The sequence below is a fragment of the Myotis lucifugus genome, unplaced genomic scaffold, assembly GCF_000147115.1.
Source record: "Myotis lucifugus unplaced genomic scaffold, Myoluc2.0 scaffold_0, whole genome shotgun sequence".
Classification (NCBI taxonomy): Eukaryota; Metazoa; Chordata; class Mammalia; order Chiroptera; family Vespertilionidae; genus Myotis; species Myotis lucifugus.
Genome location: NW_005871048.1, coordinates 45848650 through 45920738, shown reverse-complemented (window position 1 = coordinate 45920738; position 72089 = coordinate 45848650).

Genomic DNA, 72089 nt, shown 5'->3' with positions numbered 1-72089 from the left:
GACACTGCATACCAGGTGATGCAGGATGTTGATCTCTGCAAGTGGAAAAACTAATAGGATGAACCATGGGATTTCTTCAGTTCCGTGCTTGGAGTGAGATTCTGGGCTGCAATGTAGGGAACAGGAACCCCAGGGAAACCAGTTATATCCCTGATTTGAAGAGGCAGAGCTAGGAGTCCAGAAAGGCCAAAGTGGCCCGAATTTACAGGACAGAGTATTGGTGAGGATGGAGCTGAACAGAGGAAAAGCTCTAGAGATCTGTAGACGGTCTTCTAAGTCTTCATCTAACTGCTGATCAGAATGTGCTTGTGGGAAACTATCCAAGTCTAGGAAAGGAACCGCTGAAAAGGAGCAGAGGGAACATTTGTGGAACTCATACAGAGCTGGGAATAGTGCTCCTCCCGGCCAGGGTGGAAAATGCACTAATCCAAAGGACATCAGAGAAATAAAAGACTACTCACTCAGAAGGGTATTGCCTCAGTAGTGGAACAAATTTAGATCTAAACAGAGATGACTGAATTCCATCTCATCATCTTAACAGCAAGCCTAAAAAACCCCAAACAATTTCCAAATAATATAACTGCATTCCAGAACAAAGTTTGAGAATATAGGCATTCAAAAATATTCAGCACTTATCAAAGAAAAATTGCCCATGTCTGGCATCCAATAAAGAATTACCTGGCATATAGAAAAACAGGAAAATGTGATCCATATAAAAAGAAATATTGGTCAATAGAAACAAGCATATAAATGGCAGAGATGATAGAATTAGTAGCAAAGACATTGAAGCAATTGCTATAACTGATTTCCATGTGTTCAAGAAGATAGAGGAAACATTGCATATGTTAAGTAGAGACTGATAAGACATATACAGCTTCTGGAGATGAAAATGCAATGTCAAAGATGAAAAATTCAGTGAATGAGATAAAAGGAAAAGATTAGCAAACTTGAACATATAGCAATGGAAGCTATTCAGTTGAAACAAACAAACAAACAAACAAACAGGACCTAAAATAAAAAAAATAGAGCATCACTGAGTCAAGGAACAACTTAAAGTAGCCCAATGTATGTACAATTGGAGTCCCTGAAGAGAGGAATGAAGGGTGTTTGATAAGGATATTACTATGGTTATGAACCATAGACTTAAACAGGTGCTATTTTTCAAGACCAGGGATGACCTTCTGATAACCCCCCAAAGATGATTCAGGGATTATCAGGGATACCACTCTCATCAGAGGCCCAGAGTGCCAGGGCCAGGAGGCAGAGTGGTTTCAAAGGGTGGGGCCACTACTCCATTTCTGACCAAGATGTATTCCATCCTCCAGCCCAATATGCTAGGGGTGGCACTGCTACAGAGAGCTGTGACTCTGGAAGAGAACTGTGATTCGGGTGGGCCCTGGAGAGAGTTGTGGTGGCAGGATCCTACAAAACCATTGGGATGACATTGCCACTTCAGTGGCTCCAAAAGGCAGAGCATCTAGCCCAAAAGGATGATTTTTGAGCCCTAAGGCATAATGGAATTTGCTCCATTAGATTTTGGACCTACTTAGGATCTGTCACTCTTTTTTTATTTCTCCATTTTAGAATGCGAAAGTCTATCCTATGTCTGTCCCACCATTTTGGAAGTATATACCTTGTTAAATTTCACAGGTTCACAACTGGACAGAAATGTTGCCTCAGGATAAATTGAACTTCATGTCTCACCCATATCTTATTTAGATGATATTTAGATGATACTTTGGGCTTTAAACTTAGAGTTGATGCTAGAATGAGTTAAGACTTTAGGGGATGTGGGGGTGAAGTGAATGTATTTTACATGTGAGAAGGACAAATTTTGGGGGGTTAGGAGTGGAATGCTATGGACTGAAATATGTGTCCCCCCAAATTCATATGTTGAAGCCTAATCCCCAATGTGATAGTATTAAGAGGTGGGACCTTGGAGAGGTGATTAGCTCTAGAGGGTGAATTTCTTATGAACGGGATTAGTGCCTTATAGAAAGCTCTCTCACCCTTTGTGCCATGTGGGACATGGCAAGAAGACAGCCGTCTATACCAGGAAGTGGGCTCTCACCAGACATTGAATCTGCTGGTAACTTCATCTTGGACTTCCTAGCCTCCTGAACTATGAGAAATAAATGTTCAGTTTTTCTAAGCACCCCTTCCCCCTCACAGTCTATGGTATTATTTTTTGTTTTATAGCAGCCTAAATAGATGAAGACATCATCCCTTGAACATAGGAAATGAGGCTCCTATCCATCCTCTGGCCTTCTTCCCCATTCCTGCCCCCTATTTTTCCTACCCCATAAGGCAATAGTTGGTTATTTTCCCATATTTGACTTGGCTTGGAGTTGAAAGAATAATTATACTGCTTTTAGCCACCAACCAAAAGGGAAAGACAAAACCACCCCATCAATTAGAGCTAAGTTAGACAATTTTTTCCTGTGTTTTAGAAATATGTCCTTAACTCCATTTCAGTATTAGAAACACTGTGCTTCAGCATTTGACTTGTGTTCTTGTTCATCAGTTGTGATCTTGTGTAGGCTTTAGTGGTTCCCCCAAATAATTCTGATTTTCTTCCCTTCCACACCCATAGGGTTGTACTTTTCAGCCACTTGGGCATTCTTACCTCCAGGACTGTGAGAAAGTAAATTGGTGGTGTTTAAACCATGCAGTCCATGGTATTTTGTTATGGTAGTTCAAGCAGACTAATAGACATTAATTTATTTAATCACCACAACAACTATCTGAAGTAAGCAAGAGGAAGAAAATGACTTGCCCAAGGTTACACAGTGATTCCAACCCTGGCAGTCAGACTGCAAGTCCATGCTCTTAACCACTGTGCCATATATGAGAACTCAAATAGAAACCGTCTGTTAGCAGTGAGAAGCTCACTCGAGGACGAGACTGCCATCTCAGTAAGGTGCCCTCACATTTTGTGAGGCTCCTCATGGGTTCAGGGTGTAATGCAGCTGGTGGAGTCATTTGGTTGCTGACTTAGAATTATCTGATGTAGTTTTGGGCCCAGAGGACAGGCCTCTATTTGGGGGTGTGGGATGAGAAGAGAGATGGACAAAACACTCAATTTGACTCCTTGAAACTAAGATAGACCTGAATATGAGTTCTTCGTACTCTAGCTTGGGTAGCTGCAGAACACCCCCAACCATGGTGCTCATGACCTTGAGGTCAAAGTTCCCAGAGACACACATTTCCGTACTAAGGAGGCTGAAGACTAGTCAGTGGCTTCTTCATTCTATCTTTAAATGTAGACTTGATTTTCAAGCAGACATGCTGATAATATCATTCTCTTTCCCCTCCACGCAGATGGAGCATTTGGAGGACCCAGGTGGATTTGTGGTGACCGGAGGATACGACTTTAGCAAGAGATTATACTAATCTCCAACTCGTAGGCTTTGAGACTGACTTCTGTGTAGGTAAGTTTACAGTATCTTTCATAAAGACTAAATTAAATGCAAACATATTTTTATATTGTTATCCCTGTGAAGAGATTTATCTTTCAAAGCAAAGAATTATCTCTAACTCATAAATTCAGTCCATGTTTCACTTAGAAGAGTATTTGCTTTTCTAAATCTAATCCTCGGAAATCAGCCACGAGGTTCTCAAATATTTCAACCTTGTTAATGACCCTTGCTTTAAATTCAAGTCCCATTTCTCAATATCTCTTTGAAATAGTTAAGAAGCCATTGTCATTTTTCAGTTATTCCTCATATAAGAGAATTTTGTAGTGATCTGCTCCCTTCTTGACCCTCCCACAACAACTTTCCATAGAGGGAGGAGGGTAAAAACTTATAGGGCCCTGGACTTGGGGAAGGAGTGTGGACTGCGCAAGTTTGAGATACTGTTAGGGTTTGAAATAGAGGGCGTTTTGGTCACAAACATGCTACTCACAATTTAGTTTTCTAAGAGTAGATGTTTGACTTTGGAGTGAATATCAGAAAATGGGTAAGACAGTCACCATTTACTGAGTATTCACAAAATACAAGGTGCTGAACTAAGTGCACTGACATGTATCATTAATTCCTTATAGTAATCCCATGAGTAAGTATTATGATTAATCACCATTTAAAGGTGAGAAAATGGAGGCTTAGAGGGGTCAGATAACTTGCTGACGTAGGAGAGGTAAGGTTGCAAAACTGGTTAACGGCAGAACTTGAACTCAAGTCTGTCTGAGCCCAAAAATCTGTTTTGAACCCCATGCAATGCTCCATTTACTCAACAGATTACTGAGGTGAATCAAAGGGAGGCATCAGATGAAAGCATGTTCTCACTTCTACACACAAAAGATAGCAAGATGCTCAGATCTTGACATTTATTCAGCAAACATTTATTAAGCCCCATGACACGTGTCTTCTGATAGGTGTGGTGTGTTAGACACTATTAGGCAAACTATGTTAGGGATCCCCTGCTAGGAGGACTGGCATTTCCAGACATGTACTCTAGTGTAAGAGATCTCTTTTTCCACTTATGTCAAGAGCCAGAATGGAAACAAAAAGCTCCCTCATCCAATGGGGACTGAAGTGCTGAGACAGTTCTATAGTCCTTCAGCCTTTCTTGAATCTTCCCTGGGGATACTTCACAATTTATTAAGTGTTTAGTAGGTGCTCACGCTATGCCAAGCAGAGGGTGTGTACTAAAGAGACAGAGATGAGTAAGGTGTCTTCCCTGTCCTTGAGGGGCTCTTGGTGTAATGGGGCTATTTATCTGTTCCAGGTGCAAATACAGAGATTCTGTTACACTCAGAAATAGACAAACAGATGAATGCCTCTATTCAGGATAGGGTTTGAAGAACATTACATAAATGCAATAAAATTTAAAGTAATGAGGAAAAAGGAAGAAAGAAGGTTAGGGTAGTGAAGTTAGGCCTGGGAAATTATTAGTACATGAGCCAATGCCTAATGCTCGGTACAACTTATTTATTTCTATTTTTAAATACTTAAAATATTTAATTACAGTTGATATACAATATTATGTTAGTTTCAGGTATACAGGGTAGTGATTAGACATTTAGATAACTTACAAAGTGATCACCTTATAGGTCTAGTATCCATCTGACCCATACATAGTTATGACAATATGATTGACTATATTCACTATGCCACTGTTCTGTACAAGTTTTTGTGGTCAACTGGTCTGTAGCTCCCTAGCTGTCAAAGCAAAATGGGCAGCATGACCAGTCACAAGGCTCACAATAGCCACATAAACATATCTGTTTCTCAAGAAAAGCATATGCTTTCCTGGCTTCAAAACCTGAGAAAAGTTTTTGCTGTGAATCTTTTTAAAGGAGAACCATGTGAAATAGTGACCCATATCCTCAATACCACAGCTCGTTCTAGTGAACACAATAGGTAACCAGCTAAGTTAATAATGCCAAAGTGAAACTCTGAAAGAGACATTTATAAGGGCCAGAGTGGGAAATCCAAAGGCCAAGGTGGCTATTGCTCTGGCTTAAGCTGGGGCCAGAAATTCACCTTTGGTCTGGGAGGGATACTCTGAGATGATCGTGGTCCTAACTTATAAGCCCTTTAGGGAAGAGGAGTTAGCTGCTTTCCTTTTCTCTATACTACGTACACTCAATCTTCAGTGCTTCTGGCAGCTTGATCCCCTGCTGGCGGTTTTTTTTTTGTGTGTGGATCCCACATGCTTTGGAGTGAGACAGGCTGGAGTTTGTTTCTGCTCAGTTACTTCAGCTGTGTCACCTTGGGCAATTGCTCAGCTTCAGTTGTGAGCTGGGAGGGTAATACCTGCCGTACAGGTTTGTTGGGAAAAACAGAAGAGATGACCTATCCAACTATAAAGCTCTGTGCTCGGGGCAGAACAAACACTTATTTAACAGTAGCTTTCAAGACAGTGAAAGTACTGATGATGTTGGTTAAAATGTCACTTGCCTTCTTTGAATTACAGAGGGATGTCCGTTTTTTCCTTTAAGACTTAGTGCGATCAAAACTTTCATTATGTTAGTATATTTTGCTAGGTTTTGTTCCTACTAGGAACTTAATATAGCATGTCTAATGCTTTATCTAATTTTGAATTTTTATATAATCTTAAAGCTTTTTTTTGCTAATAACCAAGACAAATATTTGTTCATCTGAGGTTTGTGAAAGAAAATGTAAAAACCAAAAATTAAATAAAACAAAAGTCTTTCAAACCAACAAAAGCTTCTCCAGGTTTCCCCAAGACCCTAGGTAAGCATCCCACAAAAAATAACATCTATAGCTTAAAGAAATGCATGGGGGGGTGGGGGGAGACTGTGAGGTGGTAGGTCTCATTTTAATTAAAATGAAGATTTTAGAAGGAGTGATTTGGTTAATGCCCTTGGTTAATAGACAAGTACTTATTTGCATATCTGGAAAATGCATATTCAAAGCAGGCGATGAAGGCTTGCTATACAAAGGCTCAGAAAGCAAATAGCAGGCTGACCTTGGTCACCATGTGCCAAGTACACATATTCATGTACCTCAGGAAAAGGCCTGTACCTCTTTAAATGCTCACAGTTAGAAATATGTGCTCGCTCTGTTTCTCTTACTTTGCTCCTTCCTTGCTCTCTCAGCAGAGGTCTCTGTGCAGCTCCCCTCAGGTTAGGTGATACAGGTACCAGCTCAGCCAACGAGTCCATTCTCAGGGGACACATCCCTCAGTAGGCACCCAGGGAAACGCGGGTCAGCGTTATATGGCTTCTGTTGAGTTTCCCTGAAAATAGGAACAATTTGAATTTTAACAATGATATGGTGGAAACCAGAGCCCTGGGAACTAGAGAGCATGTGGCTATAATGATGCCTCCAGGATGGCAGAAGGTCATCCGGTCTCAGCCCTAGGTCATGTTTTGATTTGGAAGGTGGACTAGAGAAGATATTACGTGTGCAAATTAAGTCACCTTGAGTAAGGGCTTGAGTACTTGGGAGAAAAAGACTGGATTTCAAAGTAACCTTAGAGAATGAGTCAGACAGAGAGGAAGGTTAGGCATGATTTTATATATAGGGTGGACAAAAGTAGGCTTACAGCTGTTGGTATAGAAAATAATACAATAATTAATAAAATTAATAAAAATAATATAAGAATAAACTCTGTGTGTTCACATACTCACAACTGTAAACCTACATAGACACACAAGAAAGAGAGACAGAGAGAGAGAGAGAGAGAGAGAGAGAGAGAGAGAGAGAGAGAGAGAGAGACACACACACACACACACTGGGATTATCATATCCAATATCATATCCGCTGTATCTATCAATGCTGAGCATAAAATAATCACTAAAATACTGGTTTAATTAAATTAACTTAGAAAAGAAAGATTCACTCAAAAAATTAAGGCTGATTTTCTAGCAACCTGGTTCCCAAAGGCATCCAAAGTTCAGGATTTTTTTAATCAACTAAAAAAAGAAACATTGTAATTTCAGGTATCTTCAGTGCTAGTTGCTCTGGTTGCTAAAACAAAATCTTCAAAAAGCCCTCCATAGAACAATAAAGAAACAAAAGCTGGTGTTTGTTTTATGCCTCTTATTTCCTCTTCCCTTTATGCTGAAGATGTAGTTGGAGCCGTACAGATGCTGATAAAACTTTTAATTTAGATTTGGGGACTGATGGTGGTGGACCTAGTTCCCATTTATTGCTTACACAAATCCTGTTTCTCCCTCCCCACCTCCCAAGAAACTCCAAGTCCTCTTAGTAATTCGGAGCCACGCTCGATCTCCCCTCTACGTACTGCGGACACAGTTGGGATAGACAGAGCAGTGGGATTATCAATATTTAAGATCCTCGAGTGCAGAGGACGGTGAACATCCATCATGAACTGTCAGAGGTGGACTTCAGGTGGAAAGGCATCTTGCTCACGGTTCACAGTTCACCCTGCTGACGACCACAGAGGGTACACCTGTTTATAGGAGTGACCAGAACATGCCAGTTCACAGTCATGTCCAGGCCTGGAGGATTCTTTTGCTCTGTGGCCTCTGGATGCTCTCTCAGGCAATTATCTCCCTCATGACCTCTCCTGTTCCAACAGTGTTTTCTTTGAGCATTTCACACATTTTAAAGAAAGCTTTAAATAATACCAACCCAGGCTACAGAACTTACTCACCTCCTGAAAAAAATATTCCTCCTTTCTTGGTACATTTTCTCAGCATTTTTAGATATTGCTGTTATTTTCAGCCATTAGGCAAAATTTAGAGGAAAAGGAGATTTGAAACAATTAATCTAGTAGACTAGATAAATTTGTTGTTTTGTGTTTTTTACCTACCTTTGCTAGTTTTTTTAAGTACGTAATTTTAGAATAGTTTTTTGATATATACAAAAACTGCAAAGATTTGTAGAGTTCTCATATACCTCACACTCACTTTCCTTTACTATTAACACTTACATCAATATAGTGCATTTATTACAATTAATGAACCAGTATTGATACACTGTCATTAACTGAAGTCCATACCTTCTTCAGATTTCCCAATTTCCCCTGATGGATTTTCCTGCTCCAGGAGCCCATCCAGGAGCCCACAGGACTCTAGTTGTCACATTTCCCTTCGGCTCCTCTTGGTTGAGGCAGCATTTCAGACTTTCCTTGGTTTAGATGATTTTGACAGTTTTGAGGAGCACTGGTCAGGTATGCAATAGAATGTCCTTCAATTGACATTGGTCTATTGTGTTTCTCATAATTATGCTGGGGCTTAGGACTTTGGGGAGAAAGACCCCAGAGATAAAGTGCCATTCTCATCACACACAGTCAGCATGCCCTCTCTGTTGATGGGAACCTTGACCACCTGTCTGAGGTAGCATGTGTTTGTCAGGTTTCTCCGCTATAGAAGCGTTCTTTCCCTGTTTTCTATCTCTTTGGAAGGAAGACACTGTAAGCAGACCATACTTAGGGAGTGGGAGTTACACTTCACCTCCTCAAGGGAGAAGTGTCTACATAAGTTATTAGGAATTCTGCTTGGGAGATTTGTTTCTTCTCCACCACTTATTTATTTATGCAATGATTCACATCAATATGGATGCATTAGATGCAGTAGATCGGGTTATAAACCGATACTACTTTATTTTGTTGCTCAAACTGTTCCAGCTTTAGCCATTGGAGGCTCTTTCAGTTGGCTCCATGTCCTGTTGACATCATTGTAGTTTTAAAGTTTGTCTTTTTTTTTTTTTAGAACTTTTTTACTTTTAGAAATACAAGAAGCTACAGGCTCATTTTCTAAAATAATTTTTTAATTTTTCAGTTATAGTTGATGTACAATATTATATTAGTTTCAGGTATATAACCAGTGATTAGACATTTATATAACTTATGAAGTGATTGCCCCAGTAAATCTAATACCCATCTGACACCATTCATAGTTATTACAATATTATTGACTATATTCCCTATGCTGTACTTTTATATTCTACAGACTCCTTTTGTATAATTCCTGTCTCAGTCCTAGAATCAGTCATTTCTCCAAAGAGCCTTGGTTCTCTTCAGTGGTGAACAGTATTATAAACTAATATCTGCACACTCCCTGGGGGCTGTTTACAGTTCTGAATGTGGGTAGGAGTGACTTAGTACTGCCTATCTCACTTTCACCCCGTCGCTACTTAATGGGGAGTCAGGAGAACTGCAGAAAGGGGTCAATGAAGATGAAAACTGGTTTAGATATCTTCCCAGTAAGGCTTGGTACCCTGAGATTCACTTGCAGGCGATTTCAGTTTAACCGGCAGTCATGGTTAGAACAGTTCAAACATGTGTGTGTTGCTGAAGATATACACAGCCTAGCATTTGCCATCTGCATTTCACCCCAACTTTGAAAGTCTCTGGTGAGATGTTGGCTTGCTCATTCTAAATGTGTAGGGGCTTATAGCTTGCAGTTTGAATTTCACTGCACACAATTTAGTGGTGTGGAGCCACATTCACTTCGTGACTGAACACCTGAATATAAATGTGTGGGTTCTTTTCCGATCAAACTAAACAAGCAAACAAAAACACCCCTGAGCTAAAAGGAAGAGAATGCTTGCTATCCTTCAGTGCCAGGAACCCAATAAAACTCCCACTTGTCGCTGCATGTAATCAGTTAGAAGGTGCAAATAAACCACCAGGCGTTTCTCTGCCAGGGGAGCAGCGTGCTCTGTGTGAGCTGAGGTGCTCTGCGAGGGAAGCGTAGCCAGCTGCTTTCAGGGCCATAATTCTCTTAGGAAAGAGAGGAAAAAGCAGCTTTCAAAATAGAACTAACAGAAAAGAAAAACCAACAAGTTGGGTAACACGGTAAGCAGAGAGAGCTGTGGTGAACTGGTCCAACCTCATTACATGGGGGAGAAAACAGCTTCGGGAGGCCAAGTCCCCTGCCGTCAGCCCAGGGCTGGAGTGCAGGGCTCTGTCTCCGAGGCCTGTGCTATTTTCATGCTGCCTTATATTTAATGATCAGATAGACTCTTATGCCTGGTTTATGTTCAATGTCCTTGACAAGTTAGAAAATAGATGATATATTTCTAAGGTTTCAGTTCTCCCAGGGAGGAGTATATAGCAGTCTTAACTCTTCTGTAATTTTAGCTTAAACTGATGTTGGCTTGCCGTGAGACCAACTCTAGCGTCAATTCTACAGCTCTGGTGTTTAACATGTTGTAACAATGGTTTTTATGTCTCTTAGTTCAGATTTTCGAGAGGGAGAATCTGATTGGCTCATCCTAGTCAGTTGGCTTTTGGGTTGGTGTCTTCTTCTGATTCCCATTGGCTGTAGCTGGAGGTCCCGGTTACCTAGAACAGACATACAGTTTAAGTCTAGTCCTTTATCATGGGCTACTCTATGGAAGACAATATGGATTGGGCAGACAATAGGTATTAATTTCCCAGGGCTGCTGTGACAAGTCACCACAGACTTGATGGCCTAAAACAACAGAAATTTATTCTCTCACTGTTTTGGATGCCAGACATTGAAAATAAAGATATCAGGGGGTCCATGCTCCCTCCTGAAGCGCTAGAGAAGAATTTGTTCCTTGCCTATTCTACTTCTGGTGCTGCTGGCGTGGCTTGCCATCCCTTATCTGTGGCCACATCACTCCATTCTCTGCCTCTGCCTTCAGTGGCCCTCTCTCCCATGTGGTCTCTCCATGGGTCTGTTCCCAAGTCCCTCTCCCACTGTATGTATACGTGCTGTTAGGGCCCAGCTGGGTAGTCTGGAGAGGCCCCCCCCCCAATCCCTTTAACTTAAGTATATAGTTTGTCACGTGATGTATTATTCACTCTTTTGTCATAGAAGACAATATTTATAGGTTCTAGAGATTAGGATGTGGACATTTTTTTTTTCCATGGGCCACCATACAGCACACTATAGACAAGTACTTGAAAACTTGAAAATATTTTTCAGGGCTTTCCCCTTTGTCAATCATATTTTATAGGATAAGAATCAGGATAAAGATGCAGGTGCTGGATTCAAGATTTTCCCTGAATCAGTCTCTGAGTAGCCATTCATCAAAAGGATTTGCGGTGACTTAAATGCACCAACTCATCATAGTCCCACTGTGAAATGGCACTAATTGGCCCCATTTGGTCACATAATAAGAGAATGCGTTTGAAACAAACCTGTTTTCTTCTTGTTGAACATTATGCACAAGATGGAAGCAACAGATGACTGTGGAAGAAAAATCAACTCTAGAGGCATTTTATCATCTAACCTGGGCTTCATGAAGCGTAGTCAAAAACTTTATTAAAGAAACAGTCTTTTGCCCTGACCGGTTTGGCTCAGTGGATAGAGCGTCGTCGGCCTGCGGACTGAAGGGTCCCAGGTTCGATTCTGGTCAAGGGCATGTACCTTGGTTGCGGGCACATCCCCAGTGGGGGGTGTGCAGGAGGCAGCTGATCGATGTTTCTCTCTCATTGATGTTTCTAGCTCTCTATCCCTCTCCCTTCCTCTCTGTAAAAAATCAATATAATATATTAAAAAAAAGAGAAACAGTCTTTTACCTTGCCTTCATTTCTTATCAACCCAAAAGGAAAAAGGAAAGGTATGAAAGCAGAAAGTAGCTTCTGGGCTTTAGCAGGGAATGAGGAAGGTATATGTGCAGCTTTATGAAGGCTGTTGGAGTTATTTCCTCTGCCACGTTGCGTGTTCCCTGTGAAATTCCGCCACCCTGCTCTCTTGGCCATGAAAACACAATCCCACTGTCCTTGAGTCGACCTTTCTTGAGGAAATCCTCCTTTTAGACAGTTACTCTTATCAGTGCTTTTTCCTCCAGTGACCCAACTCCCAAGTCCCAGCTACTAAATTAGAGGAGAGGGATTATTCTAAGTGCCCTGTTAATCCTTTCTCCTCTGGGATGACTGGAAACTGCAGACTTAGGCCCTGTGAGGAGCACTGTCCTTCTGCTTACATCTAGTCTGCCTTCTTTGACCTTAGATTAAACAGGGACCTGCTTATTCTGCAGTCTGCGGAGAGGTCAGCAGTACCTGCAATGACTAAACCCACTTCTTTTGCCCCTGTTCTCACCCCTGGAAGTAAGAGTGGGTTCTAAAAATTGTATGAGGAAGGGCCTGAGCTTTCTGGAAGAGGAAGATAGGGGATCGGCTAGGGTTCTTTAGCCCCTGGAGAGCTTGTTGCTTCTTTCCACACTCAGAGTGGTCTCCGGAACTGCTGGCCTGCCTCCCCGTGCAGGGAGCAATGGGCCGCCCCACAGCCACCCTCCCCTCTGTTTAAAGCAGCGGTTCTCAACCTGTGGGTCGCGACCCTTTCGAACGACCCTTTCACAGGGGTCGCCTAAGAACATCGGAAAACACATATATAATTACATATTGTTTTTGTGATTAATCACTATGCTTTAATTATGTTCAATTTGTAACAATGAAATTGGGGGTCATCACAACATGAGGAACTGTATTAAAGGGTCGAGGCATTAGGAAGGTTGAGAGTCACTGGTTTAAAGTCTGCCAGAAACCAGCTTCAGTGGAGCCTTTAGGGATGGATTAGAGAGAGGCTTATTTGCTTTCCACATTGGCACCTGGAGAGGAATTATTTGAATTAAACAACAGAGAATTACCTTCCCAAAAGTACCTTGGCATTGGTATTGCATGGTATTGGCATTTAGGTAAATTCCTGAATCCTCTAGAGCTGGTTTCTAGACTTGAATAGGCCACTTCTAGATTCCTAAGAATGGATGATTTTGACATTCTCTAGGTGTAGCCAAATATCTCTTGCTTTAATCTCTTTCTCTGGCAGAGTATTTTTTAACATGGTGCTGAATGCCCAACATCTCTCTTTGTAATAAAATAGTTCTTATTTTTTTTTTTAAATTAAGTTTCTTAATATTCCCTCTTTGGACACATTTTTAATTTCTATAATCATTCTTATGGCTCTTCCTTGAAACTCCACCTTATGTCTATATTCTTGTAAAGGTATGGTAACTGAAACTACCCATGATGTTCTTATACAGGCCTGCCTGTCCCTCGATATAGTACAAAGCTTATCTTTAGGCAAGATATTATGGAGGAATGGCTAATTTGTTGTGATGATTAATTCTGTTTTTTTAAATTTCTTTTTTAAAAAAATTTCTTTATTGATTAAGTTATTACATATGTGTCCTTATCCCCACATTACCCCCCCCCCCCCGCCCTCACTCCCCTGTTGTCTGTGTCCATTGGTTAGGCCTATATGCCTGCATATAAGTCCTTTGGTTGATCTCTCCCCCTTACCCCCATCCTCCCCTACCTTCCCTCTTAGGTTTGATTGTCTGATCGATGCTTCTCTGTCTCTGGATCTGTTTTTGTTTATCAGTTTATGTTGTTTATTATATCTCACAAATGAGTGAGATCATGTGATATTTATCTTTCGTGATGATTAATTCTGTATCAACTTGACTGGGCTATGGGGTGCCCAGATATTTGCCTAAACATTGATCCTATGTTGTCTGGGAGGGTGTTTCAGAATAGGATTAACATATGAGTCAGTAGACCGAGTAAAGTAGATTGCCCTCCCCAATGGTGGTGGGCCCCATGCAATTGGGTAGAGGCCTGAAGAGAATAAAGGCTGAATAAGAAAGAATTCTCATTTATAAGGATATTTTAAAAATAATATGTTTCCTTTGTTAGTAGATCTGAGATATACTAAAATTAAAATAAGCTTTCTATGGGAAAAATAAAGAATTCCCTCTCTTTGCCTAACTGCATTCAAGCTGGGACAACAGTCTTCTGCTTTTCACTTGGACTCAGACTGAAACTTACACCACTTGCTCTTCTGGTTCGCAGGCCATTGGACTTGGACTAGAACTACACTATTGGCCAACTGCAGGTCTTGGATTTTTCAGCCTTCATAATTGCATGAACCAATTCCTTATAACAAATCTATTTATTCTCTCTCTCTCATATTGGTTCTGTTCTCTGGAGAAACCAGACTAATACTCTTGTCTTAGGCAGAAAATAAACCTGGGCCATCTACTTGGGCCTGAAAGCATAAACAATTAAACACTTCTTTTTTTAAAATATATATTTTATTGATTTTTTTACAGAGAGGAAGGGAGAGGGATAGAGAATTAGAAACATCGATGAGAGAGAAACATCGATCAACTGCCTCCTGCACACCACCTACTGGGGATGTGCCCTCAACCAAGGTACATGCCCTTGACCGGAATTGAACTTGGGACCCTTCAGTCTGCAGGCTGATGCTCTATCCACTGAGCCAAACCGGTTAGGGCAGTGGTCAGCAAACTCATTAGTCAACAGAGCCAAATATCAACAGTACAACGATTGAAATTTCTTTTGAGAGCCAAATTTTTTAAACTTAAACTATATAGGTAAGTACATTGTTATTAACTTAATTAGGGTACTCCTAAGGCTTAGGACGAGCCACACTCAAGGGGCCAAAGAGCCGCATGTGGCTTGAGAGCCAACCACGGGGCTAGGGCAATTAAACACTTCTTGAGTTATATCTATAGGGCATAGGATTCAACTTTAAGGGACTTCTATTGGTAAAAGATGGAAATATTTGAACATTAAAAAATGGCCCAGTTGGTGTGGCTCAGTGGTTGAGCATTGACCTATGAACTAGGAGATCACAGTTTGATTCTGGCCAGGACACATGTCCAGGTTGTAGGCTTGATCTCCTGGGGGTGTGCAGAAGACAGCTGATCATTGATTTTCTCTCATCATTGATGCTTCTATCTCTTCCTCTCTTTTCCTCTCTGAAATCAATAAAAATATATTTTTTAAAATGGCTGCCGTAAATCATGACTTTCATGTCAGGTTCAGGTGCCAGGACACGGCCAGGGTTGTGGGCCTTTGGTCTGAGGGATGCAGGAGTCTAAGATGATGTCTAGCATCACCGTGCAAGTGAGTTTCATGTGCCAGTGCTGCAGCCAGCCCCTGAAATTGGATGTGAGCTTAAAGACCCTGGACCATGTCACCATCCAGGAGCTCATAGCTGCATTAAAAAAATATTGCTATAGCTAGGAATAATGGACATCTATGAATTCAAATGACACTTCAAAAAGGAAGAAGTATACCATGTTGGTTACCTTTGCAGGTTGCCTGAGCACACACTCATTCTTCTGTAGAGTGATAATTAAAGTGAAAGCATTGAGTGTTTCCTGTTTTTCCTGTATAGACTGCATTTCATGATAACCATATAGGTGTGAATGTCCTTCTCCTGTACCCTTATTTTCCAAGTCATAGACCACCAAGAGCATACCTGAAATACAGCAAGTCAAATGTATTACTTGTTGTAGAGAAGGAAACTGAACTTTGGGGACCTGGGGCTTCTCAGAAATAGGGTATTAGAAGGAACATATTATAGGATTTATGCTGGGGTTAGGTGTTGTTGGGGTGGTTCAAAGAAGAGGGACTTAGCTCTGGATTGGAAGGGAGGGTAATTCTATGGGTATTTTAATAAATCTTCTTTAACTAATGCTATGATTTGGTATTTAATCAATCTTACAGGGTAGGCCAGAGCAAAGCTAAGGCTGTCATCTCGGATGCTGCAGTCATTCATGTATTTGAAAAAGGAGGACGTTTGATTTTTTGTGGTCTGCACAGTGACCTTGTTTGCCTGTTATTAAACAATATTATGAAGTATTTTTTTTTTAAATCTCACTTCAACGTCACAAGGTGACTTGATGTTCTATGAGATTGTTTATATCCAACAAGAGAACACTGGGGTCCAGCTAGGAGTATGACCAGCTCCTAGAGTTTAGGGCCTGCTTTTCTGTTTCTGTGAGAAAGGGCTTTCCTTTTCTTTCTTCTTCTTCTTTTAATAGAAGAATAGTAGAAAATAAAGAAGTGAAAGATTTGGATAATTCAATTTTCAACCCCTAATGAAAGAAGGGATCTAGGCAGTCTAGATGTTAAAATCATTAGGTGGAATGTTAATGGGGTGCTTTATTATGGATGATTCAGGATGATATTATCTGAGCCACTAATCAATCTTAACATCACTACAAGTGGAACAGACAGATGTTACCTGCCTCCAAGGTGACTCTCAGCAGCACCTTTGAAATATTTTTAGCCAAAAAAAAATTAAATCTGAATCTAGTCCAGTTTCTAAACTACTAGTTTTTAGGAAATATGAGGGATAGCACATCATTGTAAATAATACCAGGAAGTTACAATCAGCCAAATCTAGAATCTTCAGCAAATGTCGTGGGGAAAAAAAAAGAGGGGGAGATGTTATAGATGAAAAGAAACTTACAAAATATATCAGCCAAACACAGTGTGTGAATTTTGTTGGGATTCTGATTTAAATAAGCCATGTAAAAAACATTTTTGAGCTAATCAGAATTAAATGAATAGGGATGGTATTAAGGTAAAATTATAAATTGTGTTGGTTATGAAAGTGATACTGTTTTTATTTTAAATGTTCTTATTTGTTAGAAATATATTTTGAAGTATTTGTGGATAAAATGATATAAAGTCTAATATTTGCTCTGGAAAAGAAAAGGTCGGCAAGTGAATATGTGAAACTAAGAGGAGAGAATGTTGTTAATTCTTAATGCTGCCTGATGAGTCTATGGAGGTGGATCATTCTTTCAACGTTCGGGTATATTTGAGAAGTTCCAGAACAAACAGCTTTAAAATTGTCCCCCCCCCCCAAAAAAAGGGGAAAGGACATGCTAGATGCTCTTTCTCCCATTATCTCCATATACAAGACCATCACTCATTATTCAAAATAAAGAGGGGAAGACAGATACTCATCTCCCCTTCCAAATGTTCAAGCAGAAATAGTTCCATTTCCCAAAGATCTGTTCCATAATTCCCAGATACTGCTTTTGCTCAATCTCTACTTTAAAAAAACAAACAAACAGATACTTTAATTTTCAAGTTAAATTGTGAAAGAAAAAAAACCCAAAACACTAACAGTACCCTAATAACCAGTACCCTAATCAACCCTCATAAAAGAATGTGAGGGGCCTTCAGCTCTTTGGTGTTCAATTCATTGCTCCTTTTGCTTAGAACATACATTTTTAAGATTTTAATTTATTTTTAATTTATTGTTATACTATTACAAATGTTCCCCATTTCCCCCCTTTACCCACCTTCACCAATCCCCCTACCCTTCTGGCCATCACGGCAATCTCTACTTTAAACGGCCTTTAAGGGTTCTCTGAAATGACAAAAGTGTCCAGTAGTTATCAATTTAAAACTTTATTTTCTGCCTCACTCATTTCTTGGAGGTTATGTGTCCATCAAAATAAGTGGCCAATTATAGAAAGAATTGAGTAGATAATAAGATGGACCATAATTTTTATATGGTGGCTGTCATAGTCAGTATTTAAAGGCTAAGCTGAAAGTTGAATGACCATAATATTACTTTGAAAATTTCTATTGAACGCAACATTTGAAGGCATTTTCCACTCAGGAGCAAATCTTCTATAAATGTTCAAATTGTTAGGATCCCCGTGGACTGGGATAATGGTCACTGCCTAAAATGGGTGAAGACTGAAAGCCAATCCTAAGCAAGTAGCACTTTGCCCTCGTGGGCTATTTTTAGCCTCCGTTTGCCCCTAGAGATAGAGGTGAATAACTGTCATTCATTTCTCCTGACTAAATGTGCGTCTTGACCTTCTCTCTTATTTACTCACCAGGTTGGCATTTTGGGTTTCTAGTCCCTTTCAGATGTCCTGACCAATTCTTAAAAATTCTTAATAATTCAAGGACATCTCCTCAATAAAATACTAGATATGTGTCTATATCACAGAGTATCCGGGAGCAGAATTCTGTGTTGTTATAGAATGCCAGCTGAATGGAATCATGCAAAGTGGCTAGCTGTTCTTTTGTGGTTTTTTTTGTTTGTTTGCAATCTGGTGTGGTGGGAGTTTTGTAAAATAGACTGGATATTTATGTGGTCCCCAAACTTTTGTGGCATGGTTTTATTTACTTGTCAATCAAAATTATGTCTAATAACTGTCATGTTACAATTTGAGGGTAACTTGTGGCAGTTCTGTAGATTGGCTTCATTTACGAAGTGATGTTGATGACAGGAAATGGAAAATGATTTTTTCTGCACAGGACTAGGTCAATAGCATTGTACCTGAAAGCTAAGGTACTTAAATCTTTTCCTTTTATTTGGAAGGCTATTGCTCTTTTTCCCATTCCTGCTCTTTCTCTTTTAAAAAAAATATTTTTACTGATTTCAGAGAGGAAGGGAGAGGGAAAGAGAGAGAGAAATGTCAAGGATGAGAGAGAATCATTGATCGGCTGCCTCCTGCATGCCCCCTACAGGGGATCAGGGGATCGAGCCTGCAACCCGGGCATGTGCTCTTGACCAGCATCAAACCCGGACCCTTCAGTGTGCAGGCTAAGGCTCTATCCACTGAGCCAAACCGGCTAGGGCTCTCCCATTCTCTCCATATATGAGTCCAGGCCTATGTTTTATGGGGGTTTTGATATAGAAATAATCAAATAAGGTTACTTGCTCCCCTAAATGACTCAGTTGAGTAGGAGTAGGGAGACAAAATAAAAGAATGATATATGGGGCTTGCTAAGGATTTGAAGGAGAGAATGGGCAGAGTCTGCCTGGAGGGAAGGAGAAAGAGTTTCATAGGAGAAGTGGTGTTTAAACTGAGTCTTAAAGGATATTGTAGATGCTAGACTGAAAGAGGGATATGAACAAAGTTGGGGAAATCTGAAACAGTATAGTACATTCAGAGACCTGCAACTAGTTCAGTACTGTTGGAGGGTGTGTGTGTGTGTGTGTGTGTGTGTGTGTGTGTGTGTATGCAAGTAAGAGTGTTGGTGATTAGAGAAGTTAAAAGAAGAAATGATGTTGGAGAAATAAGCAAAGGTGAGATCATAGAGGGCTTTGTGTGTCAGACCTAGAAAATATAACTTTATTTTGTAGATGATAGGGTGTCGATCTGTTAATATGGCCGTATCCTTGGCATGGGCTTTCACCAATAGCCCAGCACTCTTATGCAGTCTAAAGCCCAGGGTGGCCTTTGGAGAGCCCATAGTAATCAAAGCAAGAGATGGACTATATATGCATTTGTGTCAATGTTCCCTTAGGGGGGCGAGGTAGCTCAGGTTTAGGCTTTGGAGAATTTGGCGCATTTCTTTTTCATATGGCTAAGAGTGTGGGCAGGACAACAATCTGGCATAGCTTATCCCAGGTTGAATTTGTTGCAGATATACAGGCTTTCCAAGATGCCATTTAATTAGTGCTGCTAGAATAACTATGTTTGGATTTCATGCAAGAACTTGATATGTCATTGTAGAGCCCTTTTATCTTCTTTCTGTCTTCAGGTTTCAATGAAATATCACCAGTATTTTTTGTCATTTATTTTAAGCTATCTATTATGTAACCCTGTTCATGATTTAAAATGGAGACTTCATTTGCTACTATTTCCATTTATAATTTGAGGTCTCTCATATCACAATTTAGTCTTTGATGTGTATAAAAAAGAATAAGGAGTCCAGGCATCAAATATTCCTGAAATAACAGTTCCAATTAGTTTTTTGGTGAACTTCAGAGCAAACAATTAACTCATTGTCTTCGAGAGATCATGTTGGTTCCTGTTTATGCTCTAATAGGAGATATTGCTCTAAACTTCTCCAGGGGGTTGAAAGAGGAAGGTATGGTAATGCAGTTCCCTCCGTTAACTGAGCAAATTGTCAGCTGCTTGGAGGGTTTAGGAACAATAAAATTCTCTCTGGGGAAAAAATCATGCAGGAAAAATTTTAACAATTTATATTAAGAACTACATGGAAGCAGCTACCATTTTCTTTTACTAAAGGAATCCATTTTGCTCATGCTAACTAGGCTTGTAAATGCAGAAGGCACCTTGAGACATCTGTCTTTTAAGCTAGTTAACCCTGAACCTATGCCTGGTTGTTGAAATTCCACTAACAAGACGTCTTCACTGAGTGTTCTGGTTATCTACTGCTGCCTAGCACATGACTCTCAAACTTAGTGGCTTAAACTACTTTTGTTTTGGTTTTGAGGGCCAGGAGTTCAGACGTGGCACAGTGGGAAAACCCATCTCTGTTTTCAGGGTCTAGGACAACTCAAATGATTGGAGGCCGGAACAGCTTGGGGCTGGTGGGGCATCTTTCTCTTTATGTAGTCTCAGGACCTCTCCATGTGGTCTTCCCATGTGATCTCTCTAGCGTTTGGGACTTAGAGTAGCAAGACTTCTAACGCAGTGGCTCAGGGTTTTAGGAGTGAGTTTCAAAACACCAGGGTGGAAATTTCAAGGCCTCTTATAACTTGGACTTGAAGTCATGTATTATCACTTTGTCATATTTAGTTATCCTCAGGGTCAGCCCCATTCACCATGGGAGGGGATTATACAAAGATGTAACACTGGGTGGTGTGGATCATTGGGGCATCTTGGAGGCTGGCTACCACACCGAGTCATTACCAACCTATTGAGACACTTCTGCAGTTCACTCTAACTCTTCTTAGAAATGAAGATGAGCTAGTTTTCTCCCAGGCCCACCACATCTAGCCCCCTTCTCCTAGAATATTCTTTTCATGGGCAGCTGAAGAGACCTTGAAAATTTATATCTGATCATGACTCTTCATGTTTAAAGCCTTTCAGTGGATTATTATTGCTCTTAGGATGAAGACTTTCATTCAACAAATATTTATTGAGTGCTTACTCTGTCCCAAGCAATATTCTAGGACCCAGAGATCACACAGTGTCTATAAATGTGTGTGTGTGTGTGTGTGTGTGTGTGTGTGTGTGAGTGTAACAGAGTAAATAAGTACAAATATTTACTGTGCTGTATTAGAGATAAAAATAAACCAGATAAAGGAAAAGAAAGGGCAGGTTGCAATTTTAAACAGGCTAGTAAGTCATTTGGGCAAAGACTTAAACTGAGGGTGTAAGCAATGCAAATATTTGAAGGAAGATAATAAGGGCAGAGGAAATAGCAAGTGCAAAGGTCCTGAGAGGGAATCCTGTCTGCCTTTCAAGAAAAGCCAGGCTACTGTGTCTGGGGCTTGCAGAATGAGCATGAGAGTAATCAGGACAAAGTCAGAGACTTAAGCAGACCAGATCATCTAGGAACCTTGTAGGCCATAGAAAGGACTTGGATTTTCACTCTGAATGAGATGGGGAGCCTTTGGAGACTTTGGGAAGAGCAGTGATGTGATCTGAGTCATGTTTCAAAAGGATTGTTCCTGGGGGGGGGGGCAATGGCAGAAATTGGAAGACAATTTACATGACTATTACAATAATCAAGAGAGGAAATGGTGGCTTGGGCCAGGATGCTATAGTGAACATGATGAGAAGTGGTCCAGTAAAGGATATATTTTGAAGATAGAATGAGTAAGTTTTGTTGATGAATTCAGTATAGAGTATGAAAGAAAGGGGGAAGTCACAGATTTTGTCAAACAACTAAAAGGATAGAGTTGCCATTTACTGAGATGGAAGAATCTACAGGTAGAACAGATATAGGTATGTGTTTAATTTGAGCATGTTAAAAAAAACTTTAATATGACCTTCAAGGACATATTTACCCTACCATATCCTGGCCCCTGACTCCATACCTCCATGCTATAGTCCTGCTGATCTCACATTTCCTTGAAACCCAGGCCTCTGTCCCCCTTAGGGTCTTTCACAAATTTGCCTTCTATCTGGGATACCCTCCCTCACCCCCTCAGCTAATTACTCCCTAATCCTTCAAGGTTCAGCTTAACTATTACCTGCTCAAAGAAGCCTTCCAGATCCCTCTAACTAGCTTAATGTTTCTACAACACCCTAAAATTATTGTTTCATGTCTGAGGCTACCTCTGCAAGAATGTATGCTACTTGGGGAGAGAAACCATTCTTGGCTGCTCATCCCAGTATTCCCAATGCCTGCCTGGTGCCTAGAACCTGGCATTACTCAATAATTGTTTTAATCATCTCCTATATTCATTCAAAGATGATAATATAATTACCCTACAATTCTTTTTATTAAAAAAAGAAAGACTGACTGAAACTACTTCCTTAATACAGAATGTCCAGAAGGGTATACATTTGCCTTATGGCTCTGGAAATCATCTCAGATGCCTGAGGATTCTTTTATACTATTAGCAGGGCCATATTACATTCACACTGTATTCAGACTTGCCCAAAGATTTTCTTCATTCAAAAACCCACTAAAGCATTCAGTGGCATATCATTGAGTAAGGGGAGGGTGTCACTGGTAATTCCCATGCTCTGGACTACCATTTTCCAAAGTCTTACACTTTCCTGTGTATGGCAGCACTTACGTCATATTTCTGAAGAGCTTATGCTGTTTCAATGAGAAGAGATGCTGATTCACTGCGAGTGAAATGTCATTTCAATTCTTTGCAACCTTTCATGGAGAGTATTTGTAGAAGAGACTTTTCAGCACAGAAGGTGAGAAGGCAAACGGAAGTATCTGAGAGATGGAAGGCAGTTTATTCTGAGCATATATTTAGTAGCCTACTGACAATAGATGCACATGGAGAAATATGCAGAACCATAGAGGAGGAGTAAAGGTGTAACAAGGCAGAACGTTTGGGTGAGACGCTGCATTAGGTGTTTTTAGTTACCATTTAGATTTAATTATTGTCAGTGGATAAATTTATCTTTATTAAATAATATACTGCAATTTTCTGGGACTAGCAAGTGAAATATCTGGGGACATACTTTTGTCCTGAAAACCTCTCTAGAAATCTTCATGGATATTTTCAATGAACACTATGGCATTATCCAGGAATCACTCCTCCTGCGGAGCTGAGCTACAGGCAGGGTCCTCTTTGGCTGCTCCAGAAAGTGGGGCTGTGACCGCAGGGCCTGTTCTCAGGAAAACATGAAGTGGGCAGAGATCGTCACTGGAGTCTCCTCCACTGCCCAGGCACTTTGAGGACAACCCCTTCCTAATGTTTTCCTGATTCCTGTCCTCCTCCAACCTGAGCTTGCCAGAGATATTAACATCTGATCTCCAGTTTTGTAATAAAGACTCTATTTTTGAAAAGGGACTTGGCAGCATCACAGATCATTAATGAAGGATATTTTGGGGGTGGATAATGGCCCCTCAAACACTCCAGAAATCCTACAATGCAGGCAAGTTTCTGCATAAATTAAGGTAGGTCCAGGGGACAGTTCATCTCTCATCTTTCCAATTTGCCATTGTGTCTGTCACTCAACTTCTGATTTCTCTACACTTGGCTTCCTCCACCTATCAGCACTCCCCTTGCTTTCTCTTCCAGTGAGAGTCAATGCAAGGATAACTTGTGGAGGTAAAATTGTCCCTTTTGGATGTATTTGCCAAAGTTCTTTTGGTGGAAGGTGATTGAAACTCCCAACTTAAACTAATTTAAAAATTGACCTTATTGGTTCATTGAACAAGAAAGTCCAAAGGATGGAGGTATAGCTGCAGGCATCCAGAGTTTCAGATAATGGGGCCAGTGCTGCCTTCAGGATCCGGCTCCACACAGCATCATTGTCAAACACGGCTTGCAGTCTCAGAACGGGAGACTGCCTTCCTGCCCTCCCCGTGTCTGTACCCAAAATGATCTTGCCATCCGGGGCAATAGAATATTTTGATTAACCAGCTTGGGTCACATGGGTGGGGCAGTCACCCAAGAAAGAAATTCAGAGCCAACCATGTATTGATGGTGTCTCCAGGCTGAACTCCACATGCTGCGTAAAGTCCGCTCTGCTGGGGAGGAATTTTTACACATCAGGCTGTATTTCAGTTCATCACCACACAGTGCTTTTTTCCACCCAGTTGCCTTACTCTGAGGCTCCCAAGGGCAGAACAGGGACAGATAGGTAGATGTTTCAGGGAATGAGTTTCAGATACAAATAAGGAAGAACCCCTATGTTCATTGAAGCATTATACATGGTAGCCAAGATATGGGAACAACCTGAATGTCCTTCAATGGATGATTGGATAAAGAAGATGTCACACACACACACACACACACACACACACACACACACACACACTGAAATGCTACTCAGCCATAAGAAATGATTTCCGTTTGCCATTTATGACAACATGGGTGGATCTTGGGAGTATCCTGCTAAGTGAAACAAGTCAGATGGAAAAGGACAAGAACCATATGACTTCACTCATTTAGGGATATAAAACAGAAGACAATAAACCAAACCAACAAACTCATAGACACAGAAAGCAGAATGGTGGTTACCAGAGGGGAAAGGGGGTCAAATATATATTGACAGGAGGAGACTAGACTTTGGGTGGTGAACACACAATGTAGTATACAGAGGATGTATTATAGAACAGTACACTTGAAACTTATATGTTATTAACTAAGGTTATCCTAAGAAATTTAATTTAAAAAACCAAACAAGCAATTGAATCTGAGTGGATGTGAAGGGGCTGCCTACTCCATAACCACCTGGTTCCAAAGGCAGTGCCTTCTGTCCGCTGAATGCTGGTGCTCTGAAACTGTCCGAGTACTTAAAACTGAGCACAGGAAAGACCTATTGATGGAAGGTTGGTTTCTGTACAGCAAGGCTTATTAGGTTAAACCCCATTGGGTTCTGTAGCACCTTAAACTAATGGGAGTTAATTAGTGTACCTAGAAAGGTGCCAAGGGGTTCCCTTCAAACCTTGCTTCAACATATTTTCAATATAGATGAAACTGGTCAATTTTTGAGGGAAAAGGAAGATGACATTATGTCACCAAAGAGGAGAAGGCTATGACTGGCCTTAGCATTTCAAAGGGCTAATTTGTCCTCTCACGTTGAGGAAATGCTTGTGGGAACAGAAAACTGAAACCCCTATTATTCAGAAGTTACAAATTGCAGATTTAATTAGAACAACATTTCAGAATCTAACCTGTCTTGAAGAAGAGGGGCTTCCATGTGATCTAAACCATCCTATTTATGTAATATCCTTTGGAATTATTTCTATATACATGGTGGGGAAAAGTTGGTTTATAGTTGTGAGTATACGAAAGAGTTTATTCTTGTGTTACTATTTATTAATTATTAAATTATTTTCCATCACAAACAACTACAACCTACTTTGCCCCACCCTGTAATTGGAAATGACATAGGAAATACAATTTTTGAAATATATCTTGAAATACCAAAGAGTTCAAATTTTTTGCTTGGTTATAGGATGTGAAAGGAAAAACATCGTCTGTATTTTGTATTGTGTGTTCCCCAATCCGAGTCAAGTCTCCTTCCCTCACCATTTATCCCTGCTTTCCCCTCTTCTACCGCCCATACCCCCCTTTCCCTCTGGTAATCACCATACCGATGACTGTGTCTATGAGGTTTTGTGGGTTGTTGTCATTTTGTGAGTTTCTTACTTCTGTCTTTGACATTCTTTAGGTGATTAGCAGACATTTGGTTGTGTTCAACTCTTTCATAGAGATATTTGTTACATGTCAAAAGGTCCTTGATATTCAGTTCTGTCCAAAACGTCCATGGCAACACAGCTCCCCATGCCCAGGCTTCTCCACCAGGTCTCGACCCAAGTTCACCGGAAGCAGAGTCTTCAGGTAGTTTCTCTGGGTCTCTCCTCTGCAGATGGTTGCTCCCAGTATTACTTCTTTTGATTGAGAGTGTTTGACACAGGGCAAAAGCAGATAACTATTCCTTTAGGTTCAAAGGCACAAGAAGGGAATGTCCAGCTTTGGGGCCCTTGCTTTATGAAATGTGATTGGTTTTTAAGTTGGATTTCCTTACTTGTGAGTAGAAGCCTGAAAATTCATAAGGAAAAATATTACTTTACATTCATTATGTATTAGATACAATTTAACCCAATTATTAATTCCAAATCAACAAAGTTTAGATCACTGAGGTTTCCCTTATTTTTATTCATCTGGGAAACTGGGATATCTCAGCTTTTTGCCTGGAGGCTTCTATTAGCCTGTGTTAGGGTCCCTTCCTGTTAGGGTGCCTACTGGAATCTTTGCTGGACCTCTGAGATGCACAGGTGGTCAGAGGCTGCGCAGCAAAGTGGCTGAGAGCCAGTCTCTGCAGCAGATGCCTGTGCTTGAACCCTGCTTCTCTATACAGTATCTGTGTGTTTGAATGGCGGAACCTCTTTGCGTCAGTTTTCAAAGTGTAAATAAGAATAACTATAACAGTAAGTACCTCATCAGGTTTTTTTGAGGACTTAAAAGGCTTTAAGACTTGTAAAGAGTTTAAAAGAGTACCTGGCTTATAGCAATCTCTCATAACTATTGCGTATGTGTACCAGTCCATTAATTTTATTTTACAGAGGGAATTTCCCTTTGCAATCATTCAGCTAGGTGGTTTTCAAATTTGGTCTTAGGTCAGAATCATCTGGAAGGCTTGTTAAAACCTCGCCTTCAGAGTCTCTAATTCAGTAGGCCAGGCGCGAGGTTGGAGGGCAGATGTGAGACTGCATTTCTAACAAGTTCCTGGTGAATATTGGCATTGCTGGTCAGGACCACACAGGTAAGATTCTCAGGCAAGAGCAGAGGAAGGCGAGGCTGTCACTGGGTCCTAGTCAACTGTGCAGGACCTTTATGACACTCAGAGAACTGAGGGCACAGTTAGATAGATCAGCCACATGCGCTGGGAGGAAGGAGTGGCACAGTTCAGTGGGCCCCTCAGGCTTCGGAGTAAGGATGGGGGAGTCTAATCACTACCAAACACAGCAAACAGCTGAGTGAGCGGGTTGGACACATCAGTGCTTGCAATTGAGCACAGTCAGGGAAAACAGTCTGACAAGTAACATATTTCTTCTTAGTTATGTTTTTCTCACATTCTCTCCTGCCCCCAAACAGGATGCACCTTACAATTCAATGTAAATGACTTACCCTTCTCAAAAAGTGTTATTGTATTGATCATGGCTTCTTAAAATCAGTCCGATCTTAGAATTGAAGAAATAATAAAGAAAAATTATGGGAACAAATTTAATCCTTTAGGTTGTATTTTATTTATCAAACCTCTTCTTGAATTCCTTTTCTTCCCTCTCTTTAATTTGATTGCCGTTCATTTGTGCCTCAGACAATGATATTATTTTTCTTTAAAAAATTTTTTTTTATTAATTTCAGAGAGGAAGGAAGAGGGAGAAAGATGATGACAGAGAATCATTGATCAGCTACCTCCTGCGCACCCCCTACTGGGGATCAAGCCCACAACCTAGGCATGTGCCCTGACCAGAGGAATGGAACCATGGCCTTTTGGTTCATGGTTGACGATCAACCACTGAACAACACTGGCCTGACAGCACTGCTTTTCTTAACAGTGAACTTTCTTTAGTTTGAGGGCAGGAACAGCTCTCTGAAAGCTCTAAGGTTCACCATGGCATTCCTTATTTGATGCCATCGAAAGTCTCAAAATTAACAGGGGAAGGAAAGTTTGTATAGCTCTGGAGTTATTTGTTAGGACTGAAGCAGGAAGCAGAAATATCATCTTTTCATATCAATATTAATGTTGCAAGGTCGAAAAGAAGAAAGGCTTGTTGGGATTTCTAAATTGAATAGATATGGGAGGCAGAGAGGAAATTTGTTTATGCCGCTCCGCGTGTCGTCTATACGAACGCTCTTGTACAGGTGAGAAATACTTTTAGATCAACAGATAGCATATTTCCATGGGTATGTTTCTAAACCTTTTGGCAATATATTTGATAAATATCGTTTACTATTAAGAAGCTTCTGATATCTCCTCTGGATGACGCAAGGCCCCGCCATTCATTTTTCCTTCTTGTTTTTAATGTCAGACCCCTCTAACATAACAGAAACACAAACAATATACCAAGGAAAATAGCAACCCATGACTTGGAGCCATTTATTCCATTTGAAGACATTAATGCAACAAAAAGATTACTTGATTAAGTGTTAGTGAAATAGTAGCATTTTGCATTAATGAAATACCATAGAATAAATATTTGTATTATATATTTTTCTGTCTACCTATCTACCTACCTATTTAAACCTGTGCCAAAATTTGTCCTTTTGTGTGATGGTGATGGTATTAAGATGCTGTGGTGGAAACATTCTCCCATGCACCAATGAACTATATTATGCTTTTCTGAGCAATAGTAAAAATAATACTGCTTTGTTTTTTCTTGGGGGATTTCTTTTCAATATAATTAGAGATTTTAGAACTTGGTAAAATAAGATTTTTTTCAACGATGTTGAAATGACATTTGTGCTGCTGGCATGATCAAACCATGCAGAGACCACCAAACGCTATTGCTTAGTGCCTCATTAACACTCCTGGAAATGACTTGGAGAACACAAAAGGTTCCCCGTGAGGAAATGTGAAATGGCAATATAAAGTTGGCATGGAAGCTGTTCCCTGGCTGTGCTAATCCCTGAGCCTTTTGGATCTGCCATGCCCAGGCAGAGCAGCCTTCCCTGACTCTGAGGAAGCCCTCAAGAGAGACTCAGATCCTGTCAGGGGTAGGGGGTTGGGAGAGGGGAGTCACCTAGTAGTAACGGCCAAGAGGTGTGGGTGGGCAACTACTGCATCTACTGCACCCACTCTACTTGTGAATCTCCTTTCCTTATTTCTGTTGGTCTGAGGAACACACTGATTTTCATAACCTCATCGGAAGTTACTTCCTTGATATCTCAGTTTTCTACTGCGGGACAAATCACCACGCGTTGACTTGCTTAAAACTGCACTCCTTTATTAGCTCATAGTGCTGTGGTTTTGCAGACACCTGGGTGGGCTCAGCGGGGTTTCTACGCTCAGGGTATCACAAGGCTGACATCAGGCCGCCAGGCTATTCTTCCCTGACACTCTAGGGAAGAATCTGTTCCAAGTTCAGTCAGGCTGTTGGCAGAATTCAGTGCCTTGTGGTTGTAGGACTAAAGCCCTCTTTTTCTTGCTGGCTGTCAGTGGGGGTTGCTTTCAGCTTCTAGAGTCTGCCCACCTTCCTGCTCATGTGACCCTATCCATTTTTAAGCCAACATTGGCACACTGTATCTTTCTCATGTTTCTAATATCTCTGACTTCTGCCACCACTCAGTCTTGCTCTTAAGGACTCCTATGCTTTGATTTGGCCCATCTGGATAATCTCTTTATCCAGATCATATAACATAATCTAGTCATGGCCACAATATCTCATTCTATTCTAGGGATTAGGATGTAGCATTTTGGGCAGGGTCATTTTCAGCATTCTATCACACTGATAAAAGCTCTTTCCTATGAAACCTCCTTTTCCACCTTTCCCTGTTCCCTTTGCCATTAAACCCCAAATCCCTATTGTACTTTTTTTTTTATCAGAGCATATAGAACTCATTATTGCACTAATTATTATTCTGGAAGGCAAGCTTTGGAATCCTGTAGTGAGGGTTCAAATATGATCCTGTGCTGTAAGATCTCGAGCTAATTGCTAACCTCTTTAAATTTTAATTTTTCTTAATTGTAAAAACAACATTGATGGATTGTTGTGAAATTTAAAGGAGATATTGTGTGAAGGAAAACCCCTATTCTGTAAAACTACTGTTTGTAATTCTCTGCTATTCTTTGGACGGCCTCTATCTAATTCTGAAAAAGTAACTTTGCTTTCTAGTCTGCTTGAATAATGGAGGAGATAAACTTAGCTGTCTGACCTTGTAGGCCAGAGACAAGATACACCCAATACCATGCCAGGTGCATTTTTAATTGATAGAACTGTGTAGTTTTCAAGGCCGCCACCAGCAAGTGCACAAAGGGCTGGCTCTTCTATAAAAAGGAAAGTTCTGCTTGTAGCTTTGCTTAGAATTTGGATTCATTTCCCTAAGCCCACCGCGATGAATAAAGTGTAACTCCAAACTCTCAGAGCGCTGTTTGGTTCTTGTCCGGTTTTTCTGTAACAATTGTATGTTAGCCACCTAGTATAGCATTTGACATAATACAGGGGCCCTCCCTAAATGATAGTTTTTCTTTTTCACATGCTTATCTGTTTCCTCTTTCTTTACCATAAACTGTAGACAGGTGGGTTATGTTTTATGCTGATCTGTGTTTCTAGAGCTTTAGCGTAGTCCCTGTGTTTCTTTGTGGATTTCAGTATCTGTTATATGACTGAGTACATTATGTCCTTCCCTATTTCCTTATCTAACAAGTGAGAGTATAAATATATTTCATCTGTTTTCAGAGTTGGTTGGTAAAACATATAGGGCAGTTGGTAGGAATGCACTTGCTGAATATAAAACAACACATTGACGACGTGGGGTGTGCTTCACGTACTCGATTGTTGATAGGGGCAGAGGAATGAGAAGGCATCTCAGTCTGTTAGTGATTCTCATGCAGCCACTCCTTTCAGGTACCTTCCCAGTGTGGAGAGTAGGTTCTAGCCACCAACCTGCTATAACAGAGTTTCCTACCTAATTAGGATGCATTCTTTTGCAGGTGAGGATTATGAAGATCAAAACACGCGATACATAAATTCATGTAATTTCCATTGATTAAAAAATCTTGAGAGTATGAAATGCAACAGAAGATATAACCAAGAGGATATACAAGTAAAGGAATAAAGGTGTTGTGTTTTTATAAGGGGTGAAGGATTTAAATAAAAACAAATTAGGAACATAGTTTAATGTTAGGGGATACAGGAAATTGTACGTGAGAATTTGACCTAGAGTAATTTCCTGACAGGTTGGAGAGACTTTTGTTTGAAAGGGATTTAAATGAAGATGTTAATACTGGTGGAAGTGGTTACTACATAAATTAATCTCCATAGGCCTAACTGGTTTAGTGCCACATTAATTTAGTCAAATTACCTGTCAATTAGATTCATTTTAATGAATGGCCCACCATTAAAATAATTCTCTATTAATTGAGAATATTAAATAGTAGGATGTTATTAAGCAATTCTTCATTAAGACTAAATGGTGGAAACAATTTTGTGTGCTAATTCAGGCCAGGATTTTATTGTCCAAAAGCATCATCATTAGATCATTCCCCATTATAATATTTCTCAGCGTTCCGTGGATCACCTCACAGTCTGTCTGGAAAATCCAGGCACAATTTCTGCGTTTCCTGGGCAGCAGCACAGACACATACTCACCAGATGCTTCAGCGATTTGTGAGATTATTTCAAGACAGAAGTTCAGAGAGGCAGTGTGATGGGCCTATCAGATTTTAATACTGTCTGAGTTTATTTCTCTCGCGAGGGGTTTATTCACATTAGGCTACCGGAGGGACATGGAATCGATCCTGTTCTGCAAAGCATAGTATTTGAGCACAGTAATCATGAAAGATATTTTGGTATGAAAAGTGCTCAGCTATTCAGGTATACCATATTTTACTTTTTAAAAAGTGAATGAATATTTTTTTGAAACCCACAGGATGAATATCAATTTTTCTAGAGGGACTAGTGGAGAACAAATGTGGTTAGTTCCCTCACATTCACACGATAAGGAAAAAGCTTTTAAAAAATGACAGATAATGCCTGTCATGGGGACAACTTTCCTATTTTTGTTACATTGAAACTTTAAATCCCTCTAATTGGGGTTTCCTGCCATTTGGAGTTAATGTCTTAAATCCTTGAGTTATGCAACCCCATTAACTAATAAGAGATGTGGAAGTAACTCATCCCACACACTGAAGAGAATTCTTTTTTCTTCATTGTATTCTATGTTCAGTAGTTGGTACAGAATTCTTTTTTGAAATGAGTTATTAAAAGTCTGTGTTTAATTTATTCTCAGTTGAAATTTTACAGAAGGGGAGAGAATATATAGTGGTAAACTATGATTGACTAATTCAGATTCTTCTTTTTTAAAGAGCCTTAGGTGAGTTAGACCAGCTGATTGTATTTCTTTTAAAAAAAGTTTTACAGTTTTCTCTCTTAAAAAAAAAAGATTTTTTATTGATTTTTAGAGAGAAACATCAATGTGAGAGTGAAACATTGATTGGCTGCCTCTTGCAGCTCCCCTACCAGGTATCAAGCCCACAACCCAGGCATGTGCCCTTTTGGTGCATAGCATGATGCCCAACCAACTGAGCCACACTAGCCAGGACTGATTGTATTTCTTACGTCATTGTACACCATTACGATAAATCCGTGCAAATCTTGTCATGAGTTTTATTGTTTTAAAAATGATTAATTTTATCCTCAGTCTATCCTCAAATAATTTAATCTTACCCACAAGCCTCCAGCATTTACTTAGATGTTTGTGTATGCTGTTGAAAAATTTGTGTTGGTTTTTGTGTGTCGTAATGTTCACAATTATATATTATATACAATTACATTGGTATGTAAGTTTCATTGTATTTCACTCAACATTAATATTGAGCTCTATCATTGTTGCTATATATTACTTCTGACTACTGTATACTTTTCCATTGTGCATAATTTATTTTTTAATTCTAAATTAATGGACTTTCAGCTCTTTTGCTACTGCAAATAACACTGTATAAATGTTCTCATACATGGGCCTGTATATTTATTCCACAGAATAACCACGTATGAACTCTTTATTCTGACTTAACATGAACTTTATATTGCCCCATTGTTTCATTTTTATTTTGCTTAGAGTAAATTCATTTTTCCAATTATTCCTTTGTTTGGCTCTTTTAGTACATTGGAATTTTGGTTTGCGGCTACAACTTGAGTTCTATTAATTTTCTCTCTCTGCACTTACACTTCCTACCTAGCAATTTTTCAGCTACCCCCAGGTCTTATGTTGAGTGTTCTGTCTCACTCTGATCATTAGGATCACTGAGCCGTGGACATGGGACTGAGGTCCTGGTTGGGAAGCTGATATTGCTTCTTCCCGTGTGCAGACTTCCTCAGGCAGCAGTCTCAGCTTACCTTATTTCAGCTCCTTGCAGAGGGGCAGCCCACTCCAGTTCTGGTTTTAAGCAGTCGGCCTGGCTTAGACTTCTGTCATTTCAGGTGCTGTGGCTCCCCATTATTGATCATGCTGGTCTTTACTGACTGCAGACCATCCATGTTACACAGCATTTCTACCACAAGTACACAGCTATGAATTTTTCTTTTTATCTGACTCATCTTTACTTGAGTACTTGACATGCCATTAAAAATATACACATAATGCTGGTCCTTGAAGCTCTCATTCTTCCTTCAAAAAAAGTTTTTTTTTTTAAATTGATGTTTTACTTCTTAGATAATCTTAGTTTCAAATGACATGAAGTTCAGAACTGGGTTGAAAGATCCTGAAAATATGTCTGTTTAAGTCATTTGCTTTGTTTCTGTAAAAATGTGATCTTTGTTCTTTGCACAAGTCTTCAGAGAATCATAGGCCATCTTTAAGGCACTCTGGTATCAGCTCTGTTTGCTGTTTTATTAAAGTCCAAGATGTACCTTGGAGTTCTAATTAAATGACTTTTTGAATTCAAGAAATAGAAATGTACATGTGTCTTTTTAGTTTGAAATTCGGTAGTCAAATATACACCTCTTAGTAATGTTTTTCACCACAATTTTTTAGATGTGAATCCTGCGATCATATTGTAATTCCCCAACCAGCACACCCTCCCTGAGCTCCCTCTGAGGTTCTTCAACAAGTGAGCAGGTTCCTCCTCCAGTGAAGAGAAGCCAGACCCTGGAGGTGGTTTTCACATTTTCCCAGGGTGAGCTTCATTTAGTTGATTACAGATATCTATTTTTTCTTCTCTTTCTCCCAGGATTTAAAATATCTTTCTCTCAATCTTTGGAAGCATTGTTGAAGGGAGGGGAGAGGCTCCCACAATGAGATTTGAAAATAGCCCTTTAGATGTCAACATCTTTGGCTGCTTTTAGAAAATTTCAAAGTGCAGGGCTGGTATTCATTCCAGCATACTTTATTATTTGTTTTTTAATCCTCACCCAAGGATATGTTTTTATTGATTTTAGAGAGGAAGAAAAAGAGAGAGAGAGGGAGAGAGAGAGAGAGAGAGAGAGAGAGAGAGAGAGAGAGAGAAGAGGGAGAGAGAGAGAAACACTGATGTGATAGAGAAACATCTATTGGTTGCCTCCCGTATTCGCCCTGACCAGGAATTGAATCCACAACTTTTGGGGAATGGGATAATGCTCCAACTAACAGAGCCACCTGGTCAGGGCTATATATTTTTAAAGCCCTCTAATGACAATGTTCAATTTTAAGTGTATAATTTGATGAGTTTTGACAGAGATTTAGGATTATGCAACCACCACCACATTCATAATATAGGGTAAGGCAAAAGAAGGTTTATAGTTGTGAGTTTGAGAAACACAATTTATTCTTCAATTATTTATTATTTCACATACAAACAACTATAAGCCTACTTTTGCCCCACCCCTGTATATAGTTTCCACTTCCCTTTATGGAGATGGATTAAGCTCACACTTTAGTGTTTATTGAGTTAAGTGGAACAAATCTCTTCACCAAATATGGTCTTTAGTTGTAAAAGTATTTTGGAGCTACACAGAGAAACACACACCCTCTTAAAACTTTTGTCCAGGTTTGTAAGCGAATTGAAGTCAACAGTTGGTTCGTTCTGTTCTTTAAAAAAAAATGAGTCAAATTGGTTGTCTGGCTCAGTTTAATAAAAAATATGTAAAATAACATACATCTTTATCACATTTATATTTTATATTAGAGAAAATGCATTCTGGATCATGAAGCCAAGTAGTGACTTTTATATGAAACTTGGCATCCGAAATGCTTCCTTTCCTGGAAACCTTGAAATGTAGGAGGAAATCAAAGTTATGTGAGTGAATTTCCCGGCAGTTCCTATGATACTTACAGACGGAACGACTCCAAAGGGCTACGTCTGGCACATTTTAAGTTTCCTTTCATCACAAAATAACCAAGTCCATCAATGCGTGCCTTTTAGAGAGAGCTGTACTGTGTTCTGGGACATACTAAGCATAGTATGACGTTCACTCCTGCCCCCGTTGGCTCCGTGCCAATCTCCGCCCTCACACCTGATGCACAGGGCAGAGACCCTGTCTGTTTATTTAGCAATCTGACCCCATCCCCCAGCACAAGGTCAGGCTCCTCAGGAATGGCTAACACTTCAGTTCCTTCTTTCAAATTGTGCCCAACAAAGCCAGGCAAGGTGTCTGTCTGCACCGAGCTGCATCGCGAGGAGAGCCATGCGTAGCCTTGGAAGAGAAGGTGAGGTTGCCGGGCAGAACTCCCTGAAGTTATCTCAGAGCTGGCTGGGGGGCTTGTCTACTAACCTTGTCAATAAAAGGAAAACGGAGACCTTTAGCCTAGAAAGGTGTTGATTTGTGATTTGCAGGCTCTCAGATAACTTCTTTTTAGTTCTGTCAGGATAAATGAGACGAAAGTATTACATGCTAAAACTCTTTTTTTTTTAAGTGCTTAATGTAGTGGAAAGGTGTTGGTTCTCTTGCTAAGAATCAGTGTTAATTAGTGTTACTCTTACATCTTGTTTATGAATACGATCCGCTTGTTTTGGTCCCTCTTTTCCATAAATCGCCTCACAGAAAACAAAATAAGAAGTCTACAGGTGTCAGTTTCTGTTTTGCAAGGCAGCATTGAGCAGACCAGGTACTAGCAGTGGCTCATGTTCATGAGCGAATTGCTATCCACTCATTTCTGAACTTGTGAAATGACATATGATTTTACCAGAATCCTGTGTACTGTGCATCAAAGGGAACTGCCAACATGAAAAGCCCATATGCCCACATGCCTCAGGCTGGCCCTTGGGAAGCATTCCAACCCTGTGCTGAACCTCATGCTGTGATATACTGGGTTGTCCGCTGAGCTGCATGCCTAGGCAAACAAACACACATGTCATCTATAAACAAGGAATAAATCTGAGGTTGATAATATTTTTTAATGAGAAATGTATTTTATTCAAATTTTTTTCTTGTGACATTTACTAAGCTTATTATAGGAAAATAACAATATTTTTAGCAAGGATTCTCAAATTCTGGTTCCTGACCAGCAACATCCGCATCTCCCGAGAAATTGCGAGAAACTCAGATTATTGGGTCAATCCCGGAACTGCTGAGTAGGCTGAAACTTGGTGGGTTGGACCATCTGTATTTTAAATAAGCGCTCTAATGTGATTCTGATGCCTGTTTAAGTTTGAGAACCACAGGCCTATACAATTTGGTGGTGCGGTAAATTTAACAGGAAAAAAAGGTAATATTTTGTATACTTTAGTATTTTATGTACTTTCTGTATTTTAGGATTATGTATTTAGTATTTTAATACTTTAACATTTTATTTTAATACAACAAATTGATGGACTACTAGGACAGCATTCTTAAGGACATGCATATTAGGATGAGTTTTATTATAAAAATAAAACCAATAAAATATATATAAATAAAATATTTAGACATATTAATCTGGATAGTTTTTTTACAGGTCAATGCTCCAACCAACTCAGCCACATTGGCCGGGGCATGTGGTACGCTTTAACTTAAAACAATTTTTAAAAGCATTTTAGTTTAGCCTATTTTATTTGATAAAAGATATAAGCATGTCTGTTATTTTGTATGGACACATTGTATACTATATATGATTAATAATTTCAATGCTTGGCCTATGCCAGATTTTATAAAAAAATTTCTATCATTAACTTATTTCTTACTGTTATAATTTTCTTTCTAAATAACTTTTGATCCTTCCCCATAATGACGGTATGAATGTGGTTGTCAACATAGAAGTCCTGTACACCAAAAGGTTGCGGGTTTGATCCCCAGTCAGGGGGGCGTATGTAAAGGCAACCGATCAATTGATGCTTCTCTCTCACATTGATATACTAGTCTCTCTCGCTCTCCTCACCTCTCTCCTCCTCTCCCTAAAATCAATAAGCATACCCTCAGGTGAGGATTAAAAAAAAATACATTCATCTATAACAACCTGAAGAAGTGGGAGAGTGCTATAGTACACAGAAGAATATGTATAGGGAACGATTTAAGGCAGGCTGATCCATGCATGGAGAGTCTCATTTCCCTTTAGTGGACTAAAAACCTATAGTAAAAGTAAAAGAAGCCAATATTTTGTTCATCAGTTTATTTTGTTCATTGGATTCCACATATGAGTGAGATCATGTGATACGTATCTTTCTTTGACTGGCTTATTTCACTTAGCATAATACTCTCCTGGTCCATCCATGCCTTTGCCCATATTTAAAAGACAGTTATTAGATTTTTTTGCTTTTGAGTTGTAGGAGTGATTTACAGATTCTGGATATTAAAGCCTTATCAGATATATGATTTGCAAATATTTTCTCCCAATCCATATATATCCTTTTCACTCTGTTGATTGTATCTTTTCTTTTTTAAAAAAATATATTTTATTGATTTTTTACAGAGAGGAAGGGAGAGGGATAGAGAGTTAGAAACATCGATGAGAGAGAAACATCGATCAGCTGCCTCCTGCACACTCCCCACTGGGGATGTGCCCGCAACCAAGGTACATGCCCTTGACCGGAATTGAACCCGGGAACCTTTAGTCCACAGGCCGACGCTCTATCCACTGAGCCAAACCGGTTAGGGCGATTGTATCTTTTGATGCGCAAAAGTTTTTTAGTTGGATGTGGTCTCATTTATCTATTTTAGCTTTTGTTGCCTATGTTGTTAGTCATATCTAATAAATTATTGCCACGTCCAGTGTCATGAAGCTATTCTGTTATGTTTCCTTCTAACTACTCATGTAGTGTTTTTTTAAAATATATTTTATTGATTTTTTACAGAAAGGAAGGGAGAGAGATAGAGAGTTAGAAACATCGATCAGCCACCTCCTGCACACTCCCTACTGGGGATGTGCCCGCAACCAAGGTACATGCCCTTGACTGGAATCGAACCTGGGACCTTTCATTCCACAGGCCGACGCTCTATCCACTGAGCCAAACCGGTTTCGGCTACTCATGTAGTTTTAACTTTAAATTGTCATGCTCAGTAACTTTTATTTTTTATTTTTGGCAGGGGTATAATTTTAACCACAATTTGTAACACTGTGGATGAAATAAAAAAAAACATTTCTTTGATACAGTAGTCTGAAGAAAGCCACAGTTCAAAAATTTGCCCATTGTTGAGAAACATTATAACCTCACTGAACTATTCAGGTTTTTCTTTATAATAAAGGCATAATCTCTTTTTAAAACATTCCATCTGTTGAAAATATCTTTTCAAATTAGTAATAGACTTTGAGATACTGTGTTTCAAATAAGGAATATTTAAAAATATTTTTAATGAAAATATAAGACATCTATTTATAAAATGCCTGGCTGGCTCTGAGATTTTTTTTTTTCTGTTTATTCCGGCCAAGTTACAATTACTAAAATTTCATATTGGGAATGTGGTGCAATGGAAAAGATACAATCAGTGATTTTAGAACCAGCAATTTCCTGAGTAAAGGACTGGCTATTTGGCAATGAAGAGATGGCATTTCAAAGTTTAACATTTGTCTATAATTCCAGAAACAAAACAAAACAAAACAAAACAAAACAAAACAAAATAAACCGATTGGAGAGCTTAAGTTTAACAAACGTGGTTTTATACTCAGTCCTTTTCCAAGCAAAATGTAGGTTCCAAGGTCCAAAGAATTGGTTCATGAAAAGCTCTTTTCAGAATGAAACACAACCTAAGAAATTGAATGGGAGGTCTAATGGGATGAGACTGCAGTGATTTCCTACAATGGGCTCTCTCTTAAGCTCTGTGAAACATGCCTACAGTAAATGGCTGGACATACTCTCCTCCCTGAAGATATAGATGTCAAAGAAGCACTCTTATTTTTTGCTCTAAGAGAGTGTCTCCTCTTAAAATAACAAATGTTGCAAAAAGAAAGCTTAGGAGGAGGATTTAAACCTGTTGACAGTGAGCAATAGGCAGCCTGAACAACACTTAGTAATATTTTAATAACACAAGGTAAATAACTCCCAGTGAATTTTAATATATATATTTAAGCCTCCTCTCTCTTTTTACTAGCGAGAAAGGGAGTGGAGATTTGTCAGAATTCACTGGGGGCAGGGGAAGGGCTGAGTGCTGTCATTCACCTGATTCACAAGGAAAAGGGCCATGTCAGGGGCTGACAAAGGTAAAGGTGGTGATGAAAGTCACCTGTGACTTTCTGAATGGCATGATAAAAGTGATTATATTCAGTACATTGGTTCAACAATAATTGGAATGCCTGCTATGTATCAGGAACTTAGGTGCTGGGGATTCATTAATGGAAAAAGAAAAAACATCATCAAAAAGTGCCTCTTGTCATTGAATAGAGCGAGAGCGGGTGGTGAGGGACCAAAGATTTAATCAGTCTGTTGAGATAAGCACTGCAATAAAGAAAAAAGCAGTGTAAGGGGGCTGTTCCCTTAGATAGGACGGTCCCAGAAGGCCTCTGTAAAGAAATGACGTTTGAACAGAGACCTGACTGAAGTGAGGCAGCAAGCCCTGTGAATCTGAGGGGAGGGAGTTCTAGGCAAGGGAACCCCAAATGTGAGGGTTCTGAGGCAGGCGTGTCCTTCCAGGAAGAGCAAGGAGGTCCGTGTGGTTGGAGCAGAGGGAGCCAGGGAGAGAGTCCCAGGGTAGAGGGCAGAGAGCCAGGCTTGGGTAGGATCACCCTGGTAAGACTTTTAGTTCTCCCTAGGGGAGATAGGAGGCAGAGGGAGGAAGGGACACTGATACTGTTCTTATCCACATTTCTAGCAGGTTTTTTTTGTGTGTGTGTGAATAAATGTTTCTCCATTGGTTTGCTTTTAGTCAGTCTCCAGAGTCTTGCTGTAGACAGTCTTGTCATTTTATACTTGTCTCTTTGGGGGCAGAATTCACTGAACTCTTCACACCCTTCTAGCTGGAAACCCTGCTTCCATGACCTTTTAAACGCTTGTTACACTAGTACTGCTCCTTTCTACCTTACTAGGTAAGATGCATTTCCCATTAAATTTGAGACTTTATTTTCTTAATGCAAACATTAAAAAACTGTTTCACATGGTGAATATTTCAGATTAGTTGAACTGTCTTGGTCTCCTTAACAGAATGACACATACATGTGATATTGAAGCACTGAAGGGTATGCATTTCCCCTACAGTGCTGCTCTAGGTGTAGCCCTCCTGTTTTGCTACATGGCATTTCTATATTTCTATTGTCCTTCAGAGTAAGCATAGTCAATAGCCATTGTGATTTTTCTCATTGCTTAGAAAGTGTGCCTGTTTTCTTTCTGAGTTATCTTCTTGTTTTTGATTTCTACCTTAATCACATGCTGGTGAAGTATGTGGTCAAATTTTGAAATATTCCATATGTACTTTAGAATAAAGGTTTATTCTTCAAAGTTAATCTTCTACATATGTTCATCACCATTAAACTTGTCAATGGTGCTATTTAAATCAACATTATCCTTTCTGATTATAATTTGATTGTTTGCTCTAAAAGAAAGGAGTGAGTGGAAACCTCCACTGTGATTTCTCCTAATGTGTTTATCGGTTTTTGTTATATCTACTATAAGGACATGCTATTAAGTATGCCCGAGTAAACGGGACAGTTTCTGATTTTGTAGCAACCACCTTTAATTCTAGTTTTGCATGTTGTCTTAAAGCCTATTTTATGTGCTGTGTAGTATAGCTACATCATTTTGGAGGTTAATATTTGCCCAGTATATTACCACGAGTTTTCTATTAGTCTGTTTATCATGTGTTTTTATTTCTTTCCTACAACCTTTTGGATTTTTTCTCATTCCGCCTACTCACTATTTACTGTTTTAAATTTGCATATTCCATATGTATTCTTTTTTATTAAAATCATTATATTTCTATACATTTGCAATTCCGTATGTATTCCTGTAGTGCTTATCCCAGTTATGTATCATATTTAACATGATCTAAAGTAAACAGTGTGACTCTCCTTCTGGATAATACCAGGGCTTTAGGTCATTCTACATGCTCCTAATTTACATGCTACTCTGTCCACCCATGACCATGCACGTCCCTAGAATCCAGGACTTAAATGTTGTGTCTGTCTCATTCTGAAGAATGGTGGAGAGTATGTGGGATTTGTCGTGTTCTCACTTCTCTGCATCAGCTGCAGCAATTGGAATAGGAACCGTGAGCTTTAAAAGGGAATGAAGACAAACCCATTCCCATCTCCCCACTGGTAGCGCTCACACACAATGAAAACCAGTATTACTGTGTTTAATGCTGATGTGTTTATTAACTTGCCTTTCCCCTTGGTCTCTCCCATTTTCCTCCTCGGTCCCTCTTTACTCTCTCTTATGGGTACTCTCTCTACTCTTGATTTTTTTTAATGATACAGCTTTATATAAATGGGGTTCTACATAATAAACAAGATCTGAAACTTGTTTTCAAGTACTTGTTACCTGGTACAGATACTGCTTCTATAATTATGATGATGATGACAATACTTTTAATTTTTTTGTTTTATTTTTCCTCTGAAGTGTTCCACAGGGTAATTATTTCAGGTTAGCTGAATTGTCTTGGCCTCCTTAACAGAATGACACATAAATGTGATATTGAAATGTACCTTTAAAGTAAACAAAGACTCAATTTCCAACTTATTGTCCCCCTTCCTCCTGCCCAGCATTTACTGTTGATTACAGTTCTCATCTACATCTGGAGATGTCCTCTGTCTCATGGGTGCTTCCTGCTTCTGAATTCTTCTTTCAAATGTCTCCATAAAAAAAATCACAATTTGAGGCATTGATTCTAAATACCAAAGATTTTCCCCCAGTCCAGCTGCCACCAAAAGTCATGTGTCCAGCTGCCACCAACAATGCTTCTAAATGCCAGTCAAGGCATGCTAAGCAAAGTACATGGCATTTTTCTGTGACTCATAATAATAAGTTAAAGCATCTATTGACAGTCATCAAGGATGGAGGGTGAGACAGAGTTTTTTACATGTAAATGAGAAAGGTGCTTAGAAAAACAAGATGTACTTCTGAGCCAGCTTTTGAAATTAATACACAAAATAGGAAGATAGAGTCTAAAAAAGTCTTTGGAATATTACTTTCAATTTGTCAATTTGTATCAAAATATAAAAAGAAAAGTTGTACACATTTTGTTATTAAGTCGAGGCTCAAGGGATATAGTATGAGCTGATTTGGAAAGTATGATCTGAAATTGGAGATCTGATCACCTTTACCTATTTTTTCTTCCTCTTTTCCTCCCACCTACTTATACATTTTTAATCCTGCCCTCACCAAATTACTGTTTCTGTTAATTGAATCTGGTTACTAAAAATGGAGAGTGACATATCTTGTGTATTCAAAACTTGACCCACATCTTTGTGGCCAGGAGCATAACTTGGAAGTTAGAAATATTTTTAAAAGCCCCTGATGTCCTCAGCAATTAATAATAATAATAATAAACAATGACAAATATATATATGTAATGCTTACTTTCTGTGAGGCACAGTATTTTATTTATTTTTAATTTTTAAATGTTTTTATTGATTTCAGAGAGAGGAAGAGGGAGAAAGAGATAGAAATATCAATGAAGAGAGAGAATCATTGATCAGCTGTTTCCTGCATGCCCCTACTGGGGTTGAGCCACAAACCTAGGCATGTGCCCTGACTGGGAATCGGACCATGACTTCCTGGTTCATAGGCTGAAGTTCAACCATTGAGCTACACTGGCTGGGCAAGTATTTTACATAGATTAACTTATTTCATACTTCACACCAGTCTATATTACTGATGAGAAAGCCAAGTTACAGGGAGGTTATGTTTTTTGCCTGTAGTTGAGTAGCAGATCCAGGATTTGAGACAGATGATCTGGATCTCAGAGTTCAGGCTCTAACCCTCCATTTCACAGTGCCTAATGAATTCTTTTATTGTTGTTTTTTTATGGGAGGTGCCAGAGTGTATCCTTTACTGAGAATCTGGCTGTGTCAATAGGTCCACCACCCCAAATTAGGCTCCCATTGCTCCATTCCACACTGCTACGAGTCCCCCCTTGTCCACACCTACTTTCTCAGTCTCTGAATCCCAGAAGTACTTTCTGCTTTCTGTAATTATTGGTGGGATAGAATCTATGTCAACAATTTGTATTTTTGTTTAACTGTATCATGAATCTGTTTTATCTTCCTACTTAGAGTATATAGCATCTGGAAGCTTGAGACTATGTCCTACATTTCTATCTTGTCACCAATCCCTAGCACAATCCTATTGCCTATGTAATATATTGGTAGGTAAATGAGTGAGTAGTAATTGAACAACAAGGATGGAAAGATTGTCTGAATATCTAGGAGAGAAGAGTTTAGCTTAAAAAGGAGGTAGGGATGGAAAAAGAAAAGCAAAGAAAGAAACTACCAGCTTTCAAGTGTACGCATTTCAGACTAGGAAAAAGATAGGATGAACTAACTTGACAATCAGATCTCTTTCTAGTTGAGGGAGAGAAAAGCGGGACTTGGATGCTCCTCTGTGACTGTCTTTTCTCTTGGGTCGATGCTGTATCCTCATCTCATCTCTGCAGCAAAGTCATGTTTTCTATACGCAGGAAGGCCAGCCTGACAGTGCACTGCTGTCAGCCAGAGTCACCATGAAGATGGGGAGAAGGATCTATAAGGGGCTGGCTACATTCTAAGGTGAAAATCACAAGGAAAATCTAAACCTCTTGGAAACAGCAGCAAACTAGGCATTTGCTGAGCTGTACCATCAACCCCCTTTGTTCCAAGAACATTCATTCCTCCACGGAACTTGAAGTTATCTGGCCGGGGGGGGGGGGGGGCGGTGATATCTTGGCAATAGTAGCAGACAGGAGACTTTATTACGTTATATTGGTATTTTTATCGTTGTACCAGATTAGATAAAGTGGAAGCTTGTTTTAATGAAAAAGATGAAAAATTTGCAAACACCTGAAAGGTTCAAGCCAGGCTTGGGTGAATGATGAAACATTTTGCCAAACATAAAATTATGAGATTTTACAGAGAGTACATAAGATTTTAATTTGATGCACATTTTTGTGCCATTAATTTTAATAGTACATTTTAAATCCAATTGAAAGAAACATTTTTTTGCTTTAATCTAATATTCTCCTGCAAGTCACATTTATAGGCAGTATGGAAAAGTTTGCTTTCTCCAATAATGTGTGTTTCTCTCTCCAGACTTCCAGTTAAATTTTATTAGATTACTCTCTAAGCTATTTCTGAAGTAAGCAATTTTAAGCAAGTCTCCCTTCCATCCCAATTTTCTGGCAGACTGTTGTTCTGAGATAACCACAATTAATTCACTAATTTCCTTCATAGACTAATTAGGAGCTGTTATCAGATTACTCTGAAATTAACTGGAAAGAGTTCTTAGGATAGTTTTAACAAACATGAGCTTTTGGCAAAGTAAAATGTTGCTTTGAATTATTTTTAACTTGCCTATCATGGAAAGATTCTAGCTGCAACTCCTACATAGTTGTTGATAATTGCTCACAAACCCAACAGCAAGTTGTTCTTTATAAAACATTTCATGAACATGTTCCCTTAAAGCTAGCTCACTGCATCCCTCCCCAGTGAACATGTGTGTTCTCACCTGCTTGGCAGATCTATATCCACTTGAATGTAGATGCCTGAGACTGTCACTGATGGGCTTTAAGGTCATTTGCATAATTCGTCTTCTGCTTTCATGCACACTGAACAAGTTTTTGATTATGTATAGGCTTTCTAAATAGACTTGCAAAGAGAATGCACTTATTTATGAGTGACCCTGGGTATTGTGGTCTACTCTTTTTCATTGACACTTTGGTGGATGCAGTGGTCTTTTGTGAGTTTGATTAATATGAGAGAATGGTGTTAGTCCTTTAGAAAATGATGAACTCTTGGTACAGTGACAGAATAATGATTTTAGACTCTAGAAACTGGATTGTACCAAGGAAATGGTGATATCTACCTAAAGGAGCAGCTCATTGCTCCAGGTGGCTCTGTAAATCTACATGGATACAATTGGCTGGCCATGTGACTATGAAGGACTGGCTTCCTTAGCACATCTGCAGTGGCTTCATTGACTCTCTCTCCCCCTAGCCTGTCAGATTGTGGAGGGAGGAGGGTCTCCTTGTTTGGCAACTCCCTTCCTGGGTAAAGCAGAGTAGAACTCAGTCTTGGTCCAGCTTCATGGAATAATTCTGCCATTCTATGCATGGTTTAACTTTACTTTTACCTCTGTCTGATCTAATTTTCAGAGATGAGACACATGCTGCCTACACTTTAACCCTGAACTTACCTGCTAAGTATTACCAAATATTACCTTAGTACTTCATGTAATATCACCAAAGACAGATGTGAATTACCTCTAGTATTTGTTATATACAGAATGACATATGTAAAGTTACTACTTCAGGAAACATCACTCATTGGTCATACATATGCATATGTAGACATCCTTTCTTCATGAAGTTTCACAAATGAATTCTTTCCCTTCTATTTCTATCAATATCTGCATAGAGAAGATCTTCATTGGCTCATGGACTTGCAACAGATTATTTCTTAAATGCCTTTTGTATAGTCATAGAACTCTGGCCTGGGAACCAGAAGACACAGACCATAAATAAGTGTGAACATGAACAAGTCAGTCACCTACCTGGACCTTAGTTTTTTTAAATAGAAAAACATGGGGATAGACTAGAATACTTGCAGAAGCCCTTGCTGCACTAAAGGGGAGTTGCTTTGTCAGTTCCCCTATCCCCACCTCCACCCTAAAGAGTCCAATGGCTTTTTACTTTTTATAGAAGAAACTTTAGGATTTTAGGCCTTTATATTCTGGGCAAAACGATTTGATCTCATTTTATTGATGGTTTTACACACATGCCTTACATGATGGCTCTTCCTTCTTTGCTCCTGCTGCTCTTCCTACCTCTTGCCTCCTCTGTGCTTAACTGGGTCTCAGTCTTCCATCAACCTCCGAATCAGGTTCTGTAACAGTAACACCCTCCATCATCTGCCAGGATCCACAGTGATTTGTCTTCCTTGAGCTCCCACTGGGCCTATATATGTGTTCCTGGAAAACCGTGTATACCAAAAGTACCAGAACTCGTGGGGAAAACAGATTTGGTGCAGATCATGCAAAACCGTGTGACCACAGCACTAATGAAAACAAAAATAATCCCGATCTTAGCTATTGTAAATAGCACTGCTATGAATATAGCAGTGCATATATTCTTTCAAATTAGTGTCTTGGGTTTCTTTGGATACATTCCCAGAAGTGGGATCGCAGGGTTAAAAGGCAGTTGTATTTTTAATTTTTTGAGGAAACTCCATACTGTTTTCCACAGTGGCTGCATCAATCTACATTCCCACCAACAGTGCACGAGGGAGGAGGGTTGGGAGGCTGGATGAAATAATGTGAAGGGCTTAAGCAAAAAACTATATATATATATATATATATATATATATATATATATATATATGTATATATAACACATAGACAAAGATAACAGTGTGGTGATAGCCAGAGGGAAAGGGGGTAGGGATAGGTGAAGGTGGGTAAAGGGGGGGGGGTAAATGGGGACTTTGCTTTGGGTGATGGGCACATTGCACTGTGCAGATGATGTTTTGTTGAGCTGTGCACTTGAAACCTTTATGGTTTTGTGAACCAATATCACCTCAATAAATTCAATTAAAAAAGAATAATCCTAATATTAGTTTTAGTAGAGTTTCAAAAGACCAGTTAAATTCCTAAAAAATGAGAAATACTACAGTAAATGTAGGATTTTACCTAAAAAACACTTCAATAATAGGAGGGTGCGGGTAGATATACGGTGAAAGGGAGGCTGCTGAGGAAGGGAGATCAGAACAATATGTACACTGATCTGGGAGAACCTGGAATAGCCCTTCTAAGGTGCATGACCTAATGGGCAAATGTACAGTCACTTGCTGTCGGCAGTGGTGCAGTGTGTGTGAGTTCATCTGCTAATACTTGACAACATATTATGAATGGGCTAAAAACAACCACGTGTAAACCAATGCAACTTCCATATTTATTCTGAGATCATTCATTTACTGATCCTGTATAAGCTATTTTGCATTATGGTAACAGACATTGTACTAACACAGATTATGCTCTTCTTCTTCTTTTTTCTTTTTTAGGTATTTTATGTGTTACCAGCAGATATTTTAATGATTTTACTTTTTGTTTTGTTTTTAATGATTTTAATAATAACAAAAAAGGGCTAAGGCATATGAAGAATTTCCCTGGGTATTCAGCCTGCTAATTTGTCTTCTTTACAAACCATTTCTGAAAACAAGTACTTTCAGAATGGGAATCTCTTTAATCTCTTGTAGTAAGCTCTTTGAAGAGGAAGGGCACCGAGAACTGTTTAAATTCCCTGATGCTATTCCCTAGTTTTGACCTAGAGGGTGCTTAATATGTGCCTAATTAATGACTGATTGCCCAACACACATACACACACAAGTATAATTAGGAGTAAATACTATTTAACTCAGTTACCTTTACACCATCATTCTAAATATTTCTCTTACCAGTCAGGGATAAAATTATGCAAATGAATGAGCAGGTTTCGCATTCAGTAAATCATGGAAGGAAAAACTATGTATTCCGTCTTGCTGAATTTGTTGTTGTTCTGGTTAGACAGGAGGGGCGACTCCTGAGGGAAATCGCCATGGTACCAGGCGCTGTGGACCTGCAGGAAAATAAGCATTTCCAGAATTCTACCCTAAGGAAACGAAAAGCGTAGATGGCAAAGGAGAGAAGTAGCAGCTATGTAGAGTCGTGTCTCTCTCCCACACGTGTGCGGGATCCAGCACGCGGGCCGGGCCTAACAGCATATGGCGTTGGTGTGGGTAACTTCAATGAACGCGTGTTGGTGTCATCACGCACTGGCACGCGTGGTAAAATCCTCTGCTGACAGGTTCTGTGTGCTGCCAGTGAACATGGTGCTAAACTGTATCACTCTGAAAATAATCCGAGTAAGAAAATATGATTCCTGTCTCCATCCTCTGACAGAATGTTGACAAAGTGCTCCCTTAGGGTCTCACAAGCTATGTGTAAATCAGCATCTTGTAAGTTGAGAAAAAAAGAGAAAACAGTACACACAAAACACATTTTTTTAGAATCCGGGGGGGGGGGGGTTGGTGTCCCTCAGATCCCACTTCAGCCAAAGAGAATTTGCTGCCAGGGCAGGTGAAATTGTTAGCTTGTTTCCAGGGAAAGGGATATTGCTATAGGAAACTTAAAAATGATGCTATGGGATGCCCTAACTGGTTTGGCTCAGTGGATAGAGCATCGGCCTGTGGACTCAAAGGCCCCAGGTTCGATTCTGATCAAGGGCATGTACCTTGGTTGCGGGCACATCCCCAGTGGGGGGTGTGCAGGAGGGAGCTGATCGATGTTTCTCTCTCATCGATGTTTCTAACTCTCTATCCCTCTCCCTTTCTCTCTGTAAAAAATCAATAAAATATATTTTTAAAAAAATGATGCTATGGGGCTGCCTAGGAGACTCTTTTCATGAGCAGGGATACTCACAAAAGGTGACACATTCCATTTAAACTGGGTAAAAAGGAGCAATTGAAGAGAGGTACATTTCTGGGAATACTTTGGGTTATGGAGCATGGAACCTCAGAGTTCCAAATATGGACTTGGTTTTGCTGTGGCAATTAGCTTCCAGCAGGCAACATCTGTTTTCTGCTAGACATGACTAAAAATGTGACATCAATGACAAATACACTGGGAGTTGCAGTCCAAGCCTGAGAGCTTGAGGTCTTGGTAGTTATCAATGTTACTAGCTGGTTCTCAGAAGAATGAATTTCAAAACCTACTAATTCTATGGTCATTTCTCCTCATTTAAAAGTATTAAGGAAGTGGTTCCTCTTATTAGGTTATTTTCCCCTTGTGCTTTATAAATTTTAGGCAGTATTATCTCTTTAGATTGTGAAGAACATGACACGTGTCAGTGTAGTTTCTATTCCAAGCACTTGTTGCTGTTTGATTCAATGTTCACTGAGCATCAGAATCACTTGGGCAGACTTAGAAAATACTGACATCCAGGCCTTACCCTTAAAGATTCTGGAACAACTGAGCTGTAAGCTTTTGAGGTTCTAAGATGCGGCTGGGACCAAGGACAATCTGATATAAACCACACTTGTGAAGGTAATATATTAAAAGGACAGTGTCTGTTATGAATAGTTTTTCAGTTAATGGTAGTGATGATGATGGTGATGGAGGTGGTGGAGGAGCAGGAGGAAGGAAAGAAGGAAGAGGAGGAGGAGGAGGAGGCAGAGGAGGAGGAGGAGAAATAAGTGCCATTCTGGCTGACAATATCTTAAGTCACAACTTCCTTGTAGGCAAGAATGACATTACCACTGTTTTCTGTCAGCTTATTCTTAAAAACTGAATTCCCTTGTTCATCCAGGTGATAAATAGATTCACCTGTACTTCTTGGATTTTAAGTCCCTGTTCATTCTAAGGTGCCTCATCAAATTGATAGTAGTTCTTTTTGAGGAAGAGGGGGATCATGGGTGAAAGAAACAAATTTGCACCTTACTACAAATCACATTCTATTTCAGAAATAGTAACACATGGGGAAAGAGTTTGGTAAAAACGAGAAAATAGCCCATGACTTTCCCTTCCTATTAAAGTTGAAGGATCCTCACCCAGTAACATTAGCCTAAGTAATGATGGGAGTCTACAGGGAAATATTGATCTTTATAAGCAACATAATGAAATCACCAAGTTCAGAGAAAAATAGATTTCCTCTCTTTCTCTCTCTCTCTCTCTCTCTCTCTCTCTCTCTCTCTCTCTCTCTGCATTTTAATAGAATCCAAATCAGTGATCTCTAAGAAGCACCTTTGCCAACTTCATTGCTGAAAGTGCTGCTACAAGTCATCAAAATGCTGTTTGGTCAGCCACCTTCAATCACCTTTGATGGGGAAAGCTACTAAAGAGCATAAGCTTCTAAAGACACAAAAGTAAAACAAGCAAACTAAACTGTTAAATTGAAAAGAAATGTTCTTCAAGTACAACTAACCTAAGAAAAAGATGTCGCATATTAGCTACAGGTTGAATTATTTACTAGCTTATCAGGTAAAAAAGTTCATTTATTTGGTCTGATAACATAAATTACATTTCAAACCTTGAAAGTTCTTCTAATTTAGTGTTACTTTTGGATCTCTCTCTCTCCCCCTCTCCCTTTTCCCGCCTCCCTCTTTCTACTAACCTTGAAATAATTATGATCTCAACATAACATTAAATTACTCAAGACAGTAACCTTGTGTCTGTAAAAGATATCACCTTATAAATGATTTTTAATTAACCATTTGATCTTTTTCTTTCCCTGGAGTAATCCCCGTTTATAATTGTTCTTGTGTTTCACATATTATAATATTAGAAGGATGTCAACTACAGGACTTTCTCTTGCTGAACTATACAGGCAAAGTAAAACCATCTGTCTCTTCAGCAATAGATAACCATCTAATGGTATTGTTCTGTCTCTGAGGGCACAAAGAAACCCGAGAAATTCTTAATATTTTCTTTGGAAATATTAATTTTCTATACATACTCTTACTTATTTGCTATTAAGCAATTTTATCCCTACTGCAAATATAAAATCAGAATATCTAACAAACAGTGTAAGAGTACATGCACCAAGTTTTTGCTGTACCCCATAACCCCTATGTTCTTATTTTTGGAAGACATTCAAATATATGAGACTTGAACATTTGATGTAAGCTTTTCATTATGAGTATGACAATTGAGGAAAGCAAAAAAAGATTGTATCTGCAATTTTTTTGGCAAACTACCTATTGTGAAAGCATCTCTCTCCACTCCCAGCTTTATTAAGGTATAATTGGCATATAATGTGTAAGTTTAAGATGTACAGTGTGTTGATTTGATACATTTATATATTGCAAAATGACTACCACCATAGTATTAGCTAACATCTCCATCATGTCACGTAATTATCACTTCTTTTGTGTGGTGAGAACATTTAAGAACTAGGAGCAATTTCAAGTATATAATACAGTATTATTAACTATAATTGCCATGCTCCACATTAGTTCTCTACAATTTACTCTTATAACTGAAAATTTGTACCCTTTGACCAACATCTCCCCATTTTCCCTACACCCATTCCCACCCCTGATAATCACTTTTCTACTCTTTCTGCAAGTTAGACTCTTTTAGATTTCATATATAAGTGCTTTTTCTTTCTCTGTTTGACTTATTTCAGTTGGCACAATACCCTCAAGATCTATCACAAGTGGCAGGACTTCCTTCTTTCTTATGGCTGAATAATATTCCGTTGTACACATATGCCACATCTTTTTTATCCATTTATCCAAGACAGATACTTAGATTGTTTTCATATTTTGGTTGTTGTTAATAATGCTCAATGAACATGGAGTGCAGATATTTCTTCAAGACCTCATTTTCATTTCCTTTGGTTATATACCCAGGAGTGGGGTTGCTGGATTATATGATAGTTTAATTTTTAATTTTTTGAGGAACCTCTATACTGTTTTCCATAGTGGCTGTCCCAATTTACATTCTCAGCAACAATGGCCTTGGCCAAGTAGCCCATTTAGTTAGAGTAGTGTTTCCCAACCTTTTTTTGGCTATGCCCCACCTAAGCATCTCTAAAATCCTGATTGCCCTCTCCAACCCCCGCCCCCATTGACATATAATTCTTATTATTCAAAAAGTCAACTTCTATTCACATGGAGGAAGCCTAAAAGCCCATTAACTTAGTCTAAACAAGCTTCCAAAGAACATAGCATCCATGAAAGAGAAAAATAAAAGAACAAAAGGACAGTTGAAGTACTGAGGAAGAAATCACTAAGAAATTGTTAAAAAATAATAATAATATGAAATGATATGAAAAATAGCAAAGTTTCAAAACATATAATAGAGAACGGAAATGCATAAATATGTTACAATATATATTCACATACTGTATATGAGGCCCCTAGAACCATAAGAAATGCAAAAAATTCACTGTTAACACTTGGGTTGCGGGTGAATTTCCCGCCAAAATATAAGATGGCGCGTTAAAATGCCTATATCTTTTGAAGTATGGGTTCGATTGAAATGAAATATTTGGTAATACGCAGTTACAATCGGCCCGAGTTTACACGTTTCCCGCACTCCACCGCAAATCTATATGAACCGAGTTTAAGACGGCTCCCGCGGAGTACGCGCAATTCACGCGAGCCAACTTAACTCGTTTCCCGCAACCCAAGTGTTAATAACTCATTCTTGTACGTGCCCCACATCTGGAACTACTGGGTTAGAGCATTGTCCTGATATGCCAAGGTTGTAGCAGGGCACATATAAGAATCAACTAGCAAATGCATAAATATGTGGAACAATGACTCGATGTTTCTCTTTCTCTCAAAATAAAATTTGAAGCACCTTCTCAACAGCAATGCACAGGGTTCCCTTTTCTCACATCCTCACCAACAGTTATGTCTTTTTTATAGTGGCTATTCTATAGGTGTGAGGTGATATTGTGGTTTTGATTTGCATTTCCCTCATGACTAGTGATGTTGAGTACTTTTTCACATATCTGTTGGCAACTTGTAAGACTTTTTTCCTCCCTCTGTTTTTTTTTTAAAGAATATTTTTCTTTGATTTATTTTTTTCAGTTTGAAAATAATATGCTTAGGTATAGTTTTTATTTACCTTTTTTTTGGTGTTCTCTGAGCTATTAGATCTGTGATTTGGTGTCTGATGCTAATTTGGGAAAATTCTGTCATTATTACTTTAAACATTTCTTCTGTTCTTTTCTCTCTTTCTTCTTCTGATAATCCCATTACATTTATGTTACACTTTCTATAGTTGTCCCATGGTTCTTGAATAGTCTCTTCTGTTTTCCTTCATCTTTTTCCTCTCTGATTTTTAGTTTTGGAAAGTTTCTATTGACATATTCTCAATGTCAGATTTTTTTTTTCTCAGCCATTTCTAGTCTGCTATTGTGGCCATCAAAAATATTCTTCATTTCTGTTATAGCGTTTTTTACTTCTAGCATTCTTTTTTATTTTTTTCTAGAATTTCCATCTCTCTGCCTACATTACTCATGTGGTCTTTCATGTTGTCTAATTTTCTATTAGAGCGCTCAGCAAATTAATCATAGTTGTTTTGAATTATGGATTTCATAATTACTACATCCCTGCCATATTAGAGTCTAGTTCTGATGTTTTCTCTGTCTCTGTGATTTTATCTTTTTGTTTGGCTTGTAATTTTTTTGCTCAAAGCAAGACATAATGTAATGGATAAAAGGAACTGCTATAAAGAAGCCTTTGGTGGTGTGGTGGTAAGGTGTGGGGAAGGGGAAGCATTCTATAGTCTTGTAATTACATTTTAGTCTTTTAGTGAGTTGTGCCCCTGGACTGTGAACTTCAGTGCTTCTCAGATGCCTACCCACCCCCCACCCCCAACTTAGGTGGACAGGATGGCTAGAATTGGCTGGAGTTGGGTATTTTTTTCCTCCAAGGTCAGTTAGGCTTTGATAAAAACACAGTAAGTTAGGGCCTGGTAAACCAAATTCTAGAGGGGAAGATTTTGATAAGAAGAACAGAATGCTCTGGTGTGTTTTAAAATACATCCAGCTCCCCTGGATGGAAGCCCTGAGGGCATGTTTTCTCTGATTTTCACTTTGAGAACCAGGTAGAGCTCCTGTAGGTAAAACCACACAGATAAAACTCAAGACTTCTTCACATTGAGGTTTTCCCACCCTGGCACGGGTTTCTGGGGAGGTTCATCCCCCTGGGTCTCTGCTCTGACAAGTCGTGATTCTCTGTATTCTCCTGTCAGCCTCTCCAATTTTTGGAGCAGTGGTTTGCCCTGGGGACTCGCTTCTATGACAGATCTCAGAAGGAATGTTGATTTTTCAGCTCGTTTAGCTTTTTACCTGTTAGGACAGAGTGCCAACTTCCAAGGTCCTTACAGCTGGACTGAAAACCAGAGTCTCATATTGTCCTTTAAATGTTAGGTTTATTCCTAGGCATTTAATATTTTTATTGCTATTGTAAATTGTCTTTTCTACCATTACATATTCTAACCAATGTTAACTTATACACAAAAACTATTGTTTTCTGTATGTTAATTTTTTCCTGTTACCTTATTAAATTCTATTATTGTTTGTAATAGTTTACAGTGGATTTTGTTGGTTTTCCAGGTATACAGTCATGCCTGTTTGCCACTGTACAGCCAGAATACGATGGGAATGATGGCCCCTGGGGTTGTGAAACATGGTGGACTCGCTGATTCATGTCAGCTGAAAGAGAGACCATTTACCTTACCCTTTACCATGTTTATACATTTCATTTCCTTGATTTGCCTAATTGAATTGTCTAGTTCCTCCAGAACAATATAAAAATAACAGTAGAATTCTTTACATTTTTACCTTGTTGTTGACTTTAAAGGGGCAATATCACTATTGTTTTCTATTAAACATGATGCTATTATCATGGTAAAGATATCTTGAATTTTTTCTATGTTTTAAAATTATTTTTTTTTAAAAAAATCAGATATAGAAAAGATTTTTGAGTACAGGTGATATTTGAGCTATGGATGCCATCATAGTTGCAAGAAAAGCAATTGTGTATATAGAGAAATGAAAGGACTATAGATTAAACCTGAGAAAATACCTGTATTTCGATGGTGGAAGAAGAGAGGAACTGCAGAAGCAGTCAGAGGAGAGTCCAGGTCGAGATAAAACTGCCTGATAGTATTTTGAAAGCTTGTCAGCACTATTTGTGGAAATGTAAGCTATTTATGCTTGAACAGAATTCCCAGCGACCAGTAGAGTAGCAAAATCAGGATATTGTTTCTTTGGTTTTGAAGAATGAGTATTGGCTTTGTAGAATTGCTGCAGAAGTTATAAGTGATGGATGAAATAAAAAAACATCTCTGTGTGCTGCAACATTCCATTCAGAGGCAATCAGACAGGCCCACTGAGCTCAAAGCCCAAGATGAAGTAAAATGAAGGCCTTCCTCCACATTCTGAAACACTGAGCTATTTCTTGTTTTCCTAATGTTTCACAAAATTACATCTGTTACTCTGGAGAGACACCTCACATCAGCTCTAGGATAACAACATAAAAACACGACTCGCAATTGTGCAAAGTTTCCTCAGAAATGATTCTGCATAATGCATATTTTAGCGATGCTCTTTGAAGAAATGGTAAGTTCACTAAATTGGAAAGTATAGATGGAGGCACCTGAATAATTGTATCACAAGTGAGATCTTACATATTTTGGATATAGATAAATATGTAAATTATAATGTTGAAAGAATCCAGAGAAGAGCTTCATTTACGTTGAGAATGTCCTATTACTTGTCTTTCCATTTTCCTTCTTTAGCTAATATTTCTCTATCCAGGGAGTTCATTAATTACCTTAGAGATCTTTTTGACATATATTGTAAGTTTAGGGTATTATTATTTAAAGTCATTCTTTTACCTAGTTATGTAACTACTTGTGGGCCCACCAGAAGTTGATTGGCAAGATCTGTTTTCATGAGGATTTTCTTTTGGAGAAAGGAGAGAGGACAGAGCAGAAAGGCACAGAGCCTGTGGAAGAGAAGGAGCATGGAGAATATGGAAGAGATTGGTCCCCATCAATCAGCCCAGCCCCCAGGATTTCTAACTGAAGTATAGGAAGGAAAGGGCTGCCAGAATAAGCTCTCTGTATGAACCATTCTTTTGAGATACCGGGTTGTAGACATCATGGATTTGGTTCTGGTGCCAAGGAGATATTTTGGTAGAAAGCTTTGGACACATTTCCTTGAGTTTAAACCCCAGCTCTGCAAATGTCTGGCTTTGTGACAAATAAATTACTTCACTCAGCCTCAGTTTCCCATCAGTACTAGTTTTTTGTAGCTGCCATAGAAAATTACCACAAACTCAGAAAACAAGAGAAATTTATATTCTCACAGTTCTGGAAGCTGGAATTCGAAAATCAAAATCTTGGTGAAGCCATGCTCCCTTAGGAGGCTCTGGGGAGAATTTGTTCCTTAACTCTTTTAGCTTCTGGTGGTCACTGGCATTTTCAGATTTCTTGCCTTGTGGTACCATCATTCCAAACTCTGGGTCGGTCTTTCTCTCTCTCTCTCTCTCTCTCTCTCTCTCTCTCTCTCTCTCAATTTCACTCTGCCTCTCTCTTAGAAGAGGCACTTATGATGGAATTTAGGGCCCACCTAGATGATCTACCAGTTCAAGATCCTTGATTTAGACACATCTTCACAGACTTTTTTGCTTTATAAGGTAATATTTGTAGGTTCCAGGGATTAGGCCCTGAAGGTTTTGAGTGGTCAGTATTCAGTCTATCACAACTTCCTACAAAGTGGAGATAATAAAAATGATAACAACCTCCTAGTTTTGTCAAGATAAAGGAGAAAACACAGGTAAGTTCTTTAGCATCATTCCTGACATAGTGTAAACAGCCATACGTTTTTATTCTTCTCACTAAAGTGTAAGCTCTTTGTAAGCAGTTACCACATCCTCTTTGCACACCATTGTAGCCCTGGTGGCCAGTCTAGTGCTAACAACAATAAGTATTTGTTAAAAGAAGTATAGTAAAAAGGAATGTTTTCCCCAAATTTGTTTGCTCAGAATGCATCATGGGTACACTGGGGAATCTGGAGGGTGTAGTAATACTTTGGTGAGTTGATGTTTGCTTCATTGGGGCCATTGGGAGATAGTGCCTTTGAGGGGGAGGTAAGGGGAGATAAATATTGATAGTGGCTGTTGATGTTCAATGTTTTCAAGTACTGCATGGCTGGTAGTGGCAAGGAGGCTATCTGTAAGTGGCCCAGATTAGGTTTTTGGTTTGGAGCAGATCAAGGTGGACAGAACTAATTGTGAGCTCATATGAGACACCAAAAGGGATTCCCCCAAATACTTAAGTGGAATTTTGCTGGAATCTGGGAGTCGTGTGTTAATAGAAAGGAGCAAGATCTTGATTTAAAACTAACCAATGCAATAAGCACGTTTGTTAACAGTCATATCTGGTTCATAATTTGCTTTCTAATTCTGTTGTTTCTTTTTCATTTACCTACTTTTATTTCTAGTAGTTCTTTCTTCTGATTACAATAGTTCCTATTGCTTTTGTCCTCTTATGGTGGCCTGTGTCTTCTTACATAGTTTTTAAACTAGAGCAATAAATCTTCAGTCAATGGTTGCACTCAGCATTTTGATTGATTAGTCTGCTATTCAAATACAGTTGAAAATTGGCATCCCACTTTTAACCATAGCTATAAAAATGAAACATGGATTTAGAAGTCTTTAGTGGCAACTGTCTAAGGATGACCATGTAATTTATTGTCCAAATCAGGATACTTCCAAGAGTGAAAGGGAGGACTATTAATAATTACCCCAAGACAGTCTCAGACCAATCAGGATAAATGATCACCCTATGTAAAGTCCCAAGTCGTTACTTGATGAAGGTCTGGGTGTTTTCTCTCTTCTCTCAGGACATATCTGGCCACATCTGGGGGAGAACAGTGCCTAGACTCAGACCTACCCACTAATTTAGGGAGTAACCCCAGCTGAAAATGCAGATGCAGTGATCAGTTCGGAAAGCTAAATCTAGCATCCAGATGGTCTAGCAACATTTCCCAGGTGAGCAGACCACTTATCATAAGAGACCAAGATAAAGCGTTAAATTCTACCAGAAAGCAGAAATGGGAAATCCCATGAGTGATGGTTGGCAATAAAAACAGGCAGGTTATCCGAATATGGGCTCAAGAAGGAGTGTCAGAATCATGTTGTTAAAAGACAAACGGGACCACCAAGAAGGGCAGAACCTCAATGGATTAAGTTGAAGAAAGATAAAAGTAGATAACTTTGGTTCAGAAGAAGCTGAGGTCATGAAACAAGTGTGTAGGAAAGGTGCATACTCTGTCTGAAGAAAACAGTCCAGAGAAAAGGTTTAGAATACAGTGAGTCAGGAAAAATTAAGATCATGCATAGGAAGACAAAGAAATGGCAGTAAGACATGGACATAGAATATTCCCCTGATGACAGCAACTAAGTAGAAAGCCAGATCCACAGGGACAAATGCTAAAAATTGTAATTCAGCAAGAAGATTTTGTTGAATTATGGATTGCTGTGCTTCCCTTTCTCAAATGTTCTAAAAGTGGTCATATAATTTTTAAAATTAAAAAGTTAATTGGGAAAACTGTCTTTCAGAAGACACTTCCCATTCTATTCCCCTGCCCCCTTCTTCCCTCCATCAGTGATGTCTTTATAGCCTACTAATGGCCTGGTGCATAAAAATTCATGCACTCGGGGTGGGGGGGGGGCCGGGAGAGGGTGGTCCCTCAGCCTGGCCTGCACTCTCTTGCAGTCCAGGACTTCTCAGGGGATGTCCGACTGGCAGCTTAGACCCGCTCCCTTGGGGATCAGGTCTAAGCTGGCAGTCGGACATCCCTCTGGCAGCCTGGGAGCCCTTGGGGGATGTCTGACTAATGGCTTAGGCCCGCTCCTCCTGGGAAGTGGGCCTACGCCATTAGTTGGACATCCTTAGCGCTGCCATTGGGGCTCCCACCACCACTGCTGCGCTGGCCAGCCATGAGCCAGCTTCTGGCTGAGTGGTGTTCCCCCTGTGGAAGTGCACTGACCACCAGGGGGCAGCTCCTGCCTTGAGTGCCCCCTCGTGGTCAGTGCATGTCATAGCGACTGGTAGTTCCGCCATTAGGGTCAATTTGCATATTACCCTTTTATTATATAGAATTATCAGTCTCCTTTGCCAAATATCCTTTTTCCTTATTGTCACATGGAATCTTTTCTAGAGAGAAGCTCATTTCAGCAATATCAGACCACATAGCATGAGACTCACAGCATCCTCTCTGTAGGTGTTATTGAATGTTTGTTGGAGTGTCTTGCTAAATCTGCGGAGGCATTTGCAAATATCCAAGCTGCTCTTCCCATTCTCAAATGTCTGGTGGAATGATGGGATGTAGGAAGGCAATGCAGAAGTTGAACAGCAATAAATACAATTGCTGTGGGTTGTTACCTCCCAGGATGCAGAGCAAGAGCAGTTGGGAAATTTTAATTCATTTTAAAGCTGGAGTTCTTCCTAAATGGATCATATTGGGTTCACAGCTGATCTTAATGGGGGATGGTACAAAAGGTAAAGTAAATCAAGAGATTATGAGCAGAGGAATCTCCTACTGCCTTTATATCCCTCTCTTGCTGAATCCCTACCTACTCTTAGGCTTCTGGTTCCCAGAATGTCCAAATAAAATATCACTTAGGACTTTGTCCCTATGGATGTGATTTGATGATTGGCCTGAGACATCTTTAGCTAGGAGCCACTTAGTTCAACGATAACATAAAATTTGTCGTTCTGTCCAAGGTTGGTGAGTATGCTATGAGAGAATAAGGTCCTTTGTTCCCTTCACCCCATCTGATCCTTCACATCCTTACCCATGTGGAGGAGGGGGACCTCCAACATCATAATACATCAAAGTTGTGGTAGGTAAGGCAACTTGAAGCTAGAAAGAGGTCTGTGGAGGCAGGAATACGACCAGGAGTGCTCCCAACCTTATTACAGAGGCAGTGTCAGGACAAAGCCCCTGGAACTAATCCCTTGATGAGAGGGATTTCAGGCCGGCATGGTGTTGATTTTGTATAAACTGAGAGGCAACTTAATAGGAAAAGTAGAGGTGTGCTTTTAATCTTCACTCATTACTTGCATCTTGTGTCTGCTGGCAACAGTCTGATCTTTATTTTGGTATGGGGCTGAAACGGGACCCCTTCTGGATGTTGGGTGTTCTTGTTAGATGTTTCCACACTGAGAAAGAGCAGAGTCCCTGGCGTGGGCCCAGCGGACACAGAGAAGAGCATGCTGGGAGATATTTCCTACTTCTCTGCTGAAGGGCCCCATGGAATGAGTTTACAAGCCCCTGCCCAATTTTGTCCCCATTCCCAAGGCAACCCTCAGAGTAGTCATAGGGAGCTGGGCTAAGGACATTCTAGGAACAAAATGTATGAGAATGATAGTGGCAGTCTGCTAAATTCCTGCGATGTCAAGGTGAAACGTACACTGATTTTTCTTTTTCATGTTGCTGCCATTGTCTTGGAGTGTGAGCATTCAACTTTGATTAAAATGTGCCCTTTCCAACCACCAGTTTATTTGTGCTTCAGTCAAGACAGACGAATCCCTTAGAAGATACTATCAGGCCAGTGCAGTAAGAATGATTATGAATCTGTGACAATTTCCAGACAGAGAGGTCTGAAGTAGTTGACATGTCATTGCTCAGAATTCAAGAGCATTGGTGGAAGTCTTGAAAATGGAACAGATTTTTCTGAACCTTTTACTTGCATCAGCATTAATTAGCCTTCTTTTTATTTTTATTTTTAAATAGGGCATTCATCTCCACATTTATGTGTAAAATATATTTTTCAGGATGCCTACTATAATTTTTGCTAGTCACTTATGTAATAAATGTATGATATTTTTGAGGGCAGCTTTTATTCACAAACAAACCAGTTCCAATTTGCCTGGGTCTGCAAACCTGCATAGGAAGAGAAAGGGCTATGAAAGAAATGAGCAGACTCCATGCTCTTAGTCTCCACGTATGATCCCACCTCAAGCTGCTCACAATGACCTGTGCATTCTGCTCTTTCCATTATTCATATTTGCAAATAGGACAAGTAATGCCTGCCCCACACAGCTCCAGGGCTGTTTGCTGACAGAGTGAGATAAAAATGAGGAAGCTTGTTGAAAGCGAGGCCTCTCGTAATTGTTTTTCATAGATAAGGCAGAAAAATCAACCCAGTGGAGCCCCAAGGTTCATTAAGTCAATCCTTGAAAGAACAGATTGCAGTTCTAGAAGTTCCTTCTTAAAATACGTATTGTTCAGAATCACTGATGCATACTTTTCAGTGGAGTCAGTTAGATCATGCAGAACTATAATTAAAAAGGGCTGACTACCCAGCCAGCATGGCTCAGTGGTTGAGCATCGACCTATGAATCAGGAGGAGGTCACAGTTCGATTCCCAGTCAAGGCACATGCATGGGTTGCTGGCTTGATCCCCAGTGGGGGGCATGCAGGAGGCAGCTGATGGATGATTTTCTCTCATCATTGATGTTTCTATCTCTCTCTCTCCCTCTTTCTTCCTCTCTGAAATCAATAAAAATATAAAGAATACATTAAACAAATAAAAAGGGCTGACTTTTATTTTCAATAATATAATGTACTATCTACAGAATACATTCTGTCAAAGAATACAAAAAATGCTTATTAAAATGTATTTAAAAATGGCTAAGCTTGCCGTAAAGGAAATTGTAATAGGCTAGAAACAATGAGAAAGCATGACCTTAGACAGGTAAACAAATGTTGGCACTGGCCTTTGCCTAGAGGCATTGGTCAGAGTAGGTCATACTTTCATAGGTTACACTTATGCATGCGTGGGTAATGGCTGAGTCTGAGGGAAGAGGTCAGATCAATCACCCTTGAATAAAGCTCATTCTCCTGTAAATGCATTAGAAAAAGTCACAGGGGCAGGTGGTGAAGATACTGCCTGTTTTGCCTTAGCTCTGGGTGGAGTGGGGAGAGCACATCTCTCCAGAAAATTCCTAACTTCAGTCCTGCACTCACATGAGTTAGGGGATGGAAATACACTCCCTATGGAACCTGTAGAAAATTTAGTCTAAAGTGCTAATGGACTGGCTGTGCCTCTTGGTACCTGGCAGAAGGAAACATACTTCTCTGGAGGAAAACACTCTAAACTAAGACTTCAAAGAATTCCCTCAGGTAAGTGTTTGAAATCACTTAATAAGATATATTAAAAATAAGCCATCATAAACCAGAGTCCGCCGAAGCAACAAAATAACAGAATCAAACTTTCAAAAAAAGAGATTGTGGAATATTCAGATAACCACATAGACTAGTAAAGTAATCTTGTAATAATATGGCCTAAAGAAATGAAGTCATTGAAAGTATGACAAAGTGTTGACGTTTTTTTAAACTCTGACTTCATTTTAGAAGAGCTCGCAAGAAAATCTCATGTAATGATGCAACAAAGGAATCAAACTTTAATATGGTTACCCCCGTTTTTTAGTACTTGGTTCTATTAGGCAGAGAAGGCATCATCCGACTTCTCCTGGCAGACAGTGTGAAATATAAGATCAAAATGAAGAGCTTTATTTGTGGGATGGTGTGGAAAAAAATAGTGCTAGTATCCTCCCTGTATCCAGGTATGCTATGGATTTCTGGAGTTCTTGGTGCTGCAAAAATATTTTAAAATTTCACAGCCTTGCGGCTGTGTAAAACCAAACATGTTAATGTTTTCAGGTTGTTTTTAAAACTGGTTGCTGTTGTTTGTTTACTTTTTGCTACCCTCCATGGTAAGGAACGACAAAGGCACTAGGATAAGAAAACAAATACTGTCTGACACACCCTCCCAAATATGGCCCAAAAGAATGGTTTTTTAATTTCTCTTGTAAGACACCAGTTGTTATTTCAGTCAGAATGACTACTTTTCTGTTTTAGCCTCTTCTCACAGCCAGCTTGACAAGAATGACATTGTTTAAATAGATTTTATTGCAATTCTTCAAATGAGGGGTTGTTCAAGTTTATTTATTTATAATTACTATTTTGCAAATTGCATTTTGCCTTTGTATTGCTCTGCTGATTTGATGCAAATCACTCTAATCTTGAAGCCCTTAGAACTGCATTTACTTTAAGCATTACAAATTATGAATTCCACAGCTATACTTGTTAGATTCTTATGCTTTATAGGGTTTTCTAATTATTGAAAAAATATTTCCAAAACATTAATGTATATGCTAATGCCAAAATTAGATGATCTTTAAAGTTAATCCTCAGTTTTTCAGCTTCAAAGAAAAATCGTGCTCCTTTTTTGGCATAAACTTTCCCATTAATATGGTATAGTTTAAAATATTTTTATTGTAAAAATTTTGAAAATTGATGGTGATTATTATAGTAGAAATCTGGTAATAATATGTAATACAACCACTTCAGTAAAATCATAGATCTAAAGTAACTTGAAAAGAACCATAAGTAGAGAGTGGAAAAAAACATGTCAAATATGGATTCAGGAAAATGTTAAATAAAGTTCAATTAAATTCTTCACATTTGTGCCTCTAGCATCATTCTAGCTTCCGTGAGGCTTAGTAAGAAAGTAAGATATGGTCTTTATAAAGAAATAACCAAGTGTTAAATTGAGGTTAAATTATGAGAGCAGAAAGATGCAAGGGAAGAGAGGTTGGCAAGATCGGAGAAGTTAGGATATAGAATAAATCAGGATCCTTGAAGGACAGTGAGGTACATGTGAAAAAAAGGGGCCAAGGGAGGAATAATGAGGTGAGTGGAACAGAATAAGTATAATGTGTTCTATATCGGAGTGTAATTTTCTTCAAATTCACTCATCCTCAGAGAGCACCTAGTAAAAATCTCCTTTAAAAGGCAAGTTACTTACAACTATATTTGAATTCATATGCAAGGTCTATTAATTTGATACGAGAGGTGAGCCATCATACTTGCAAAAGTATCATAAGGATTTTTATGTAGGTCATTCCTTTTTACATTTTGAAGGTGGGACAACCTAGTTGAAGATTTCTCATTAATCTGGTAGTGGTTGGAAAGTCGCTGCTCTGATTAGAGACCCCTTGATAAACAAATAAAATGGCAATGTCTGCTGGAGTTTTCTCTCAACATGCTTTAGGAGGTGCAGTAACTGGAGGGCAACTCAAAGTTAAAAAAAGAAGCCTTAATCGCCCAGCAGGCATGGCTTAGTTGTTGAGTGTCGACCTATGAACCAGGAGGTCATGGTTCCATTTCTGGTCAGGGCATATGCCCAGGTTGCAGGCTCAATCCCCAGTAGGGGGTATGGAGGAGGCAGCCAATCCATGATTCTCTCTCATCATTGATGTTTCTATCTCTCTCCCTCTCCTTTCCATTCTGAAATCAATAAAAAAATATATTAAAAAAAGAAGAAAAAGAAGAAGCCTTAATATATGAAATAGATTGCAAACACTGGTGTTCCTCTTGAGGTTCTAACTGTCACCCTTGCAAGAGTTGGTTCATCATATAAGCTAGGATTCTGTCTGAGAACCAACACAAAACAAAACTCTCTCTCTCTCTCTCTCTCTCTCTCTCTCTCTCTCTCTCTCTCTCTCATAACCTAAAGAATTTGTAGAACTTAACTATGTACTTCTATGTTGTGCTGAGTTCAGGGTCTTAGGGCTTCTCAGTTCAGCTTCCTACCTGGGTTATCCTTTTGCCCCTATGAATTCTAAATATTTCAGGGGCAATTATTGAGAATTTATTAGTAGCCTAGCATTTGATCACTTTATCGTAAATATTTTCTGAACATTCAAAAGTAAATTATATGCTCTACAGATACAATGTTTGGTATATGCCTCTTATTCTACTATTATATTAATTTCTCTGTCAAGAACTGAGAGCAGTATATAAAATCGTCTATTGTAATTATAGCTCTACAAATTTATAATTTATTATTGTTTTTCTAATAATTTGGTGTTATATGCATCTATTGTATTTTATTTAGTCTTCTGATTTTTTATACATATTTCCTTATTCCCTTTGATATTCCTATTTTGCTTTTATTTGCAATTTGCTATTTTTATTTGACATTTCTATTCTTCTAGTGGTTGTTTTTTGTTTTTTTTTTTTAAATATATTTTATTGATTTTTTACAGAGAGGAAGGGAGAGAGACAGAGAGTTAGAAACATCGATGAGAGAGAAACATCGATCAGCTGCCTCCTGCACATCTCCTACTGGGGATGTGCCCGCAACCCAGGTACATGCCCCTGACCGAAATCGAACCCGGGACCTTTCAGTCCGCAGGCAGACGCTCTATCCACTGAGCCAAACCGGTTTCGGCTAGTGGTTGTTTTTGAACTCATATTCCTCTCTCCATAGTATAAATTTAGCATTTTATAGCAGTTCAAGTGCCTACTGTCTTTCAATTAGCAAGCTGAATAATTTACATATATGATTTAATATTTGCACCAGCCATGTAGATATTAATTTTCCATTTACTGATGAGAATATACCTTCCATGAAGTTAAATCACAGCTTTAGAGCAGAAAGCTAGTAATTGGCAGGGCCAGAATTTGAATGCAGGCTTCCATGGCTTCTTTTATCTACTAAGCTATGTCTTCTTCAGAGTTTAAAGTATTTTTTTTTTGGGGGGGGGGGAATTTACTTATTTATAATCCCATAGAACTATTAAGGAAAGAAGAAAACGGAATTCTTGGCTCTCTCAGAAGAAATGCGCGTTCGCCTCTTAGAATCCATGGAGAAGGAAGGGCGGGAATACGTCGGGCTGACAGTGGTCTGGAGTTGGCACAGGAGTCCTAGGCCTAGGGAGTCAGTCCCGTGTTGTTTGGGAATGCCTCTCCTAAAGTATTTTTATCTCTTTCCTCCCATCACAACTTGTTTCAACTAACATGAGCTATTAATCTAGACTTTTAGTATTAGTTTTTTAAGGCATAAATTTTTCTTCTAAGGTTTTTTATATTTATATTAACTTTCTCAATAATATTGATAAAACTTAAACAGACCTGACATTTTATTGATTACTCTGCTTTTTTAAAATTATATCATTGTAGCCCTGGCCGGTTTGGCTCAGTGGATAGAGCGTCGGCCTGCGGACTGAAGGGTCCCAGGTTCGATTCCGGTCAAGGGCATGTGCCTTGGCTGCGGGCACATCCCCAGTGGGGAGTGTGCAGGAGGCAGCTGATCGATGTTTCTCGCTCATTGATGTTTCTGGCTCTCTGTCCCTCTCCCTTCCTCTCTGTGAAAAATCAATAAAATATATTTAAAAAAAAATAATAAAATTATATCATTGTAGTTCATCTATTTTTGCCATCCCTAAGAGACACTTTTTTATCTTTTTAAATTTAAATGTTTATTCAGCCTCCATGTAGTTGTGGCTCTTTTATTTTTTAATAATTAAAGTTATAAGGCTACTAAATGGACCCTTTCTATCTGAAAACTCATATCTCCTTTTTTCCCCCCAAACCAAAACAATATTATTCAATCATTGTTTCTCCTCTGGCCTTTCTGTCCTCTGAAAGTACTTTAAACTAGATATTCTAGATACCTCCCACGTTGCCAATGTAGTTATCTTTCATTGTAATTTTCCATTAAATTCTGGGATAATTTGTCAAATGTGTCTTCTAATTCATTTGCTTGTTTTGCTATCTAATTAATTTCACTTTACTGCCTCCAGTAAAATTCATCTCTCTCGATTTTCATCTGAAGACAATCTTTCCGAACTCATATCATTCCTTTTTCCTACCTGCAAGTACAATTGAGAACATGAATAAATTACATTTTGCAAACTTTACAGTATTTGTCACAGCACAATCCTGTTATTTGTTATGACTTCCCAAATTGCCCACTTTCTTGGAAACTACTGAAATGTTTCTATTGTCTGGTAATTTTTATTTGTCATCCTCACAGGAGAATGTCTTTTATGTCTAGTATTTAAAGTTGAGCTGTGTTCTGTCAGAGATTGTTCCTTTAGCTTTTTAGTTCCAGATAAAGAGGAAAGTGGAGGTTTGTATTATTTGATGTTTTGATGTTGTCCTTTTTGGAGCATGACACAGAAGCATGACTATGTCTGGAAACTTCATGATTGTAGCAAAGAATTGATCTGTCCAGCAAATATTTACTGAGGGCCAGCTCTGTGCCTGACACTGCTGGTCACCGGAGATACGATGATAAGTAGGACAGACCTGGTCCTTGCTTTTGTACAGATTAAAAACTCCTGGAAAAGTCTTATCAAATAATTACACAACGGTCTACTTAATTACCAGTAGTAATAAGGGTTATAAAACTTACTGGGTTCCTGGTGAATTGGAGGGACCAATAGGAGACTGTTGTTCACAGTGTAGTGAGCATAGGAGTCTAGGGAGACAGAAGGGGCCAGATGACACTAAGAACACAGAGAATAATCCAGAAGCAATGGAAAGCCATTGTTGAGTATAAAGTGGGTGGATGGTATATTTAAATTTGTGTTTTAAAGGCTCACTCTAGCTTCACTGTGGAGGACAAATTGGAGGAGCCAGGTGGATATGGGGAAAAGACTTTAGAATGTTTTTGCAGCCATTCAGACAAGACATGTCTCTGGCTTATTGTGACGGAGATGAAACTCTGTGGACATGTTTAAGAAGTTTAGGTGGCACAGTATTATGAAGAAGAATGGATAGCTGGTTCATTGTGGAGGTGAGAAAGAAGGATTGCATTTTCTTATTTTCTTATGGAATCATCTGGTAGCAACCCTCTCTATCTGGCGCACTGTCTGTCTGCCTTAGAAGCAATGACCTCACCATCTACTCCAGGTGGAAATGAGGTTCAGAATGGGTTTCTCTTTTCATGCTACTCTTCATGCTTAGTGAAGTTAATGGTAGTTTCTAAATGTCTGTACTTCTAGGACTCATGAGGTAATACGGAATTGAGAATGCAGGTTCTAGAACCATACTGGGTTTGAGTTTTGGTTCTTCCACTTACTGTCAGAGTGGGTTAGGGCGAATTGCTTTATTATTTTTGCCTCAGTTTTCGTATCTGTAAAATGGGGATAATTCTAGTATCTACTTCATTGACGTGTTGTGAGGTTTGAGCTACTATTTATAAAGCACTTGCAATAGTGCCTGACACATTGTAAGTGCCCTAATGTTAGTTGCAATCATTGTTACTCTGATTTTAGTGTATGTGTTGCTGAAGCAAGCATATATTACTCTTATTTTATGGTGGCTGGGGATCTTGTCCATTCACCTGGCCATCACTTCCATTCTTACAGGGAGTCTTTTCTTCAGTTGTGACTCCATGTATGCCAAAGATTATATAATTTAAAAAATTACTTTTTCTGGCTTATGAGTTGTACCCAATGTTTTTCCTCTATTAAAAAAATCTTTTCTCACTTAATTGGAAAATTGGGTTATGACCACTACTTTAAACAGAAATTCTCTACTAACTTTTAATGGTTACCAAGTCATGTCTTTCTGGCATATTCATTTATTGGATGGTAGAGAACTGATGTCGTGTATCTGAGAAGCTCCCTATGGACATCAGCAGGAGGTAGATATGTGACATAATGAGCTGTTCTACAAGGAAAATGTTTCAGTCAGGATTGCATCAGAGAAACAGATCCAGCAGGAGATATATGTTAAGGGATTTATTGCATGACATTGGCTTATGTGATTGTGAGGGTCAGCTAACCAAGTCTGAAATCCAGAGGGCAGGCTGTCAGGGAGGGCAGGCCACACTCTCAGATCCAAGGTAAAGCTGTGGTCCAGAGGCAGCATTTCTTCTTCAAGGAAGCATGGGTTCCAGTCTTAAGGTTTATCAGCTGATTCAGTTGAGACCACCCTGATTATCTGAAAATAGTCTATATTCCTTAAAGTCAATAGATTGCAGACTGTAATCACAAAATATCTTTAGCATATGTAGTGTTTGATTGAATAACTATAACCTAGCTAAACTGGCATATAAAACTATCACAAAAACAAAAAAAACCCATAATACCTAAAATCTCTTAGAAATTAATTTGATTATTTGTTTTTGGGGAAGTTATATGGTCTACAAATATAATCTTTAGGAAATTAATTTCAAGTGGCAGGAAAAGTTTTCTAACACTTGAACTTTACTATTTGAATTTTAAAAGTTACTGATGGGTTTTATTTCGGATGTATTTATGCTGCATTAATTTACTACCCTTCTCCCACTATTCCTTTCTCTGAATCAGGTGACAGAAGCATCCATTAATTTTTGACTGTGCAAACTTCTATATAGTTTCTTTTCCCCATTGTAACCATTCAGAAACCTTATTTTCTTCAATCTGGCCTTTTGTTTTTTTTTCCTTTGACTCAAATTGGCCTCACCTAGCGCTCAGGACAATGAGATTCTAGTCACCAACCAGTAGTTTCAGAAACAAGGCCCTGAGTCTATTGACTTTGAGACAGAGTTTTCAGTTAAGCTAAATGTAATATCTTGGCCTCAGTTGTGTTTTAGCTCCAGACCCAGGGAAGCTCTGGAAGCTATAAGAGAGCCAGGTCTTTGAGCATGAGCTACTGGGCATGGCGCCATACCCTTCATAAATTCTTATTTTCTTGGCTGCAAACTCCTGTTTGAGCCTTATTGGGCTTTGATGCTCATAAGCAAATGGACTCCTTCAGAACTGTAAAATCACTCCCTTTTTTTTTTTAAGTCATAATTCCCTCCATCTCCATTATTTTGTTAATTCTTTTCTTCTTAAAAAACAGGAGCAGCTACAGTGTCTTCTTTTTACTTATACAATTTTAGATCCCTGAATGGGCTTCTTCTATGTAGTACCAGCCAACTTCATCCATTGCTGCTTCATGTAGAAGGCTGGTCAGGATTTATTGTCTCTGGCCAGCAGCACAGCCAATCAGGTAAATAATCCTTTCACACTGTCTGGTGGACTTTGTTGACTGTACAAAAATAAGACAGGGCACATTCTGAGCTGAGACAATCCCATCTATGTCACTTTGGTTGTTTGATTTTAATTTAGAATGTTCACTTTCCAGTTAGCCTGGTCTTCAGTTAGGTTGAACTCAGCTGGAGGTAAAATCAAAACAACAGAAAGAATCTAGGGGAGTCAGCGACCTACTGATACTACTCAGAACAGCAAGAATGCTCACTGAGAGAAATTCCAAAGAATTGAGATAAAAGAGGGCTAAACAAGTATCAGGAATCAACTGAAGGTCAGTGGCATAAGAGACAGAGAAATCTGGGAGATGGCAAAAGCCATGAAAACTAAGCAAATGGGAACCAAACTATAAAACAAATGATGTGATGTCTGGAAAAATATGGCAGAAGGAGTTTGAGAAAGGACATTTGTTTTCTTCAACTGTGATATACTGAGTTCATCAGTATTACATTTGGTCACAAGTGCCTAAGAATTATTACTTCAGGATTAGTTTTTTTTTCTTTTAACTTGCCATTAATTTATTTCCCTTCCATTTATTCAAATAGGTATTTTTCCATTGGTTTATTTAATTTTATATATAGTTTAGAGCAGTGATTCTCAAAGTGTGGTCCCTGAACCAGCTGCATCAGTGTCCCCTGGGAACTTGTAGAGATGTCATTCTCAGGCTAGTCCCAGACCTGCTGGGATAGGAACTCTGGGAATAGGGCTCAGCAATCTGCTTTAGCAAACCCTCTAGAACAGTGGTTCTCAACCTTGGCTGCACATTAGAATCACCTGGGAATCTTTTTAAAATCCTGATTTCTGGGCCTCATTCTCCAGAAATTCTGTTTCTTTGTTACTAATGTTGTGGCCCCACCCCATAACAAAGAAACAGAATTTCCAGAGGATGAGGCCCAGAAATCAGGATTTAAAAAAGATTCCCAGGTGATTCTAATGTGCAGCCAAGGTTGAGAACCACTGCTCTAGAAAATTCTGATGCAAGCTCAAGTTTAAGAACTACTGGTTAAAATATAAAACTGTCTTTAATAATGTCAACTTTCAGCCCAGCTGTCATGGCTCAGTGATTGAACATTGACCTATGAACCAGGAGGTCATGGTTCTATTCCCGGTCAGGGTACACGCTTGGGCTGTGGGCTCAATGCCCAGTGGGGATGGGGGATGGGGGGCATGTAGGAGGCAGGTGACCAATGATTCTCTCTCATTATTGATGCTTCTGTCTCTATCACTCCTTCTCCTTTCCTCTCTGAAATCAATAAAAATATATATATTTTTAAAAAGAGTGTCAACTTTCAGTGTTCCATACCACATTTTACATATCTTGAATTCCTGTTAGAGGATGGTAAGCCTAGTGCCTCGCCCATTACTTCTTGTAGGTCTGTTTCTTTCACAATATTATCTGGACTCACTTTTAATACAGAATGAAGGCAGGCACAGAATTTTTATCTTTGTCGGCTAAATGGAAGTACAGAAAGTTTTCGTACCATTTCTGATCCTATGCATCTTGATGCTGGCCTCAAAATAAATCCAATTCCTCTACTGGTCTTTAGTACACATACATTTCTTATTTTTAGGGATTTGGTAAATTGCAAATGTCCTTTGGGTTCATTTCAATTGAATTTATAATCAGGCTCCTGAAAATATGCTGAGAAGCGACTCTCTCAACCTTTGAAGTGACTCACAGCAAATTTTCCTTGAAGAGATCCTCTTACAGAAGCCATGTGTATTTGATCTTTCTTGTGCACACTGTCTGTCCTGTAGTTTTCATGAAACATAAAATAGACTTCCCTTCAGTCTCTTCCCTTTCCTACATATTGCTGCAGTATTTTAGTCCAATCTTGTCTTTCTTTTTCTTCTGTTACTCTTTTGTAACAGTTGCCAGATACACTCTCTGTGTGTCTTACAGAGATTCCTTTTTATGTCTAGGAATGAGAAGAGGATGAGGTGGATGCACTCGGAGGACAGGGTTGTAAGTTGAAAGCTAAGAAATCTGATGCCTTTAATTTTCTCTGTGGAGTAGAAGGTACGGTCATCTGTTGAGATTTGGGGAAGTAAGTGAATTGGAGTAATAGAGAAATATGGCCATATTGATGATTAAAATATGGGAATAATTCTAAGCCATGATGTGAGTCCCATTTGCCCTAATTTCTATGCCCCACTCTTTCCAGGACTCCCGACCTGCCTATCATTCAGCATCTGGAGGAGAGTATTGTCCAGACCAAAGCTCTACAGCCCCTTTTCTGATCAGTGGATGCCATTCCTTCCTGTTGGCTAAATATTTTGAAATTTACTGTGAGCAAAGATTTTTTGAGAAAAGAAAATATTTGGCATGGGGGTTGTATAGAATGAGATAGTGAAATGAACACAGGAATGCAGTAGACTTCCCAAAAGCTATATTACAGGCTCAGTTGCTGGTGGGTCATTATAAGTATATGGTCTTCATCATTATGGGATTTTCTCAACTTCGGGCAAGGAGAAAGTAGATACTGTAG